We start from the raw sequence: 72089 nt of genomic DNA, 5'->3' as shown, positions 1-72089 counted from the left end.
GCCCCCAGACCAGCCAGCATCTTAGAGCCGTCGAAGTGCATGATCCAATTGGAGTACGCGTCGTACTCTTTAGGGAGTTCGGGTTCTGTCCATTTGGCGACGAAATCAGCCAGTACTTGCGACTTAATGGCTTGCCGTGGTTTGTATGATATGTCAAATGGGAGGATCTCAATAGCCCATTTAGCAATCCGTTCCGTGGCATCGTGGTTATTTATTATGTCGTTGAGTGGTACTTCAGAGGCCACCGTAATTGAACACTCTTGAAAGTAGTGTCATAGTTTTCGGGATGCCATGAAGACCGCGCGCGTATGCTATCTTTTGATAATGTGGGTACCATGATTTGCCTGGAGTGAGGACAGTGGATACATAGTATACCGGCTTTTGAAGTGGGAACTTATGTCCGTCTGTTTCTCGTTCGACGACGAGCACTGCGCTTACAACCTGGTGTGTTGCCGCTATATATAACAACATTGGTTCGCCGATATTTGGCGCGGCCAAGATTGGGTTGCTGGCCAAGACAACTTTTATTTCTTCCAATCCGGCCGTGGCCGCGTCCGTCCACTCGAAGTGTTCGGTGTGCCGAAGAAGGCGATAAAGAGGTAATGCCTTTTCTCCCAATCGGGAGAGAAACCGGCTTAAGGCAGCCACGCATCCAGTTAATTTCTGGATTTGCTTGAGGTTTGTTGGGATAGCCAACTGTGACAGAGCTTGGATTTTAGCCGGATTTGCTTCAATTCCTCTGTTGGAAACGATGAAGCCCAAGAGCTTTCCGGCAGGCACGCTGAAAACGCATTTTTCCCGGATTGAGCTTGATGTCATATGTTCGGAGATTGTTGAATGTAAGCCTCAAGTCGTCTATTAAAGATTCGACGTGTCTGGTTTTAATGACCACATCATCTACGTATGCCTCCACTGTTTTGCCTATTTGTGCTTCCAGGCATGTCTGAATCATGCGTTGATTGGTCGCACCGGCGTTTTTGAGCCCGAAAGGCATGGTGTTAAAACAGAAGGGGCCGTATGGAGTGATGAAGGCCGTTGCGGCTTGATAGGGCTCCGCCATCTTGATTTGATGGTATCCGGAGTATGCGTCGAGGAAACACAATGAGTCATGTCCTGCGGTAGCATCAATAATTTGATCGATGCGGGGGAGGGGGAAGGGATCCTTGGGGCAAGCCTTGTTAAGGTCCTTGAAATAGACACATAGGCGCCATGATTTGTCCTTCTTTGGTACCATCACCAGGTTTGCTAGCCAGTCCGGATGTTTTATTTCTCTAATGAATCTGGCCTCGAGTAACTTGGCTAGTTCTTCTCCCATGGCTTGTCGCTTGGGTTCGGAGAAATGCCGAAGAGTCTGCTTGACCGGCTTATATCCCTTTAGAATGTTTAGGCTATGCTCGGCCAGCCTGCGTGGGATGCCTAGCATATCTGAAGGATGCCAGGCGAAGATGTCCCAATTCTCGTGTAAGAACTCCCGCAGTGCGGTGTCTGTTGTGGGGTTCAGCTATGCCCTGGTGGATGTTGTTTTTGTAGGGTCCGTTGGGTGGACCTGGAATTTGACTATTTCGTCCGCTGGTTTAAAAGAGGTGGACTTGGGTCTTTTGTCGAGTATCATGACGTCCCTGTCCACTGTAGAGCGCAACGCAGTTAGTTCTTCGGCCGCGAGGGCTTCGGATAGCGCTTCGAGGGCCAGGGCGACGGTTTTATTTTCGGCGCGAAGTGCTATGTCCGGATCACTAGCTAGAGTGATGATTCCATTGGGCCCGGGCATCTTGAGCTTCATGTACCCGTAATGGGGTATAGCTTGGAAGATCATGAATGCCTCCTGCCCTAGAAGGGCGTGGTATTCGCTACTAAACGGGGCCACTTGGAATGTGATTTCTTCGGAATTGTAATTCTCCGGCGCGCCAAATACCACATCTAGTGTGATTTTTCCCGCACATCGTGCCTCCCGACTAGGGATGATTCCTCTGAAGGTCGTGCTGCTTTGCTCAATGCGGCTCTTGTCTATTTCCATTTTTCTAAGAGTCTCCTCGTAGATGAGGTTTAATCCGCTGCCACCATCCATGACTACTTTGGTAAGTCGGAAGCCGTCCACAATTGAACTAAGGACCAAAGCGGCTTGAGCTTGGGCTGTTCGGAATTGAGGTTCGTCACTGGCATTGAAGGTTGTAGCCATGCCGTTCCATGGAATTATTGTTGCAATGTGGCAGACTTCGGCGAGGCTGCGAAGTGCTCTCTTGCGCCTATTATTTGAGGCTAAAGTCTCGAAGACTGTCAGTACTGTATTGTTATTTTCTGCGGGAGGGTGCTCTGTGGTATTGGTCACGAGGAGATCCTCGCCGCTCTTGGCCACCTACCGGAGTATCCAACATGCTCTAAGGCTGTTTGTTGGCATAATATCCGGTGTACTATGAATTTTGCATGGCCCATTGAGCCATCCCTCCAATACGGTTCCACGCCCTGTAGTGGGCTTTGGTTTCTTTGTAATTGGATCGGGTGACTTACGAGAGTACACCCTTTTAGTTCAGACGGAGGGTTTAGTTAGAGACGGAGGATCTCAGAATTGTGTTTGGGTTTTCCAGGTGCTTTCCATCACACAGTACTTCCATACTATGGCCGCAAAGTCAGCGAAGTGTGCTATGTCACGGCGACTTATGGCGTTGAGGATTCCCTTGTCCGTGCAATTTTTGCAAAAGAATGAAATTGCATCTTCCTTGCGACAGTCCTTGACCTTGCTTATTACAAGGAGGAATCTGGCCCAATAGTGATGTACTGTCTCTTGGGGCTCTTGTCTAATGTGGGAAAGATCACTTATGTGAGGGTGGGTGGGTAGATTTAAGTCCAAACCCTAACCCGGTCTGAGACCCAGAGGAGTTTCCGAGCTTGGCAGTTCGGGCTCCGGGACGTTGCCCAATAGTACTAGCCCGCTGTCCGATTCCAGGCTCGACGCTTGGGCCATGTCCTCCCGTAGACGGGTATCCAGCTTGGAGAGCTCGGGAATTTGGACATAGTTTGTCCTCAAAATAGAGGAAGAATCGCTGCATTGCTCCTCCACCACCGCTATCTGATGGGTAACCGGTGAAGATTTAATCTTCCTTTGGCCGGGTTTAAGCCCGATCCGATCATAGTCCGTAGCGACTCCCAAGGCGGCGATGTGATTCAAGAGCTCGTTCAAAGAAGAGAGCTCCATTGGATCCATCTACTCGGTGAATCCCGAGCCGACATGGAGGCTGTTTTTGATGACCCGAGAAGTCATCGTCGGCGCGACGACCGAAGGGGCGGTCATGACGAAGCTGCCTAATCAGAGAGTTTGGCCTACAGCCAGGGCTCCCCCAAAGGTAACATTGTCCCTGACAACAAGACGAGCCATCAAGCCTTATCGTGACGGCACAGTGGAACTCTCAATGAAATCATCAATGTCGGTGTCAAAACCAGCGGATCTCGGGTAGGGGATCCCGAACTGTGCATCTAAGGCGGATGGTAACAGGAGGCAGGGGACACAATGTTTTACCCAGGTTCGGGCCCTCTGGATGGAGGTAATACCCTACTTCTGGCTTGATTGATCTTGATGATATGAGTATTAAAAGAGTTGATCTACCACGAGATCGAAGAGGCTAAACCCTAGAAGCTAGCCTATGGTATGATTGTTGTTGTTCTACGGACTAAAACCCTCCGGTTTATATAGACACCGGAGGGGGCTAGGGTTACACAGAGTCGGTTACAAGGTAGGAGATCTACATATCCGAATTTCCAAGCTTGCCTTCCACGCAAAGGAGAGTCCCACCCGGACACGGGACGAAGTCTTCAATCTTGTACCTTCATAGTCCAACAGTCCAGCCAAAGTATATAGTCCGGCTATCCGTGGACCCCTTAATCCATGACTCCCTCACTAGGGTTCTGCCGGTTCTAGGGCAGAGATTGTAGGGGAACGATGGAGGAGGATGAGGACAAGGGCGCGGCGGCCAGCGGCTGGGCGCCGTCCTTGCGTGGTGGAGAAGAGGCGGCGGCGGCGCAAGAGGCGGCTAGGGTTAGGTCTCCCGGCTCCCTAAGGAAGCCGAGCAATTATGATTGCTTCTTGCTTGATTAGATTGATGCATCTCCTCTCCTTATATAGAGAGGTTTAATTGACTCCTAAGCAAACGATAAGATAATTGGGCTAAGCCCCTAATAACGATAAGATAACTTGGGCCACAACCCACTGGGCTAAGCCCCTAATATGACGGTCATAACAGACACCCCTTTCCTTAGTTGAGTGCAAGCATTTTCTTTGTGTGTACAGGTACCGTTCATGTTCTTCGTGTGCCATCTCCTTCTGGTTTGACAAACTTGATTCTTTATTGCGGAAAATGATATCTACTACGATATTGCTTTATCCTTCCTCTAAGGGGAAATCCAACAACTAAATCACAGTTGTTGGTCACCTAGACTTTCCCAACGACCTCCTGCTCCGGTCATTTGCTTACCCTGTGGTGCGCATCAGCCATCACAACCTCAATCCCATGTAGCTGAGGGAGCAGCACGAAATTGACACATCCTGTTGGAATTGAGCGCCCGTGTGGGGATCTGACAGCGGCACCTGACGTCTGCTAGAACTACGTCGGTATTTCCCCAAAGAGGAAGGGGATGATGCAACACAACAACGGTAGGTATTTCCCTGAGTGATCAGACCAAGGTTATCGAACCAGTAGGCGAACCACACAATACTACGTGAATGACACCTGCACACAAATAATAAATACTCGCAACCTGACATATTAAAGGGGTTGTCAATCCCTTTCAGGCAACAGCGCCAGAAATTGGCAAGTAGACGGGATAAAAATATGATAGATTGGATAAATAGATCTCGCAGGAACGCGAGATAAAATAAATAAGAATAAATTGCAGCAATGCATTTTTGTATTTTTGGTTTCATAGATCTGAAAATAAAAGCAAATGAAAATAGATCACAAAGGCAAATATAATAAGGAAGAGACCCGGGGGGGCCATAGATTTCACTAGTGGCTTCTCTCGAGAAAAATAGCAACCGGTGGGTAAACGAATTACTGTTGGGCAATTGCTAAAACTTGCAATGATCATTATATAGGCATCACATCCAAGATTAGTAGACCGACTCCTTCCTGCATCTACTACTATTACTCCACACATCGACCGCTATCTAGCATGCGTCAAGATTAGTAGATCGACTACTATTAGCAGTAGATACGTTGGAGACGTTTCAGCGCTGCTCGAGTTCCACTGCACTGGCAGCGGCATCGCTCGAGTTGCACTGCTCTGGCGTGTGATATGTCTGTTGGAAATATGCCCTAGAGGCAATAATAAAATGGTTATTATTATATTTCCTTGTTCATGATAATTGTCTATTGTTCATGCTATAATTGTGTTATCCGAAAATCGTAATACATGTGTGAATACATAGACCACAACACGTCCCTAGTGAGCCTCTAGTTGACTAGCTTGTTGATCAAAAGATGGTTATGGTTTCCTGACTATGGACATTAGATGTCATTGATAACGGGATCACATCATTAGGAGAATGATGTGATGGACAAGACCCAATCCTAAGCATAGCTCAAAGATCGTGTAGTTCGTTTGCTAGAGCTTTTCCGAATGTCAAGTATCATTTCCTTAGACCATGAGATTGTGAAACTCCCGAATACTGTAGGAGTGCTTTGGGTGTGCCAAATGTCACAACATAACTGGGTGACTATAAAGGTGCACTACGGGTATCTCCAAAAGTGTCTGTTGGATTGGCACGAATCGAGACTAGGATTTGTCACTCCGTATGACGGAGAGGTATCTCTGGGCCCACTCGGTTATGCATCATCATAATGAGCTCAATGTGACCAAGTGGTTGATCACGGGATCATGCATTACGGTACGAGTAAAGTGACTTGCCGGTAACGAGATTGAACGAGGTATTGGGATACCGACGATCGAGTCTTGGGCGAGTAATGTACCGATTGACAAAGGGAATTGTATACAGGATTGATTGAATCCTCGACATCATGGTTCATCCGATGAGATCATCGAGGAGCATGTGGGAGCCAACATGGGTATCCAGATCCCGCTCTTGGTTATTGGCCGGAGAGTCGTCTCGGTCATGTCTGTGTGTCTCCCAAACCCGTAGGGTCTACACACTTCAGGTTCGGTGATGCTAGGGTTGTAGAGATATTAGTATGCGGTAACCCTAAAGTTGTTCAGAGTCCTGGATGAGATCCCGGACGTCACGAGGAGTTCCGGAATGGTCCGGAGGTGAAGAATTATATATAGGAAGTCTAGTTTCGGCCATCGGGAAAGTTTCGGGGGTCACCGGTATTGTACCGGGACCACCGGAAAGGTCCCGGGGGTCCACCGTGTGGGGCCACCTATCCCGGAGGGCCCCAAGGGCTGAAGTGGGGAAGGGAACCAGCCCCTGGTGGGCTGGTGCGCCCCCCTTGGGCCTCTCCCTGCGCCTAGGGTTGGAAACCCTAGGGGTGGGGGGCGCCCCACTTGGCTTGGGGGGCAAGCCACCCCCCTTGGCCGCCGCCCCCTTGAGATCCAATCTCTAGGGCTGGCTCCCCCCGTAGGGGCCCTATATATAGTGGGGGGAGGGAGGGCAGCCGCACCATAGCCCCTGGCGCTTCCCTCTCCCTCCCGTGGCACCTCTCCCTCTCACTGAGCTTAGCGAAGCCCTGCCGAGATCGCCGTTGCTTCCACCACCATGCCGTCGTGCTGCTGGATATCCATCAACCTCTCCTTCCCCCTTGCTCAATCAATAAGGAGGAGACATATTCCCAACCGTACGTGTGTTGAACACGGAGGTGCCATCCGTTCGGCGCTCGGTCATCGGTGATTTGGATCACGATGAGTACGACTCCATCAATCCCGTTCTCTTGAACGCTTCCGCTCGCGATCTACAAGGGTATGTAGATGCACTCCCCTTTCCCTCGTTGCTAGATAACTCCATATATTGATCTTCGTGATGCGTAGAAAATTTTAAATTCTGCTACGTTCCCCAACAGTGGCATCATGAGCTAGGTCTATGCGTAGTTTCTATGCACGAGTAGAACACAAAGCAGGTGTGGGCGTCGATATTGTCAATTTACTTGCCGCTACTAGTCTTATCTTGATTCGGCTGCATCGTGGGATGAAGCGGCCCGGACCGACCTTACACGTACGCTTACGTGAGACTAGTTCCACCGACTAACATGCACTAGTTGCATAAGGTGGCTAGCGGGTGTCTGTCTCTCCCACTTTAGTCGGATCGGATTCGATGAAAAGGGTCCTTATGAAGGGTAAATATAAATTGGCATATCACGTTGTGGTTTTGGCGTAGGTAAGAAACGTTCTTGCTAAGAAACCTATAGCAGCCACATAAAAAAACTTGCAACAACAATTAGAGAACGTCTAACTTGTTTTTGCAGCATGTGCCGTGTGATGTGATATGGCCAAAAGGATGTGATGAATGATATATGTGATGTATGATATTGATCATGTTCTTGTAATAGGAATCACGACTTGCATGTCGATGAGTATGACAACTGGCAGGAGCCATAGGAGTTGTCTTAATTTATTTATGACCTCCGTGTCAACATATAACGTCATGTAATTACTTTACTTTATTGCTAAACTGTTAGCCATAGTAGTAGAAGTAATAGATGACGAGACAACTTCATGAAGACACGATGATGGAGATCATGATGATGGAGATCATGGTGTCATGCCGGTGACGACGATGATCATGGCGCCCCAAAGATGGAGATCATAAGGAGCAAAATGATATTGGCCATATCATGTCACTATTTGATTGCATGTGATGTTTATCATGTTTTTACATCTTATTTGCTTAGAACGACGGTAGCTTAAATAAGATGATCCCTCACATAATTTCAAGAAAGTGTTCCCCCTAACTGTGCACCATTGTGAAGGTTCGTTGTTTCGAAGCACCACGTGATGATCGAGTGTGATATATTCTAACGTTCGAATACAACGGGTGTAAGCCAGATTTACACACGCAATACACTTAGGTTGACTTGACGAGCCTAGCATGTACAGACATGGCCTCGGAACACGGAAAACCGAAAGGTCGAGCATGAGTCGTATAGAAGATGCGATCAACATGAAGATGTTGCACAGGTAAGCTTCCGGGGATGAAGTATCCTTCCGTCTCTTTGAGTCTGGGTGAAGCTTTCCGCAAGATGTCATGGCGCTTCTCCATGCATCCCGGCCAACCACTGGTTTCTCCAGGGTGCCCGTCAACCGTCCTTCACCCAGTAGTGTGTATTAAATTCTTGTCTCGAGTCTTGAAATCTTGAGGAGTCCTGAAGATGCAGTCCTTGCAGATGCCATCATGAAGTTGTCGTCTTTGACGTAAAGTCCTTCATTCTCACACCACTCCCGAGCACTCATACCAAACCCCGTCTACTACAGCATAGCATTAAAACTATATATGTCCCGGGCTTGGTAACAGGGAGGTGGGTTCCTACCTCATGCATTCTACTCAACTACAAGAACTAATATCACTACTGGAGAAGTTGTTGCAAGGATGACACTAAATGCAATAAAAATATAGGTATGAAAAACATGGTCAAAGTGAACTTGCCTGGTATTACTTGATGAAGATAATAACACTCTCAGAATAAAGACTTGGTAAAACTATTCGTCACTCCGTTGAAAATCTATATTAAACAGACATAGCATTCATAAGCAAACATCATAGCAAACAATTCTAGCACTCAAAATAACAATCCAAACACAAAGAAACTCAATAATAAAACTCAAACAAATTCCAAAGAACGCTCGAATAGAACTACAAAGAAAACTACTAGGAAAAGTCTAAGACTTTACTACAAACAACTAATATAGTTTTGTCCTAGGTAAAACTTAATACCAATTAAAACACTAATCTAATTAACAGAAAAGAAATATAGTTTTATTAAAATAACAGAAGATATTTTTCATCAACTTTTACTAGCAAAAAGAAACACATAAAAAGACTATTTTAAAACTCTAGTTATGCTTAAAACAAAACTAGAACTAAAACAATATTGTTTTGCCTAAAACCCTAATTTACAATAAACTAAAATAAATAAATATATGCTACTGGATAAACAAAACAATAACAAAACAGTAGCAAAAAGAATGAATCAAAAAAATATTTCATAAAACTCAAGATACGGCCAAAATAGTGATTTGAACAAATTTCATCAAACTCAAATTTAATCTGGTCAAATTTGAAAACTAAGTACGCAAACAGAAACTTCAACAAATTTGTGACACAATGCAAAAAGAATCACTCAATTTGGATCTAAAACATAAAAGTTATAGAATATCTAAGATTGAAACTTTTCTGTTTTTTTATAGTAACGAAAATTTAAAAGAAAAAACAGAACGGGCAAGTCTACTAGGCAAGGAGCTGAGCGATCTGTAACTAACCGTTGCTCGGGTGGAACTTTACATAAACGTGCACGTACGTTTAAAACAAAAAACTGGCAAACTGGTTCGATCTAAACCAAAATAAACCGTGTACTAAACCAAACCAACTGATCTAAAGAACCGATCTACTAAAACTGATCTAGCACTTAGCGCTTTGATTAAAAAAAGGAAGGAGCTAACACCTACGTGACTTACAGTGAAGAAACGGCGGTGGCAGAGAAGCAGGGCGCCGGCGGGGTGGTGGCTCCGGTGACCGGTGGCGGAGACGGCGATGTCCAGTGGATGGAGAACTCCGGGGGGGTCCGATTTTCTGTGGATAGTGAGGCGAGAAGACGTCGGAGTCGAGCGGGCGTCGGTGTAAACTCCCGTGCTCTGGATGAACTCCGGTGGCGTTGCGAGCTTGAGGCGGTAGCTCCGGTCAAACCTGGGTGACAAAAATATGTCAATGAGGGGCGCAAAGGCGAGGGAAATCAAAGTCCAGAGGGAGGGATCTCAAGGAGGCTCACCGATGATGCACTCATCCGACGAAAAAGCTTCGGTGGCCGAGATAGGAATGAAGACGGCATGTGGTACGGTGGGTTTGGGGCATGGGTTTTCAAAGGAAATCGGGAGAGGGACTAGCTAGGTATTGATAGGACATATTCTTGGGGTAGGGGGCAGCTTCGAGGATCGGTTTCCGGAGATCGCGGACACGGGCGACATGGCAATCTTCTATTCTGTTTCTTTCTATGAGGAGCAAGAAGAAAGGAAAAAAAACGAGGGAGAGAGAGATCGTGAAAGGGAGGGGTGGCGGCGGCTCATGGGAGTCCCTTCCGTACGTGCGCTAGCCCTAGCGCCAGCACTGGGCTGGGCCGGCCGGTGCGCCTCGCCTGGCCTGGCCTGCGGGTGTTTTTTTTTTATAAAATAGCGATGAAAGAAAACAAATAAACCAGAAATAAAAAAACATTTTATATAGGCATACTATGTACCAAAATTCTTAGAATAAAATTTCCTAAATCATGAACATATTTTTATGACTAAATAAAATAATTTTTTTAAAAAAATTTTGCAGCAACTCCAAAATGAAAGGGAATTTGAGTTTCAAATAAATTTTCAAACATTGTCTCTGTTTTTTTTGGAGTGTCATATTCCTCCTCTCATATTTTTTTATCAGAGTATTTTTGACAAGATGCAAACTAAAAAAATAGGGATTCAAAATGAAAAAAAATTGGGAAAGTCCTTTTATTCCCTCTCATTTAACTTTCAAAAAGTTTCAAATTTCACTCACTTTCAGTCAATCCGTCACACAACAATAAAACAAACAATCATAAATATTTATTTAATATAACATTCCAAAATTTAGAATTTTGGGATGTTACAAACCTGCCACACTTAAAATGAATCTCGTCCCCGAGATTCGTAGAGGCTAGCAAGAAAAGGTTAGGGTTTGGAGGTCTTCTAGCAAATATTTTGGCCGGAAGGGTCAGGGGTGCTACCACACTTAAAAGCAAGGTTACAGTTCCAATAAACTCACATACTTCCTCTGGAGTGCCGGCAATATCTATCTCTTCACATATCTTATAATAGCTCGTTCATTAATGCTCTTCTGTCAGAAGCATGGAGTTTTCCTCAAAATCTTTGGTCGCTTCGTCAAAGATGAAGTTCGTCCGAGACTAGATCTTAGCTGATAGGTCTGCGTCCATTCTAGACAACTATCGAAATACTCATGGTGGCCTACCATTAATGGTTTCTGCAGAAAAAGGGCATTGGCTTCATTCTCACCGTATAATCTACGATTGGCAACAGCTGCCATGTACATGGGTTTATCATCATACCATTCTAAGGCTTAGGAAAGGCTTCAACGAGCGTCGTCACTTTACTATGGATAAGTCTCTCAGATTTACGATTCCAAATATCAAGAGTGAATGATAAGAGTAAGTCGGTATGTTGATCAATTCATTCCGCACCCAGATCATTACCCTGTATAAGCTTTAGTGAATCTTGTATTTCTAAAAGTCGGGCATCCTCACAAGCTTTGCAGAAATTTCTCTTGTCCTCGAACTGGGTTCGGGGAAATCCATTGATTCTGCAAGCTGAACAAAACATCTATCGTTCTTCCCAATCCCGGGGTTTACGTAACATCCTATGTAACGTCTGCTGATCAATTCACAGCTTCTTCCAGAATTCTTCCTTCAACAAGATTGTGCTTGTGCCTTTGTCAAATCCTGGGCCTGTGGGTTATCGGTCCACTTCAACGCTTGCATAGTGTTAACTCATCCGTGGAGTTACAGTTGTTCCATATTCCAACATTAAACCTCCTTTAAATCCAATAGTACTTCATTTTGTCATACTCTTGGGGTAACGATCATACAAAACTCCAACTTATTTGGTCCCGCTCCCTTCTATGGACCGTCATGAATAACACATTTCTTTCTTCAATTATCTTGTGGCTTTACGGAGTATGACCACACCAGAAAGCACTAGTTTATCCATAAACCATATTATTTTCATATCAAATCTTTTATCCCATCCTTAACCATTTTTCATAAATCCAAATTCAAAAAAGTACTTTGTTACAAATGCTGCCACCCACATGATTTGGTATGGTCACGCATTACTTCCTACTTTATTCATTTTTCCTCCTTGAGGATTCTTCAGTCCCACTGGAATTGTGCGACATGCGCCTTGAAATCTTCAATCTTCTGTTTCATCATGGTGGCCTTGAGCTTCATTTCCATCATCTCTGCATGCACTTCTCTTACGTATTCCTGAGTATAACGGAGTCTTGCTTCAAGTATTTCTCCGGTCTGGCGTATGGCTTCCATGGCTGCTTCACGAACAGCGTCGAAGAAAGTTGCTTGTGGTACATGTGAGATGAAAAAGTACCGCCCCATCGTCTTTGGGCAAACTCCTTTCATTCGGTGGAGGTGTACCTCCACATAACAAAGTTCCACTCCCTTTTGCATGAAGGGGTAGCCTTTGTAGACTGCATCTCCTTCAAGGTGAATATGCTTCATCATGTCCTTCAGGATCTTCAGGTAATCATGATCACTTGTCAGGGTCATGATCGTTTCCGGACCTTTAAGGAAAGACTCATAAAGGGTCGTCATCTGCAGTTGTAAAACAAAAATGGTGCTCAGAATAAGGTACATATCTCCTTGGGTACACATTCATATCATCCAAACAGAACTTCAAACTCAATTTCCAACATCCAGTTTATGCATCACAACTCATTTTCTTCCATGTTCACCCAGAATATTAATTTCCAAGATAAAACATAACAACTCCTTAAAGCCTTTCAGCATATGACATATCAACTTTATTGAGTCATGAATTATTACAATCTCTGAGTAATCTATTACATAACTCAACCCCGCATTCTCATGAAAAAGTGTTTTCCTTACTACCCTTATTACTGATATCAACATCTCTACTACTCAGCTCCAGCTTTCTCATGATTTGAACAATCCCTAGCAAAATGTCCTGCTTCCTTGCAACGAAAACAAATAACTTCCGGCATGTATCGAGGCTTCTTGGTGATGGTGCCTGCTCCTTGAGTTCCTTGCTTCCTTTCGAGACAATCATTGGCATAATGCCCGACGTCCTTACATTCAAAACAGGTAATATGACTCTTGTCCCTCTTTGCAGAAATTGGGTTGTTCTGAGGGTGTCTTTGTTTTCTCTTCCTGGTTTTCTTCATTCTGATCAAACGTTGTATTCCCCGTGGATCAAACTCCACTGCTTCTGTCGGGAAGTATCCCAAATACTCTTTTCTTTCCTTGGTGCTATACTGTGAAAAATGTCCTTCTTCTCCACATGAATAACAGGCATAGGAGTAAAATATGTTGAGGCTTTCTCCATCAGGGTCTTCAACACTTTCCTTAATCACAGGTTCTTTCACAACTTCTCGGAGGGCTTCTGTCATTCCTTCTTCCTGCTTCTGAATAATTTGTTGCACTGTGGTGTAAATGTGACACTGAGCTGGGTAGTGGGTGGTTCCTTCACATGAGAAAGAAGTCACCTGACTAGTTGGGCATTCCTCATATGGGTGTTTCTCCTCACAATGAGGGCATCCATCCTTGTGTTCCTCCTGGGTGTGTCCTATTTCTCCGCAAATCTAGCAGGCACAAGGTTTATTTCTTGGGATATCATGGTGCCTCCGGATAAGACGGGATCTTGTCAAAGTCTTCTTGAATTCTTCCCAAGTCCTTGCTCCATTCCATCCCTGTATATCTTGATGCATCTGCCACCATGTTGCAGCACTTCCTTCAAAGTACTGAAGAGCGTACGATACTTCATTCTTCCTTGAAACCAAATTGCTCCCGAAGTGATTCTCCATGTTCTGAATCCATAGCTCTGCTTCCGGCTAGGTTTTCGGTCCAGAGAATACCAGTCCAACTTCATTCATCATCTACTGGGTCCAAGGGTTTTAGGGTGAGATAAGAGAGAGGTGGGGAGGAATATACACAATACAAACAATAGTTTTTGAAGAAATGAGTTTTATTTTATGGCTGTCGGAAAAACATCAAACAAATGACAGCTCACAATCGTCGCATCTAACGTAAGTTTATAATAGGGGTTTGGTCCTCTAACGGTTGAATAATTCTTCTGATTCTTCAAGTCGTCGGAGTCTTCAACTGGTGTAGCTTCAACTCTTCTAATGCATGGTCAAATCCTGTTTACTCTGAAATGGTCATCGGTTGTCCGATATCTTGTCCTTCTTGGAGCGGCTTCGGTTGATCCTCTGTGTGGTCAAAAGGGAAAGGGTATATTCTAACTATTTGAGGTAAGAGAGGATATTTGATAAAATCAGAAAAGATGAGAAGTAATGGATTCTTTTGAAAATAGAGTTTTAGAGATTTCCTATCCTAGGGGCTTTCCGATTTCTAGGTTCACGTCCTATAGTCAACATGTGCTCTGATACCATATCTATAGCGACCCGACCTCAGACGGTCAAGCCTCTGTGTATCTGTGCCATCCCTGGATCGGTATGCTAGCACACACAGTACATCAATGTATATATCAAAGTGCAATCACATGTATAAATAACGTAAAACGGATATATACCTCATAAGTCTCAGCGGAAACAAACAATCAGGTGTGGAGTCCCATCAACGCCATCGGCAGGTTGAGTATAGACCGTAACCCTGTACCATACTCTTACTCGTCGGAAGGAACATATCTGCAACATGAGACGTTGCAGCCGTGTAGGTCAGTACATTGAATGTACCGGCAAGATCACAATATGAGGAAAACAGATGATAAAACTATTCTATATGCAATATGGATTCGTGGCTCTGTGTCTGATGTTTTTGCGTAAAAGCTGGTTTTATTTTCCCTAAAACAAAGGAATATCAGGAGTCCGTACTACGGAGTTTTCTATCATGACATGGTTCCGCCAACCGATGTCTCATAGCCCTAATCATCATAAGTTGCCCACAATTAAGTTATCAATCCGGTGTTGAGAGTTCCGAGATAGATCCACGTCCAGAGGCTCAAATTGTCCGTAACCGGGGACACGACTAATCGATTAGGTTTTAACCCTCTGTAGAGGTTTGTACACTTTACCCGCAAGATTCGATCCCTCTCTTTTCATTCTCGCACTTCAGGGTGTTTGAGAACAAGATGACCGAAACATGGTCTTCCGAAGAGTTCCTCTGACCACTGTCCGGTGCTCATCCAATCCTACCGTAGTTCTACATCTGCTAGCACCATCCCAGCCAGAGTCACCACTAAGGTCAACCAAGCCAGAGCCCATAGTGACTTGCGGTTGCACAGGTAAGCTTCCAGGGATGAAGTATCCTTCCGTCTCTTTGAGTCTAGGTGAAGCTTTCCGCAAGATGTCATGGCACTTCTCCATGCATCCCGGCCAACCACTGGTTTCTCCAGGGTGCCCGTCAACCGTCCTTCACCCAGTAGTGTGTATTAAATTCTTGTCTCGAGTCTCGAAATCTTGAGGAGTCCTGAAGATGCGGTCCTTGCAGATGCCATCATGAAGTTGTCGTCTTTGACGTAAAGTCCTTCATTCTCACACCACTCCCGAGCACTCATGCCAAACCCCGTCTACTACAGCATAGCATTAAAACTATATACGTCACGGGCTTGGTAACAGGGAGGTGGGTTCCTACCTCATGCATTCTACTCAACTACAAGAATCAATATCACTACTGGAGAAGTTGTTGCAAGGATGACAGTAAATGCAATAAAAATATAGGTATGAAAAACATGGTCAAAGTGAACTTGCCTGGTATTACTTGATGAAGATAATAACGCTCTCAGAATAAAGACTTGGTAAAACTATTCGTCACTCCGTTGAAAATCTATATTAAACAGACATAGCATTCATAAGCAAACATCATAGCAAACAATTCTAGCACTCAAAATAACAATCCAAACACAAAGAAACTCAATAATAAAACTCAAACAAATTCCAAAGAACGCTCGAATAAACTACAAAGAAAACTACTAGGAAAAGTCTAAGACTTTACTACAAACAACTAATATAGTTTTGTCCTAGGTAAAACTTAATACCAATTAAAACACTAATCTAATTAATAGAAAATAAATATAGTTTTTATTAAAATAACAGAAGATATTTTTCATAAACTTTTACTAGCAAAAAGAAACACATAAAAAGACTATTTTAAAACTCTAGTTATGCTTAAAACAAAACTAGAACTAAAACAATACTGTTTTTCCTAAAACCCTAATTTACAATAAACTAAAATAAATAACTATATGCTACTGGATAAACAAAACAATAACAAAATAGTAGCAAAAAGAATGAATCAAAAAAAATATTTCATAAAACTCAAGATACGGCCAAAATAGTGATTTGAACAAATTTCATCAAACTCAAATTTAATCTGGTCAAATTTGAAAACTAAGTACGCAAACAGAAACTTCAACAAATTTGTGACACAATGCAAAAAGAATCACTCAATTTGGATCTGAAACATAAAAGTTATTGAATATCTAAGATTGAAACTTTTCTGTTTTTTTATAGTAACGAAAATTTAAAAAAAATAGAACGGGCAAGTCTACTGGGCTAGGAGCTGAGCGATCTGTAACTAACCGTTGCTCGGGCGGAACTTTACATAAACGTGCACGTATGTTTAAAACAAAAAACTAGCAAACTGGTTCGATCTAAACCATAATAAACCGTGTACTAAACCAAACCAACTGATCTAAAGAACCGATCTACTAAAACCGATCTACCACTTAGCGCTTTGATTAAAAAAAAGGAAGGAGCTAACACCTACGTGACTTACAGTGAAGAAACGGCGGTGGCAGAGAAGCAGGGCGCCGACGGGGTGGTGGCTCCGGTGACCGGTGGCGGAGACGGCGATGTCCAGTGGATGGAGAACTCCGGGGGGGGGGGGTTCGATTTTCTATGGATAGTGAGGCGAGAAGACGTCGGAGTCGAGCGGGCGTCAGCGTAAACTCCCGTGCTCTGGATGAACTCCGGCGGCATTGTGAGCTTGAGGCGGTGGCTCCGGTCAAACCTAGGTGACAAAAATATGTCAATGAGGGGCGCAAAGGCGAGGAAAATCAAAGTCCAGAGGGAGGGATCTCAAGGAGGCTCACCGATGATGCACTCATCTGACGAAAAAGCTTCGGTGGCCGAGATCGGAATGAAGACGGCGTGTGGTACGGTGGGTTTGGGGCATGGGTTTTCAAAGGAAATCGGGAGAGGGACTAGCCAGGTATTTACAGGACATATTCTTGGGGTAGGCGGCAGCTTCGGGGATCGGATTCCGGAGATCGCAGACACAGGCAACATGGCAATCTTCTATTCTGTTTCTTTCCGTGAGGAGCAAGAAGAAAGGAAAAAAATGAGGGAGAGAGAGATCGTGAAAGGGAGGGGTGGCGGCGGCTCGTGGGAGTCCCTATCGTACGTGCGCTAGCCCTAGCGCCAGCACTGGGCTGGGCCGGCCGGTGCGCCTCGCCTGGCCTGGCCTGCGGGTGTTTTTTTATAAAACAGCGATGAAAGAAAACAAATAAACCAGAAATAAAAAAACATTTTATATAGGCATACTATGTATCAAAATTCTTAGAATAAAATTTCCTAAATCATGAACATATTTTCATGACTAAATAAAATAATGTTTTAAAAAATATTTTTGTAGCAACTCCAAAATGAAAGGGAATTTGAGTTTCAAATAAATTGTCAAACATTGTCTCTGATTTTTTTGGAGTGTCATATTCCTCCTCTCATATTTTTTATCAGAGTATTTTTAACAAGATGCAAACTAAAAAAATAGGGATTCAAAATGAAAAAAAATTGGAAAGTCCTTTTATTCCCTCTCATTTAACTTTCAAAAAGTTTCAAATTTCACTCACTTTCAGTCAATCCGTCACACAACAATAAAACAAACAATCATAAATATTTATTAAATATAACATTCCAAAATTTAGAATTTTGGGATGTTACCGATACCTTTCTACCTTTGCTTCTCCGTCTTTTCTTTTTCTTCTTCACATCATGTGTGGGTTCAATCCTCTTTTTAGAGCTCCTTATTAATGATATTGGTTGAATAGAAGGCTCCTCCTCGTTAGCTGATTCATCATAAGAAATAATAGGAGAATATTAGGAAGTCTATTCCCTTTCGTTAGTATTCTCTTCATCTTCTATTTGTTTTCTTTTCTTTATGTAATTGGCAATACAAGGGTTTTCAATGCAATTCACCGCACAATACATATAAATTTCTTCTAGATCAATATCGAGGAATTTCTCAAGGTTATATTCTGGAATAAGCTTAGTTTGACGTTTCATTTCTTCATAACCCAAAAGCAAACTAAGTTCATTATGATGTGCAAGGGAAATCAAGTCATCACAATTTTTGGACACGATTCGATCATGAAACAATTTGCATTTGATATTTAAATGACCATGTTCATTGCAAAGTTCACAAGTATGGCTAAGATATTTTAAATTTTCAGCACTAACATCTATCCTTTCTTGTAACCATTTAGTTTCCAATTACTTATGCCTCTTGCAAAATCTATTTTCCCTAATTGATGTGTACTTGCAAGCTCTATGCACTCCACAAAAGTCGACACACTTATAAGAGACATTTTCATCATGACTAGTGCAATCATCATTAGTACTATGGGTATTCAAGGAGTTCATACTAACAACATTGCAATCATGCTCATCATTCAAATATTTAGTGCCAAACATTATAATGCATTCTTCTTCTAGCACTTGAGCACAATTTTCGGAATCCTTATTTTCATGATATATATTAAAAAGATGAAGCATATGAGGTACCCTTAATTCCATTTTTTAGTTTTCTTTTATAAACTAAACTAGTGATAAAACAAGAAACAAAATGATTCGATTGCAAGATCTAAAGATATACCTTCAAGCACTAACCTCCCCGGCAACGGCGCCAGAAAAGAGCTTGATGTCTACTACACAACTTTCCTCTTGTAGACATTGTTGGGCCTCCAAGTGTAGAGGTTTGTAGGACAGTAGCAAATTTCCCTCAAGTGGATGACCTAAGGTTTATCAATCCGTGGGAGGCATAGGATGAAGATGGTCTCTCTCAAACAACCCTGCAACCAAATAACAAAGAGTCTCTTGTGTCCCCAACAGACCCAATACAATGGTAAATTCTATAGGTGCACTAGTTCGGCGAAGAGATGGTGATACAAGTGGTATATGGATAGTAGATATAGGTTTTTGTAATCTGAAATTATAAAAACAGTAAGGTAACTAATGATAAAATTGAGCACAAACGGTATAGCAATGCTAGGAAACAAGGCCTAGGGTTCATACTTTCACTGGTGCAAGTTCTCTCAACAATAATAACATAATTGGATCATATAACTATCCCTCAACATGCAACAAAGAGTCACTCCAAAGTCACTAATAGCGGAGAACAAATGAAGAGATTATTGTAGGGTATGAAACCACCTCAAAGTTATCCTTTCTGATCGATCTATTCAAGAGTCCGTAGTAAAATAACACTAAGCTATTCTTTCCGTTCGATCTATCATAGAGTTCGTACTAGAATAACACCTTAAGACACAAATCAACCAAAACCCTAATGTCACCTAGATACTCCAATGTCACCTCAAGTATCCGTGGGTATGATTATACGATATGCATCACACAATCTCAGATTCATCTATTCAACCAACACAAAGAACTTCAAAGAGTGCCCCAAAGTTTCTACCAGAGAGTCAAGACGAAAACGTGTGCCAAACCCTATGCACAAGTTCATGAGGTCACGTAACTCGCAAGTTGATCACCAAAACATAAATCAAGTGGATCACGTGACATCCCATTGTCACCACAGATAAGCAGATGCAAGACATACATCAAGTGTTCTCAAATCTTTAAAGACTCAATCCGATAAGATAACTTCAAATGGAAAACTCAATTCATCACAAGAGAGTAGAGGGGGAGAAACATCATAAGATCCAACTATAATAGCAAAGCTCGCGATACATCAAGATCGTACCACCTCAAGAACACGAGAGATAGAGAGACAGAGAGAGAGAGATCAAACACATAACTACTGGTACATACCCTCATCCCCGAGGGTGAATGTAACATCCCAAATTTCCAATTTGGAATGTTGTGCATTAGATCATCACTGCATACCATATTTCATTGCATTTTGGTTTGATCCTAGAAATTCTACGCAACTCAAGGACCCACAAAGAGAGTTGGAGATTTCGTTATTTTCATATTTGAGTTTTCTCAAATTTTGAAAAGAGGATCGTTTGATTTTAATTATTTTCTCTTCGAATATTTCTTTTATTAAAAAATAAAATAGAGGGGATAAAATGACTTTCCCAAAATAAAGAAATATTGGAGATTTAATATTAAAATCAAATAAGATTTTATTAGGAGTTTTTATTGCTATTTTATTTGAATTAGGAAAAATATGCGTTTTTCAAAATTGCATTTTAGGCCCAAATAAATGTTCACCGTGTTCGGCATAATTTTAGAGGACGAGGAAAATTTATTTCGGCATTTTTGGAGTCCGTTTAGAATTACTTTTGTTTCTTTTTTTGCACGTTGAAATATATTAAAAAAAGGAAACCGACCCTGGGCCGTGACCGACCGGGACTCCGCCCGGCCGGCCTTTCAAGCCCGAGGAACCGAGCCCCGCAGCCCACCGCACCGCCCCGCCGAACCCTAGCCGCCGCGCCGCCCCGCTACCCGTTAGCCGCGCCGCCGCCGCCTCGCCTCGCCGTCGCCGCCTAGCCCACCGGAGCCCCGCCGCCGCCCGCCGGACCCTGCCGGACCCAAGGTAGCCTCCGCCGGTTTTTCCTTAGAAACCGATCGTTCTTTTTAAACCCTAGTTTCGGTTTTTTTATTTAATCGGTTTAGATCGTTTTTTTCAGTTTGATTAAATAGCGAACGTTCGTCCGTACGTTCGTTTTAACGAACGGTTTTCGCCCATTAGTCACAGACAGCGAACGTTCGTTTGTTAGCATGTTCGTCAGTTTTTCTTTCTCTTGGATTTTTCGCAATTATTTTCGATCGTGATTTCTGATCGCATTTTCGTTTTAGTTTATCTTTTCGCTCGTTAGTCGGAATCAGGCGATTCAAGCGCCTAGATCTTCGTCTCGAAGCCCTCTTTCTGTTTAACCAACTTGAACAAGATTTTGAAACAGTAAAATTTGAATTTAGTCCAGATTAGTAATCGGATCCTGTTTCTTTTGCCGTTTGTGTTTCATTGCTTCGTTCGATTTGATTCTTTTTGCAAACCGGAGTTCTTAAGTTGAACTTTCTGGTTAGATCTTCTTATTTGAGTTTTACCCATGCTTCCAGTTGAGTGCTTATTGTATGCTTGCTTGTTTGCGATAGAGTACCCGGAGTGCGAAGCGTGCTACTACGAGTCTCTAGGTTTTGCGGATCATCAAGAAGGCAAGTAACACTTTGATCATACCTTTTTACTACCTAGTTTTATCGCATTAGATCAATCCTCAAACACTTGCATGATTAGGATCTGATTTAAATTGTGGGTTTTGGGAAGTAGATGAGGTAGTACGTATTCACCTTTTTATTTTCAAACCTTGGGAGTTACTTCTACGTTGCTTATATTTGCCATGCTATGCTCGTAGACGTGGATTGGGTTTGAGAGTATTCATGACAGATGTGAGTTTGTTAATTAATGGTTCAACTTAAGGTTGCAACTTGAGTACACATTTGGGTGGATTGCTTGTGGACACCTGGAGTACCCATTGTTGTTCTAGGATATCCCGGAGGACCAGTGTGATCATCCTACGGCCCGCCACCCAGGCTCAAAGGGATCATAAGATTATTCATGCTAGAAACTTCCGTGTGCAACCACAAGCTATTACGGGCTCTAGCATAGTTGAGTAAGTTGGTGAAGCTCTTGAAGAGGCACACTAGCAGATGTAGTGGGTTGTAGGTGGTATAGTCTACCCAGAGTAGAGAGTTAATGCCTCAGAAAGGCTGTGTCTCGAATCTCCGACCATGGTTGTATTCAAGTCTTGTGGAGAAAAGTGCGCAAACCTCTGCACAGTGTATAAACTAATCATGGTTAGCCGTGTCACCGGTTATGGACATCTTGAGTATCTGGTTCTTGGATTATCATGATTGATCCCATCACTTTTAATATAATTTGATTGGGTTTAATGATGAAGTTTAATCGGGATTGAGTTGGAGGAACCTTCTCAATGTTTAACAACTACCATGATAGTTAAATAAAATTTATTCCTTTGTTGTAGGAAAAAATTGTCTTTTCACAAAACGTATTAACCATACAGCCTCCACCAGCCATATATGCATGTAGGGATAGCAATTATTCTGTTCATTATTCTCTTGTGTTACCTTGCCAGCATATTCCATGTGCTGACCCATTTCGGGCTACAACGTTCATGTTGCAGACTTTTCAGGCGACGAGTAAGGAGCCATAGGTCGTTGTATTTCACTCAGTGATTCAGTTGGAGTTGATGGACTCACTTTAGCTTCCAAGCCTTCCGCTGTTATCGTTTTAGATGGCCTTAAGCCATATTTATTGTTTATGTTCTCTTTTGAGACATTCGATGTAATAAGTGTATGATTGCTACTCTGTTATAAATTCCTCAAGTACTGTGCGTGTCAGCATTACTAATCCAGGGATGACACTTGTCGGTGTCAAAACCGGCGGATCTCGGATAGGGGGTCCCGAACTGTGCGCCTAGGCGGATGGTAACATGAGGCAGGGGACATGATGTTTTACCCAGGTTTGGGCCCTCTTGATGGAGGTAAAACCCTACGTCCTGCTTGATTGTGCTTGATAATATGATTAGTACAAGAGTAGATCTACCACGAGATCAGAGAGGGTAAACCCTAGAAGATAGCCTATGGTATGATTGTATGTTGTCCTATGGACTAAAACCCTCCGATTTATATAGACACCGGAGGGGGCAACGGTTACACAGAGTCGGTTATAAGGAAGGAGATCTACATATCCGTATTGCCAAGCTTGCCTTCCATGCCAAGGAGAGTCCCATCCGGACACCGGATGAAGTCTTCAATCTTGTATCTTCATGGTCCAACAGTCCGGCCAAAGGATATACTCCGGCTGTCCGGATACCCCCTAATCCAGGACTCCCTCAGTAGCCCCTGAACCAGGCTTCAGTGACGATGAGTCCGACGCGTAGATTGTCTTTGGCATTTCAAGGCGGGTCCCTCCTCTGAATACTTCATAGAAGATTTTAAACACGAGGATCGTGTCCGGCTCTGCAAAACAAGTTCCACATACCACCGTAGAGAGAATAATTTTTCCACAAATCTGATCTGCTGACGTACCCCGTAGCGTGGCTTCACACCACAGCCAGGTCTTCACACCACATACCACAATGGGGTACTCAAGTCGAAGACGATCTTCACGCTCCCAAGTAGCTTCTCTCTCGGAATGATGCGACCACTGAACCTTGAGAAACTTGAGCAACGCCTGAGTTGAGAGACGTGGAAAACATCATGAACTCGAGAAAGATGTGGTGGTAGTTCCGACTGCTAGGCAACCTCTCCTCGCTTAGCGAGAATGAGAAAGGGACCAATGTAACGAGGAGCCAACTTGCCCTTGATACCGAATCGGTGGGTACCCTTCAAAGGGGTAACCCGAAGGTAAGCTTTGTCGCCAATTTCATCAGCCACTTCCTTATGACTACGGTCATACTGGCTCTTTTGACGAGATTGGGCTGTTTTCAAATTCTCACGAATGATGCGAACTTGTTCTTCTGCCTCCTGGATCATATCCGGTCCAAAGAATTGTCTTTCACTAGTTTCGAACCAGTTCAAAGGTGTTTGACATATTCGTCCATACAGAACCTCAAAAGGAGCTTTCTTGAGGCTGGATTGGTAGCTGTTGTTATAAGCAAACTCGGCGAAGGGAAGACACTTCTCCCAATCCATACCGAGTGAGATAACACAAGCTCTAAGCATGTCTTCAAGAATCTGGTTGACCCTTTCCACCTGACCACTTGATTGAGGGTGGAAAGCGGTACTGAAGGAAAGATGGGTGCCCATGGCAGTTTGGAAGCTCTCCCAGAAATGAGAAGTGAAAAGACTACCACGGTCTGAATTGATCTCTAGTGGAACACCATGAAGTGACACTATTCGAGAAATATATAAGTCAGCGAGCTGACTAGCAGTGATACTCTCTCGAACAGGTAGGAAGTGAGCCACTTTGGAAAGACGATCAATGACTACGAAGATAGCATTATTCCCTCTCGTGGTCCTGGGAAAGCCGGTGATGAAGTCCATACCGACTTTATCCCATTTCCACTTAGGAATAGCTAAAGGTTGAAGGGTGCCAGCAGGTCTCTAATGCTCTGCCTTCACGCGACGACAAACGTCACAGTTAGCAATAAATTGAGCAATTTCTCTCTTCATCCTATTCCACCAGAACCTCTGGGGTAGGTCCTGATACATCTTAGTACTACCGGGATGAATCGTGAGAGGAGATTCATGCGCCTCCTTAAGGATTAATTGTCGAAGATGTTGATTCTTGGGAACCACCAAGCGACTCTCAAAGAAAACAACACCACGATCATCTATAGAGAAACTACCACCAACTCCTTTGTTAATGTTTCTCTTGATCCGGGAAATTCCCGTATCCTGCTTCTGAGCAGAGATGATTTGATCCACAAGAGTAGATTTCGCCACCAAGGTAGAAAGGAATCCATGAGGAGCAATGTGAAGGTTAAGCTTACAGAATTCCTCATGAAGAACTGGTTGGCCCTGCTGCAACATGAGATTGTTGCAATAGGACTTACGACTTAGTGCATCAGCCATGCCATTCCCTTACCTGGGGTGTAGGTAATCCCTAAGTAATAATCTGAGATCAACTCCAACGAACGTATTTGCCTAAGGTTCGAATCTGGTTGGGTGAAGATATACTTGAGACTCTGGTGATCGGTGTAAATCTCGCAACGTTTACCAAGAAGGTAATGTCGCCAGGTCTTAAGTGCATAGACTACGGCTGCAAGCTCTAGATCATGTGTAGGATAATTCTCCTCATGTGGATGCAACTGTCGAGATGCATAGGCAATCACATGGCGATCTTGCATAAGAATGCAACCTAGTCCCTGTCGTGAGGCATCACAATAGATAACAAAGTCCTTAGTGAAATCCGGTGGCACAAGTATGGGAGCAGAAGTCAAGCGTCTTTTCAATTCCTGAAAATTGTGCTCACACTATGGGGACCACTCAAACTTTTTATCTTTCTTGAGAAGTTCCGTGAGAGGTTTGGCCACTTTGGAGAAGTTCTCAACGAATCGGCGACAATAACTGGCTAGACCAAGGAAACTTCTAACTTGCTTAACTGTTTCAGGCGGAGTCCAATCAAGAACGGCCTGAACTCTTTCGAGATTGACAGCAATGCCCTTACCAGAGATTACGTGGCCGAGATAGGTCACTTTTGGCAACCAAAATTCACACTTGGAGAACTTGGCATAAAGGCGGTGCTCTCTGAGTTTTCCTAGCACAAGTCTAAGATGTTCGGCATGCTCTTCCTCGTTCTTCGAGTAAATAAGGATATCATCGAGGTAAACCACGATGAACTTATCTAGGTACTCCATGAAGATCGAGTTCATCAAGCGAGAGAAAGTAGCTGGAGCATTGGTTAGACCAAAGGACATGACGGTGTACTCGTACTGACCATAACGAGTGACAAAAGCCGTCTTAGGAATGTCCCCATTTCTGATCTTGATTTGGTGGTAGCCTAACCTCAAATCCATCTTGGAAAAGACTGAGGATCCAGCGAGCTGATCATATAGGTCGTTGATCCTGGGGAGCGGATACTTGTTCTTTATCGTGACCAAATTAATGGGACAATAATCTACAACCATCCGGTCTGTACCATCCTTCTTCTTGACGAAGAGAACGGGGCAAGCCCAGGGAGAAGAACTAGGACGGATGAAACCCTTTTGCAAGGATTCATCGAGTTGTTTCTTAAGCTCAGCTAGTTCTAAGGGTGCCATCTTGTAAGGTCTCCTAGAGATTGGAGCGGTTGCTGGGTTAAGATCTATGACAAATTCTACATCTCTGTCAGGTGGAATGCCTAGCAGTTCCTCTAGAAAGACATCCGGAAAGTCACGGACTACCGGGATATCTTCAAGGTCTGGAAGAGGGTTGGCATTAAGAGAATAGAGCTGACGCTTTGCAACTCTGGTGGAGACAGTGACTATCTTGCCAGATGGGTGTGTAAGCTGAACAGACCTAGTGTAACAATCAATCTTGGCATAATGAGCTTTCATCCAGTCCATACCCAAGATGATGTTAATATCTGTAGACTTGAGGGCTATAAGTGATGCAAGGAATACAAGTCTGTCAACAAGGATTTCATTACCATGGCTTATTCTGGTAGTTTGCCATCTAGACCCTGGAGTTTGGATTTCAAGTGGAGTTGGCATATCGCAAAATGACATGTCGTGAAAACGAGCATAGCCTTCAGAAATGAAGGAGTGAGATGCTCCGGTATCGAACAGAACCGAAGCTGGATGGCAATTGACAAGGAGGGTACCAAGAACGACATCCGGATCATCATGAGTGTCTTTAGCTGAGACATGATGCACACATCCACGTTCAGTGGGAGCTGACTTGACACTAATCATCTCACGTGATGGCTTACCACGACCAACAGACTTCTCAGGCCGGGGTGGAGCATAGTTGGTTTGAGAGCAGTCACGTGCATAGTGTCCTGGCTCTCCGCATGTGAAACAAGTCCCTGAAGTAGGACGTGGACCCGCTTTGACAAGCGGTCTACCAATAGGCCTGGGTGGAGCATACTGCTGAACTGGGTGAGGTGCCACACAAGATGGACTTGGTGTATAACCGGGTGGAAGAGCGGAGTTCGGAACCCAAATCTGGCGCTACTACGAACTAGAACCGGAGAAAGAAACCAAAGCACGGGTGTGCTTACGAGACTCCTCGTAAGTGAGCTGAGCTGTCTCCGCATTAATGGCCTTGTTCACAAGAGCCTGGAATGTATTGCAATGATGCAAGTGGAGATCACGACGCAACTTGGGGTTGAGACCCTTCCGGAACCTAGCCTGCTTCTTGGCGTTCGTGGACACCTCTTCTGTAGCATAGCGAGCAAGGTTCTCAAACTCTCTGCAGTAAACATCAACAACCATCTTACTCTGGGTGAAACTACAAAACTCTTCTCTCTTGCGGTCAATGAGAGCCTGAGGAATGTGATGCTCGCGAAAAGCCTCAGTTAAATCTCTCCAGGTGGTTTTTTGGCCAGCTGGAAGCATAGCCTCATAGTTCTGCCACCAAATACTAGCAGGACCTTCCAGGGGATATGCAGCGTAGGTGACCTTGTTACTTTCAGCTACGTTCACCGAACGCAGCTTGTGTGTGATACTACGGAGCCAGTCATCTGCATCGAGTGGTTCAATGGAATGATGGAAGGTAGGTGGTTTCAGACCAATGAAATCATAGATGGTCGCTGACAAGCGGTTAGACTCATGCTTGTTCCTCTCCATATCTAACATGAACTCTGTCAACGAAGACTGGTCGGGAGGATCCTCATCCCTACCATCTCCGTGGTTCCGGCTACGAGCAACAGAACTTCGGTTAACTGACGACATCCTAAAGAACCAACCAAGGAAACAAGGATGGATTCAGCATCATGATAAGGATGTAGAATATAGTACGAGGAAAAATACTATCTCTTGAACTCCTAGGACAATTCCGGCAGCATAACGGTAGTAAAATGCTCGAAATGAGACATTCTGCCAAAGACGGGGTAGCACCATACTCAACATCATCACTCAAGGTTCTGGGATATTGCTAATCAGGCTACACCGGAGGTACTCAAACTGGGATAAGACTCTGATCAAACAATCCTAAGGGACTACAGAGTAGTAACACGTGATCCTGATAGACAGAAGAGGAAGCCTAGTTCCTTAACCCCGTAGGAAAGATAGGATGACTCAGATCAGAAGGCATGAGGCATAAGGAGTAAAAAGAGCCTTACATTCCCTTCCACAATCAATTCCCTATATAGCTAAAGAATTTCTAGACTCAACTTCAACCAGGTTGGCTTGGAAATCCTACAGGCATTCAGGCTCTGATACCAAAGCTGTCAGGACCCCGATTCTAAGTCACACCAGTCTAGCATGTAACACCTCATATCACTTTGCGGCCTCACGCACGGTATCCCCATGGGTGTCGCCTTACCATGGCCCGGAACCGTTTGCGCCTTTTGGCTCACGTATATGATAGTGTCGCTAGCATCCATATGACAGAGAACCCAGGCCGACATGGCTAGTCGTGAACCCAAAGCGGCACAGACCTATGGAGACAGGCATATATGAAACACATCGAGCATGTCGGTCAACAGCGTATGAATCCAGGCTGTAGCACTGGGCTAACAGGAGTCTGGAAGTCACCGCGTGACATTTCCCTGAAGGGACAGACATAGGAACAAAGTGGAACACATACCGGCCAGTCAAGTGTTCTGAGCAGTAGTGCTGGGCTAGCAGGACTACGGTGAACCGGGCTGTAGCGGACTACTATGGCTCAAGGAAGCACTAGACTACATTTCCCCATAAGAGAGGCTGCCAAGGACAAACAACTAGATTGTCGGATCCCACACATAGCAATACACGTCACACGTACGCATAACATGCAAGTATGTGATGTACAACATGGCATCACAACATAACGCAACTCATATAGATAAAGGCTCAGAAGAGCCACATAGCATAAATACAAACAGGGGTCACATGACCCATCATTTAGAGCATACAAGCAACGGAAGCATTACATGTCTGAGTACAGACAACTACAAAAGAAAAAGGCCGAGAAGCCTGACTATCTACAAGTCCCTCCAAGGTACAAGATCGTAGCTGAGGTAACAAGCTACTCGTCGAAGTCCAAGCGGTACTACTAGTGAGACAGATGTCTCACCTGCAAAACATAAATAAAGCAAACGTGAGTACAAAGGTACTCAACAAGACTTACATCAGATCCTATCATACATGCATTTGTATCAAGAAGGTAATGTGGGGTTTAGTTGGAGCAAGCCAGCTTTGACTCAGTGGCTATCCTGTTCTACGACAATGAGAAACTTCTTTGAGGTGAGGCAGCGCACACGAGTCCACTAATCACCACGTCAATACACTACTATGGATTCATCCCCGTCTCTCCTACGACAAGGCCATCCATAGCACTCACACTTATCTTGAGCATTTTAGAGTATCCACTTCAGGTTGTCTATGTACCACGTAAGCATCCAAGAAGTCCATAACCGAGGACACGGCTATTCGAATAGATCATGATAACCCTGCAGGGGTGTACTTCATCACACACGCTCTCACCACTTATCACCATATACCCGTCATGTATCTCGGCAACCTTCAAGTGGAAGCCTGGCGAGGGTGTCGGCCACGACCTGACTAACCACACAAGACTCTAGTCCAGGTTTATCGCCTATTCGGGTTCCATCCGCAAGGAGATCCGGCCGAGGTTTCGCTCACGGCCCCAAACGATGTGTACAGGGTTCCCGAGCCCACCATCCGGGTGCCACTCGGTACACCGGGCCACGTGTGCCTAGTCTGTCCCAAGTCCACCCTGCCGGGTGCCACTCGGTAGAAAAATAGCACTACCTACAAACACCAGAAACTATTTGCAACTCCTGGACAGAGTTCAAGGCGGTTAATAAGTCGAGAGAGCTTGGAGCGCCCGAAGCCCAATGTGTGGTAGTAGCTAGTCATTGGACAACTTACACAGAACTCAGTTCTTAAGGACGGTCCCAATGAGACAACCCACCATGTACTCCTACATGGCCTCTCACCGCTACCTTTACCAAATCGTGTTCACACGCTTAACTCTCAGCACCAAAACATATCATAACACTCCAATTCATTCCCGATGAATCAGACCTGACACAACTCTAAGCAATAGCAGGCATGGCATGGTAGGAACACAACATGGCTCAAACAACTCCTACACGTGCTAGTGGGTTTTAACTATTTACTGTGGCAATGACAGGTCATGCAGAGGAATGGGTTCAACTACCGCAGCATAAAGTAGCAGTTGAATCGTTGTTGTCCTAATGCAATAAATGAGAGCAGGAGCGAGAGAGTAGGATTTTATCGGAATGAACAAGGGGGGGTAGCTTGCCTGGTAGATCAATAGGGGGGCACTGCTCCACTGATAGGTGCTCCCGAACACTTTCCGGAGCAGGACCTATCGAGAAGGAACGGTGTCGAAAATCAAACACAAGTATATGCAACAATATGATGCATGATCATGGCATGAATATGTGATGTTGTTCGAGTTAATGCATCTAGCATTTATTTAGTTGAGGTCCATTTGAACCAAGGGTTTAAATGCAACTCCAAAATAAGCTCTTAAATATGCCATAAGTGTGTTTTCATATATACAACATGTATAGGTTGGTTTGTCATGCATGAAAATGGTACAGATGGATAGATTGAATTTTTCTGATCATTTTTCATATGTAAATTATTTCAATCTGAGCTACGATTGAATTTCTATGAATTTTTGAAGTTTTGAATATATTCTGGAATTTCCTGATTAATTTTAAACCAGAAAATGAGATATTGCGTCAGCATGACGTCATGCCTGCATCAGCAGGTCAACGGAGCCGACCAGGTCAAACCTGACGTGTGGGGTCCACACGTCAGTGACCGGTTAGTTAATAGAGTTAATTAGATATTAAACTAATCCTAACAAAAACATTAGCAGGGCCGGGCCCCACCTGTCATTGTCCCTGGGTAGTCAAATCTGGTCAACTGGGGGGTTAGTTAGTGCGGGTTGACCCGGTCAATCCCGCCGGCGTTTAGCCACCGGCGAGGCCGGACGCGGCGGAGGGCTCGGGATCGTGTCTCCGGCGACCAAATGGGCCGCGGAGACCATCCCCGAGGAGCTGGTGCTCGCGCGCATCCAGGGGAGCAGTCGGGAGGCTGCGGGGGCGGCGGAGCTCGCTGGAGCGAAGCTCGCGGCGGCGGCCGGTGTTCGGGTGCGAGCGCGGATACGGCTGCGGTGTGCCAGGGCAAGAACGGAGAGGGGGAGGAGGAGGAGCAGCTCACGGCGATCTTGATGGGCTTGATGGCGAGCTCGGGGACGCGTTGTGGTCGACGGGGCGGCGATGGGGATCCACGGCGGCCGGCGGTGAAGGAGACGACGGTGGCGACGATGGAGGCCGTCCGGAGGTGCGTTGCCGTAGCCACCGCTTCGGGCGCGGGGAGAGGGAGAGATCCAGGGGAGGAGGGAGAGCGAGAGAGAGTGCGAGAGGTCCGGGGCGGCGCATGGCGACGTTCGGGACGGCCAGGGCGTCGAGGGAGAGGCCAGGCAGGCAGGTGGCGTGGCCGGACGCGTGGCCGCGCGCGCCGGGCGTGTGCCTCTGTCCTCCTGGCGCGAGGAAGGGGACGACTGGCAGTGCCAGTCGGCTGGGCCGGCCTGTTGGCCACTGGGCCAGGCCAGGCTGCACAGGGAGGTAGGTGCAGGTGGGTTTTCTTCCCTTTTGCTTTTATTTTGTTTTTGTTTTCTATTTTCTGACATTTTTTTTGATTTAATAAAAATACTAAATCATTTTATTTTATTCTGTAAATTTTAGTAGGGAGTAGTTGGACCACTCCAAAGCCCCTCACCAATATTCAGAATTATTGGACAATATTTTATATATAATAAAATATTTATCCAACGCAAATAATTACTGTATTAATTCCAAATGCCCAAAATAAATACTTATGAGCTCCTAAAGATATTGGTTTGATTTTATCTCTGTCCAATATTTTCAAAGAGCAACATGAACATTTTCTTGGACCTTTTTGTGGAAATTTTTATCTAGGTCATTTCTAGAAATGATTTCTGAGGGTTTCACAATCCCCATTTCAAAGTTAAATGAAATTTAAACATGATGCACACATGACTAGCTAGCCTAGGTCATACCAGAACTAGGGATGTGACAAGCGTGCCAAGGCTGAGGCCCAAAAGGCCCTACAGGAAATTGAGGCGATGAAGAAGATCGCAGCGGGTAAGGCATTCATTATGCAAAGCAAGCATGTGAAAGTAAATTACTTGTTACTTACCCGAGTCCGGAGCTCTCCAGGAGCATTCGCAGATTTGCCTCGCAGCGTGTCAGATGCCGCACAGTACTACCAGGCCGAGGAGGGAAGCTCGACGGAGAAGTTGTTCTGGTCTCAGTATACTGAGACCGAACACCCAATGCCTGTGAGCGACCAACTAAAGCAACTGGTCGAGCTGCACAAGGCGGCCGAACAGGCCATGAGGGGCCTTATAGTCCGCATGTGGCATGGCGACTCCCTTCCCAACAACTACTTTGGCCTGGTGAGGCGGCTTTTGGATGCCTACCCATGGTTAGAAGTTATCAAGCGGCCTGTCTGCATCAAAGGAGCCCGCCGGGCTTTTGCCCGTGCGAAGGTGCACTGGGCCAAGATGGACGCCGTGAAGCTGGTGAAGGAGGGGCCGCCGCAGGGCAAGGAGCATCGCCACCCTGAGATGTATTATGAGGGTGTCCTGAAGGGTACCCCTCTTGTGGCGGACGAATGTGCGAAGGATGTAATTTTTGAATAAACTTGCTCGTGTGATCCTGTATTATGAAAACTTGTTCATGTGCGCTATGCAACGCTTGTTTGAATTTAAAATATTACCTTCTGTGCGGCCGTTTATCAAATCTGAGAGATGGACAGTCGTCGGCTTCTGCCCCCATGCCATGAGTGCTGGGGTGTTCGGGATAAACCTGAGCACTCTTTTTCCCATTGTTGGGTCCTTCGAGGGAGGTGCTCAACACAACGAACAAGGCAATCGGACTATAATGCGTTATAACTCTCACTTAGCCATAGAATTCTACAATTTCAAATTTTGGCGAAGCCCCTAGTATTCGGAAGGCCGAATTCGGGGCGCTATACATGCCTAAGCCGGACAAAGCCGACTCCTCGCCCTAAGCGGCATAAGTTTTTAGGGACTCGAGACCTCTCGAATAGCGACCAGCTCTCGCCTTATCATGACAGTCAGTTTTAGCTTTTCTGTACTAAGGTGCTTAGCCTAGCTGAACCAGGGCACAATCGCAGTAGTTCTCCTAGTGCTACCTTAGCCGATATAGCGGAACGTAAGGTACCAAAACATGGGAGCCAGGCAAACCCAACTATTGACCCAAGACATGATTCGGAGCCAATGCATATAATGCTATAAATTCGGGGTGCCGCACTGTCAAAAGTGTTCGGACTTCTCATGCCCTATTATGGGGTACGCTTAAGCCCCTGGCGTATTGGCCGTACCAGAGTGTACGGGTGCTGAATGTCATGAGTGAACATATATATATATATGACTCCTCTTCTGTACTCCTGGGAGTATGTACTCCCATTCTCAATATACCTCATATACGCAATTATACCTCTTTATTATTCTCAATATACTTCATTAAATATTCTAAGATACCCCAATACGAGTTTTGTTGAACAAATATCATCTGCGATGTACTTTTTGTAATATACCTTTTCACGTACAAACACATCAGTATATACGTAAACATTTAAAAATATGTAGATTCACATGAATTTTTTCATGGAACTCATTTTGGGGTATCTAATAATTACTAATGAAGTATATTAAAAATAATAAAGTGGTATAAAAGATTCATCTATGTGGTATATGAGAAGTGGGAGTACGTACTCCCAGGAGTACACAACCATTTTCCTATATATATTTACCTGAAGAATGGTATTTAAAGCATGCATTTCACTCATTATCATAGACCACCTGGGAGTTCCATGGTGCGACGTAGGTTTCTGCCTCCTTGGTTGTTGCATCGTGTGTCCAGCAATCGTACTACCGGATGGGGTTTCCAGAGATTAAAGTCCTGAAAGAGAAAAAAATAACAAATCGGGAAGCCCCTAGTGCGGTTGAGCCGCGTCCTGGGGCATGCCGTAGTCGTGCCCCCCTCCCCACCTGTGCCCATGGCATTTTCAATGCGTAATTATGTACGCGTGGCATGGATTTTGCCGTTTGGCTGGTACTAGGGTGGGGGCCGCATTGCTATGCGAGCTTGGAATGTGCCAGGCGGTCTTGTTGCTGATTACTCCGGGCACGTTTGAAGGTGTCCGGGTCCTTAATCGCCGAACTGGTGGATTGCCTTAAGAGGCTGCTTTGCGCTTTTGCCGCGAGGGCTGTAGTGTGCTCCTCCGTGCGGAGAGAGCGTTCTGTGTTTCCATTGACTGTGATGACCCCCCGAGGTCCTGGCATCTTGAGCTTGAGATATGCATAGTGCGGCACCGCGTTGAATCTCGCAAATGCGGTTCACCCGAGCAGTGTGTGATAGCCACTGCGGAAGGGGACTATGTCGAAGATTAACTCCTCGCTTCGGAAGTTATCCGGGGATCCGAAGACCACTTCTAGTGTGACTGAGCCTGTACAAAGGACCTCTACACCTGGTATGACGCCTTTAAAGGTCGTTTTTGTGGGTTTGATCCTTGAGGGGTCTATACCCATTTTGCGCACTGTGTCCTGATAAAGCAGGTTTAGGCTGTTGCCGCCGTCCATAAGGACTCGAGTGAAGTGAAATCCGTTGATGATTGGGTCTAGGACCAATGCGGCGAATCCGCCATGACAGATACTAGTGGGGTGGTCCCTGCAATCGAAGGTGATCGAACGGGAGGACCATGGGTTGAACTTTGGGGCGACTGGCTCCAACGCATATACGTCCCTTAGCGCATGCTTCCGCTCCCTCTTAGGGATGTGAGTTGCGTATATCATGTTCACCGTCCGCACTTGTGGGGGGAACCTCTTCTGTCATCCGGTGTTCGGCTGCCGGGGCTCTTCCTCGTCATCGCTATGTAGCCCCTTATCTTTGTTTTCGGCGTTTAACTTGCCGGCCTGCTTGAACAACTGACATTCCCTGTTGGTGTGGTTGGCTAGTTGTTCAGGGGTGCCATGTATTTGGCATGAGCGATCGAGTATACAGTCCAAACTAGACGGGCCCGGAGTGCTTCTTTTTAATGTCTTTTTCCACTGACCGGGTTTGGAGCCTCTGAATCCGGCATTGACTGCTGTATCCTCGGTATTGTCGCTATTGACACGGCGCTTATGTTTGTAGCGACGTGACCTGCCATTGCTATCCTTGGTATCTAAAGTACCGTGGTTCTTTGATATGTTATTGCTGCGAGCCAGCCAGCTATCTTCTCCCGCGCAAAAGTTGGTCATGAGTGTCGTGAGGGCTACCATAGATTTCGGCTTTTCCTGGCCAAGGTGCCGGGGAAGCCACTCGTCGCGGATGTTGTGCTTAAAAGCTGCTAGGGCCTTTGCATCCGGATAGTCGATGATTTGATTTTTCTTTGTTAGGAACCGTGTCCAGAATTGCCTGGACGATTCCTCTGGCTGCTGAATTATGTGGCTCAAGTCATCAGCATCTGGTGGTCGCACATAGGTGCCCTGGAAGTTGTCGAGGAATGCGGCTTCCAAATCTTCCCAACAGCCAATGGATTCTGTTGGCAGGCTGTTGAGCCAATGCCGAGCTGGTCCTTTGAGCTTGAGTGGGAGGTATTTGATGGCATGTAGATCATCACCGCGGGCCATGTGGATGTGCAGGAGGAAGTCCTCGATCCATACCGCAGGATCTGTTGTGCCGTCGTATGATTCGATATTTACGGGTTTGAAACCCTCTGGGATTTGGTGATCCATTACTTCGTATGTGAAGCATATGGGGTGTGCGGCGCCTCTGTAGTGGGCTATGTCACGACGCAGCTCAAATGAGTCTTGTCCGCTGTGTTCGGCCCGGCCAGATTTACTTTTACTGTATCCAGCGTGATGGCTATCGTCTCACGTAGTGGCGCACCCACATGATCCGTAGATTGATCTTGCATGTTTTGCTTTGTCCTCCAATACGTCTCGCAGGTGTGGCGTATTTCCCCATCCCTTGACATTTTTATTTGAATGGCATCAGGGTGCAGGCTGAATTTTTGGCTGAAATGCCTCTCTGTCGCGGCCGTGAGGTGGCCGATCAGCCGCGTCATATGCTGGAGATGTTGGTTTTAATGCTTCCTCCTCCAGTCGGGGTAGCAACCTGCGCTTTGGGTAACTCTTGGAGGGGCGTTCGAGTTCATATTCCTCGGCCGCAAGGAGTTCGGTCCATCTGTCAGCTAGTCAATCTTGATCAGCTTGAAGCTGCTGCTGCTTTTTCTTAAGGCTATTTGCCGTGGCTATAAGCCGGCGCTTGAAGCGCTCTTGCTCGGCGGGATCCTCCGGCATGAAAAATTCGTCGTCGTCGAGGCTTGCCTCGTCTTCGGAGGGAGGCATGTAATTATCATCCTCCGCCTCTCCATCTGCCGCTCTCTCGGGAGGGCTGGCTTCTCCATCCTCCTGCTCTAAATCTTGCTCGAGGGGATTGTTGTCCTCTTCGGCACTATCTGGAGTATTATTATCTCATGTGCCAATGTCACTGCTTTTGCTTTGGCGAGACTTAGAGCGGCGCCGCTGACGTCGGCGCTTGGGTTGCTTCTTGGAGGGGTCATCCTCCACTGTCTTGTCGCCATTGCCTTCTTTGGGTGTGTCCACCATGTATATATCATATGATTAGGTGGCTGTCCAGTGCCCTGTGGGCAGTGGTTCCTCTTCGTCTCCCGCATCGTCGTCCATGCCATCGATGTCTTCAGAGTCGAATTCGAGCATGTCGGCCAAATTGTCGACAGTGGCTACTAAGTGGGTGGTGGGTGGGCGGCGAATTTCTTCGTCATCCACATCCCAATCCTGCCGAACATAGTTCGGCCAAGACTCTCCTGACAGGGAGAGAGACCTTAATGAGTTCAGTATGTTGCTGAAGGGCGAGTTCTGAAAGATATCCGCGGAGGTAAACTCCATGATCGGCGCCCAGTCGGATTCGATAGGCACGGGCGCAGGCGGTTCGGAGTCCGTGGCCGGGGAAGAATCCGGTAATTTGGCGTCACGACTCTCGTGAAGGGTAAGGTCGATATTCGGCTCGATCGCCACTGAGAATGCGGCCTCCATGGCAGGGTCTATCCACCCATCCATGGATGACGCAATTGGCTCCAAATTGAGGGTCGGAGCGGTTGCCGGTGGGGTCCCATGAACACTGTCCAATGGTAGAGCTAAATCATGCTCATCGTGACCGTGTGGCGCACTCGGACGGGGCTCGAATCCGTCGAAGATCAAGTCTCCACGGATGTCGGCCGTGTAGTTTAAGCTTCCAAACCTGACCTGGTGGCCAGGGGCGTAACTCTTGATCTGCTCCAGGTGGCCAAGCGAATTGGCCTGCAGTGCGAAGCCGCCGAATACAAAGATCTGTCCGGGGACTGCATCGCAATTGATGATCGAAGGAGCCATCAAGCCTAACAGTGACAACACAGAGGAACTCTCAATGAAAGCACCAATGTCGGTGTCAAAACCGGCGGACCTCGGGTTGGGGGTCCCAAACTGTGCGTCTAGGCGGATGGTAACATGAGGTAGGGGACACGATGTTTTACCCAGGTTCGGGCCCTCTTGATGGAGGTAAAACCCTACGTCCTACTTGGTTGTTCTTGAAAATATGAGTAGTACAAGAGTAGATCTACCACGAGATCAGAGAGGCTAAACCCTAGAAGCTAGCCTATGGTATGATTGTATGTTGGCCTACGGACTAAAACCCTCCGGTTTATGTAGACACCGGAGGGGGCTAGGGTTACACAGAGTTGGTTACAAGGAAGGAGATCTACATATCCGTGTTGCCAAGCTTGCCTTCCACGCCAAGGAGAGTCCCATCCGGACACGGGAGGAAGTCTTCAATCTTGTATCTTCATAGTCCAACAGTCCGGCCAAAGGATATAGTCCGGCTGTCCGGATACCCTCTAATCCAGGACTCCCTCAACACTGATGCACAGAGATCGGACTGTTTGAGGTCCGGTTGATACAAGATGGTATCAGAGTACACGCTGACTGTAGGACACGACCACTAAGCCAAAACCCTAGATCACTACTCTCTTCTCATTTCTGACTCTTCTCCCTTTTCTACTCTTTAGGTTGGCGGACATGAGGAACAAGTTTGCACAACCGAATGAAGACACACCCTTTGGATAAAACTTGAAGGAAGTCACTAAGTACCTGAACATTGGAATACCAAGCTTCACCGGGACCTACAATGCCAATTTACTAGAAGAGGAGCGCTGGATGATCCAAGTTCAAATTCCAGGAAGGACGTTCATGCCGGTCACTAAGCCCATAGAGTTTTCATTTGATGCACCCACCTGGAGTCTAGGCAAGAGCATGGCATCCCGCATCACCATGGGACGCATTGGAGAAGTTTACCACAAGGATCTTAATGATACTATCTATCAGATTTGTGGGCGCCGAGATGAGCAATGGGAGATGATCAGCACCATGAAGGATAGATCTACTACAGCTTTCATCCAGGAGTTAAACCAGCACATTCGTCGCCAGGAGAACCAGATGTGCGCAGGCATGATAGATCTAAAGAAGGCAATGACAAGGATCACAGAGCTTGAAGAGGAACTCAAGGCTACCCGCGAAGATTATGAGGAGGAAATCGTCGTACTAGTGGAGAAGAATGGATGACCTGACAAGGAAGCTAGGAGTATTCATGGGAGACCCCGCGCCAGGAGAAGAAGATGACGATTCCACTTGCCCGGAGAACTACATCATCATCAACGACACCGACTCGGACCCCGATGATAGCGATGATGACTTTGTTGATGAAGCTGGAGTGGATATTATGGAGTCTTCTACCGATCAATTTTACTAGTCGACCACCATAACAGTAGTAGTATTCCCCCATGTATATAGTATAGTCCGAGCACTTTGTAACGATAATTCACTACCAGAAAAAGGGCTATAGATGGGATTGACACTAATGGCGCACCAGACAAGCGGTGCGCCATTAGTATATACTAATGGCGCACCACCTTCTAATACGCCATTAGAGTTGAAACTACTAATGGCGCACCTGGCCCAGGGTGCGCCATTAGTATCAAAAAAAAAATTTAACTAGTGCGCCTGTCCAAACATACTAATGGCGCATCCAGACACAGTGCGCCATTACTAGTTGTAACTAGTAATGGCGCACCTGCCGGAAAGTGCACCACTAATGTTGTTTTTTTATTATATTTTTTATTCCCTTTTTTGCAAAACTATTAATGGCGCACTACTCCACCGTGCGCCATTACTAGTTTAAACTAGTAATGGCGCACTGTGGGACAGTGCGCCATTAGTATGTTTTTTTTGCAAAACTACTAATGGCGCACCACCAGAAGGTGCGTCATTAGTAACCTGGATTACTAATGGCGCATTTAGAGTTGGTGCGCCATTAGTAAGTGGGCAGCAACAAGATATTTTGGACAGCCTCTCCTACCCACACTCACTTTCTCCCCACTTCATTCTCTCCACCTCCTCCTTGTCTCGGGTGCTCCTCTTTTTCACCTCATTTCCACCATAGATTCATTCAATTTAAGTGGTTAAATTACCTTGTTTTGATAGGTAAGTAAGGGGGGAAGCTATATTTATGTTGTTCTCCCTACAACAATGTGCACATGCACTTTTTATGGCCTAGCTAGATCTATGTATGTTCATGGTGTTGCATATGTTTGTGGTGTTGCATATGTGTTTGTGTTTGGAGGTGTACCAGTATTTGAAATGCGATAGTTGCCAATATTTTGCCGGAATGTTGATTCATTTCCGTTTCGGCGAGAATTTTGGCATTAAGCATTCTTTTTGGTCCTATTTTTAGGGAAAGTCATGCCAAATTTTTTCTTGGTTCTAAAATATCGTTTTGCTCTACCCCGCAGGTGACCATGGTCCGCATGATGACCGAAGGCATCGTGAATAGGTTTTTGAGGTCCGCGAAGGCCGAGATGCTTCAAAAGAACGAGATGGAGATAAGATGTCCGTGTCGAAGATGCAAGCTGAAGAGCCTTATTGCGGACCCGGAATCCGGGCAGGTGCGGGACCACCTGCTCTTGCGTGGTTTCATGGATGGCTATCGGTGGCAAGGTGATGAAGATGACTACGAAGTCGTCCATGGGGGTCGGGCAAGAAATGAGGAAGGGCAGCAAGACAACCACCGCGGCTCGGGCGGGCGAGAAGACGAAGAATCCCCAGGAGATGATCACGACAGTGATGCTGTACACAGTCATCATGTAGAAGATGCAGGACATGATGATGAGGAAGATGCCGGAGCAGACGATGGGCATGATCATGAAGATGATGATGCCAGCGGAGCAGACGACGCTGGACCATCGATGGGCTGGGTGCAGGACCCTCATATTCAAGAGCTGCTTCTCAAGCAGACGGATAACGCAAGAGTTGCCGCCCGAGAGAAAGCCAAGATGGATCAACTTGAGTTAGACACGGTTACTCCATTGTATGAAGGATGCAGGCCCGAGGATACCCGCCTGAAAGTAACGCTCATGGCTCTGGAGATGAAGGTAAAACACAAAATGACCGACGCATGCTTCGACGAGAACATGTCATTCTGGCACCAACGTCTTCCCGAGGGGAACAAGTGCCCGACCAGTTTGGAGGAGGCGAAGAAAATCGTGTGTCCTCTGGATTTACCGCACGTGAAATACCATGTTTGCATGAACAATTGCATCATTTATCGGGACGAGCACGCGGAGTCTACCATATGTCCAGTGTGCGGCGTCACTCGATACAAGAAGAGGAAGAAAGCTCCTCGAAAAGTGGTGTGGTACTTTCCGATCACTCCTCGTCTGCAGCGGTATTTCGCGGACCCTAAGGTAGCAAAGCTCCTGCGTAGGCACGCGGATAGGGAGGAGAAGAAGCGAGAAGATGAAGCAAATGATCCGGAGATAGATAAAAAAGACAAGATGCTGAGTCACCCTAAGGATGCGAGCCAGTGGCAAGCGTTGAACTTCGAAGACCCAGAATTTGGGAACGATCCAAGGAACATCGTGCTGGGCGCGAGCACCGATGGAGTCAATCCGTTTGGCAGCCAAAGAAGCACACATAGCACCTGGCTTGTGTTTGTGTGGATGTACAACCTTCCCCCCTGGTTGTGCATGAAGAGGAAGTACATTCACATGAGTATGCTAATTGAAGGACCGAAACAACCAGGGAACGACATCAATCTGTATCTGGGGCTGCTGAAAGAGGAGCTTGACACGCTGTGGAAAACGCCAGCCAATACGTGGGACGCCGCAGAGAAAGAATATTTCCCTATGAGAGCCGCGCTGCTCACGACGGTGCACGTCTATCTCGGTTACGGATATGTCGCGGGGCAGGTGGTCCATGGATTTTCTGGATGCGTCAGGTGCATGGATGACACAACGTATCGCCAGCTAGATAGAGATCCCGGGTCTTCGAAAACCGTGTTCATGGGACATCGGAGGTGGCTTCGCGACGATGACCCGTGGAGAAAACGCAAGGATCTGTTCGATGGTGAAACCGAACCCCGAGGACGCCCGCGTATGAGGAGCGGCGAGGAAATAGACGAGCTGTTGAAAAATTGGAAAGACTGCCCATTGCCGGGAAAGAAGCAAAAGGCGCCAGAGCCGGGAAAGAAGCGAAAGGCGCCAGAGCCGCTGCTGAAGGTATGGAAAACGAGGTCTGTTTTCTGGGACTTGCCGTACTGGAAGATCCACCATGTGCCTCACAGCCTTGATGTCATGCATATCACGAAGAACGTGTGCGAGAGTCTGCTTGGTACCCTGCTCAACATGCCAGAGAGGACCAAAGATGGGCCGAAAGCAAGGGCAGACTTGAAATCAATGGGCATCAGGCAGGAGCTTCACGCTATATATGATGATCATGATGATGATGATGATGATGATGATGATGATGATGATGAGGCAAAGCAGGACACGGAAAGTCATCGCAAAGGCAAGAAGGCCAAGAAGACCGGAAATGACTACCCTCCCGCCTGCTTCACTCTAAGTCAGGAGGAGATCGAGCAGTTTTTCACCTGCCTCGTAGGAGTAAAACTTCCTTACGGTTACGCGGGGAAGATAAGCAGGTACCTAGACCCAGCGAAGCTGAAGTTCAGCGGGATGAAGTCTCACGACTGTCACGTGCTGATGACGCACATACTTCCAGTTGTAATCCGTGGGATCATGGACGCGCACGTCCGTGAAACCCTATTTGGCCTATGCAACTTTTTCGACGTCATCTCTCGGAAGTCTGTTGGCGTGAGGCAACTCAGAAGGCTACAGGAAGAGATCGTGGTGATACTATGCGAGCTTGAGATGTACTTCCCGCCCGCATTCTTCGACGTTATGGTGCATCTGCTGGTCCATATCGTGGACGATATCATCCAACTCGGGCCGACGTTCCTGCACAGCATGATGCCGTTCGAAAGGATGAATGGTGTCATCAAAGGATACGTTCGCAACATGTCACGTCCAGAGGGAAGCACAGCCAGAGGCTTTCTGACCGAAGAGTGCATCTCCTACTGCACGAATTATCTAGGCATCGAGAACCCCATTGGTCTGCCCGTCAACAGGCACCTCGGCAGGCTCGCTGGATGGGGTCACCGTGAGGGTCGTCGCGAAATGCATGTTGACTTCGAGGGTCGACTCGCCGACTTTGAAAGAGCAAACCTAGTCGCGCTACAACACATAGACGTGGTCGATCCTTGGGTGGTACAGCACAAAACCTTTATTAAGAAGATGTACAATGACTGAGGCCAACAGAGGACGGACGGAGATATACTCAAAGAGCACAACTCAAGTTTCACGCATTGGTTCAAGCAGAAGCTTCTGCCGTACCCTTTACATGAGGATTCTTCCGCGAAAGAACAACTCATATTCGCCTTGTCACAGGGCGCCGAGCACAACCTGATGACCTATGAGGCATACGATATCAACGGCTACACATTCTACACCGAGGCCAAGGACATGAAGAGTGATGGTTATCAGAACTCCGGGGTAACGATGGAATCCTACACCGGTAACGACAAGGACAGATACTACGGAAGGATCGAGGAGATCTGGGAGCTGAGCTACGCTGGAGAGAAGGTCCCGATGTTCCGTGTCAGATGGGCCAAGAGCGTCCTAAAAGAAGACCGGTATTTCACCACCATGGTTATACCCGAAGCCAAATCCAAGACCGCGGGCGCAAACGTCACCGCGAAAAATGAGCCATGGGTACTGGCTTCCCAAGTGGACCAATGCTTCTTCATTACCGACCCGTCAAAGCCCAGTCGTGTTGTCGTGAGGAGAGGCAAAAGGAAGATCATCGGAATGGATGGAGTAGCCAATGAGCAAGACTTCGACAAGTACGGCGACCCGAGGATCGAACATGACGACGATGATGAAGTAGCAGCATACACCACAAGAAGAAGCAAGACCACCCTACCTAAAGGACGTCCGTTCCATAGAAGAACTCCATTTGCGAAAAAGAAGGGCAAGAAGATTGTGAACAGATAGCTTTTAAATCGTAGCCTTCATTTCTCGATTGTATTTAAATCGTAGCCTTCATTTCTTGATTGTATTTCATGGGCACTTTTTGAACTATCATGAATATTTTTAAATTTCATGGACACTCGATCGTGATCCCCCTCCATCTCGATCGCTATCCCACATCGCCAGATCCGGTCCCCCTCGCCGTCGAGCACCCCCCGTTCCACCGGCCGCAGCCGACCCCCCGCACCCTCGATTCCCCTACTCAACCGCCGCCGCCGACCCCCCGCACCCCTCCCCTACTCAACCGCCGCCGCCGACCCCCCGCACCCCGCGCACCCTCCCCCGCTCCGCCGGCATTACTGTTTGATGATATTATTTAAAAAATTATTACTGTCTTATAAAAAAATATTACTGTTATGATTTAAACAAGTTTGAACATATTTAAACACATATTTAAACAAGTTTGAAAATTTTGTGGAGCCTGGGAATCGAACCCAGGACCTCCTGGTGTGAGAACTGGCTGCTGACCAGTCGAGCTAGTAGAGGGAACTTGGTGTGTATCAGGTCAGGTGGAAGATAACCTGTTGGCTCGAGCAGAAATCAAAAAAAATACTAATGGCGCACCACGGTGAGGTGCGCCATTAGTATGGATGTACTTATGGCGCACCGAGGGGTGGTGCGCCATTAGTATTGTGCTATTGCTATAAGAAAAAAAACTACTAATGGCGCACCACGGTGTGGTGCACCATTAGTATGGATGTACTTATGGCACACCGAGGGGTGGTGCGCCGTTAGTATTGTGCCGCCCCCATCCATATTTCCAACTGGCCCCTCTCCCTATCCCCTCTCTCTCCCTCGCCCTCGCCCTCGATCCCCTTCCCCTCTCCTCTCCCGACACCGCCCTCTCCTCTCCCGACGCCGCCGCCCCGCCGCCCCGTCGTCCTCGTCTCCCGCCGCCCCGTCGTCCTCGTCTCCTCGGTGCCGCTCTCCCCGTCGCCCCACCTCATTGGACGCCATCGCCCCGCCGCCCTCGTCACCGGTGGCCCAGACGCCGCCCCGTCCACACCACCGTCGCCGGAGCACCACCACCACCCGGACCTCGTCGCCTCCCGGACCTCGTCGCACCACCACCACCCGGACCTCGTCGCCCCACCTCGTCGCCCCGTCCACACCACCGCCCCCGTGAGCTCCCCCTCCTCCTCTCCCCTCTCCCCCTCTGTTGCTTGCTGCTTGCTGCTTTCTGCTTGCTGCTTGAAATGCTGCTTGCTGAAGAAATTTTGTTACAATGCTGCTTGCTGCTTGCTGAAGAAATTTTTAATTTTTTTAAAAATCTATGTGAGATATTCATAGCCATGAAGCCCGGTAGCCTGTAGTTCACTAAACTTATAGCCCAAGACCCAATTTAGATGCTATACCCTTCAGCAACATTGCTTGCTAGAACTACTGTCACATGTGCACTTGGCAGGTAACACTAACTAAACCTAGAATGCAAAAAGGATCACATGTTTTAGAGCAGTATCTTCTACTACAACCTGAGGGTTTTCTTAGCTAAATTAGGCTATGTTCGTTTTGTGTCAGCTACTTGCTGTCCATGTTAACTTCTTTTCATGGTACCCATAGATTTGACTTTCAGTGTTGGTGATTCTGCAGTTGCTGTAGACTACTATAGTGATGAGTGTCTAGCTTTTGTAATCTACACTTTTTGCATAAGGATTTGCATGTGCCTTTGTACCATGAGTGATTCCTCTAATTAGCAGAAACTACTCATTCTTACTCCCCGCAGGTGGCTGGTAGTATCATCCTTGATCTATATTTTTTGGATGGTTAGTCAAAGAGCATGTGATTAATAAATTAGAGGAAGTGCATGTGATTAATAAATTGTGGATACCACTTGCATCTTTTCTATGTACACATGAAAAAGCATGGCAGTTTGCTTCAGTTTGTATGTGTCCAATTGTTTTTTTTAATTTGACTGAAACTATCTATCTTGGTGGCACTTGCATCTCCTGTACATATATACATATGAATCAGCACCACACTTCTCTTCAGTTTGTATGTGTCATTTTTTTTGGTTGAACTTTGACTGAAACCAACTGGATGTACTTGGCATTAATTCAGATTCAGTCATGTACTTGGCATTCAAATAGTATAAATCTGTTCAAATGGTTGTCTAGCCATTATTCTAGCTGATTAGGTTGGTTCTTTAGCTGTCCCCATGTAATTACTCAGCCCGATCAAATTGCCTGGAACTCGTTGGCGAAAACCATTAGTAATTAGATAAGTGAACTTTTGCATCTTATTTTTCACACAAAAACCCTCTTTTGGCACTTGAAAAATGAAAATTTATTTTTTTTATTACAAAAAGTTAGAACCTCCCATGTGCAATCTTGTTTGGCATGCTAAGCACCATGTTTGTGCCAACTATCGTCACATTATATAAAATTGACATGGATATAGCCATGAACTTGGTCATTTGGCTTGAAAGCCATGTACCCTAGGATTTCTTTTCTTTTAGTTCTTTTCTTACAGAAAATTTACTGAAAATTCAGAAACTTGGAGTAACCTGTGGACTGTACTTTTGTGATCTCCTACTCCTGAATTTTCATGTCACTTGTGCTATTGCCAAGCATGACATGGCCATTTTTTATTCTGTTTTTGATGGAGCTTGGTGTGTGTTTTTTTGTACTACTAAGCAACCTATTTTGAAGTGAGTAATCAGCATGAGCAAAAATAGACGTTAGATCTTAGCGCTAATGAGAGATGAAAATGTCACATATATATGGTCTACTACTTGCATACAGAGAACAACCTATGAAGCTGTATTTCTGAAATGTGGTGATGATCTTATCTGCAAGAATGAAAATGATGAGCTATGTTTCTAAAATGTGGTGATGATCTTATCTTAGCTGTATTTCTGAACTGGTAGCTAAGTGTATTACTTGTGATGATGACGCTGCTGCTGCTGTACTACTTGTGATGATGTTGCTGCTGTACTACTTGTGATGCTGCTGCTAGTTGTGATTTTGTCAAGTGATGCTGCTGCTACTTGTGATCTTCTAAAATGACCCCTTTCTCCTGAAACGTTGATTAATTTCCGTTTCGGTTGAGAAATGGGGCACTCCTAGGTCAAGAAAATTAGCAAAGGTCATGCCCAATTTTCTTGACCTAGAAAGTGCCCGATTCTCAACCGAAATAAAAATTAATTTGCTTTAGTGGTTGGATTAGTTTAGTATTTTTTTCACACACTCAGACACCCTTGCTTGCCATGTGTGTGAGAGAGATAGTGAGAGGAGACAAGAAGAAGGGGGTTAGGAAGATGTTGCCTGCTCATCAAAGCTAACCATCTCCCCCTTTTGACCCCTTTTCCTTTGTCTTTTGTGGGTTGCAAGGAAGCTACTGTCTTAGCTAGCTTAGCTTGTGCACAAATCCCAGTGTTACAATCTAGAAAATTAGCCTGCAAAGATGAGGTCCCATGCTGGCTGTACCACTGCATCATGCAACAGTGCCTTCAAGATCCAAGGCAATATCACAAACATCATAGGAAATTTGACCAAACTCACAACCTTGTATCTTTGCAGCAACCAACTTTCTAGACACACCCCTCAAGAACTAGGTTACCCTGAGAACGTGGACTTGGACCTTAGCAACAACACACTAACAGGTTCTATCCCAAAACACCTAGGCAATATCACAAACATCTCTCAATTGTTCCTTGACAATAACCAACTTTTTGGTGACATTCCTCGAGAATTAGGTTATTTGGTCAACTTAGAGATCTTGTTCCTTGACAATAACCAACTTTTTGACCAAACTTTGTTCCTATTTAGAGAGAAACATGGCCAACAACGATGAGGCCGGGGGTTCGCGCGTCAAGCCATTCTGGGAGCTGTCCCAGGAGATGGAGGAACAACCTCACTTGTATGAGGACGCCGCCTTCCCCACCGATCCTGAGACCACTGATGGTACCGCCGAGGATGACCCCACTGATGCCACCACTGATGGTGCCGCCGAGGATGCCACCACTGATGATGGCGGCGCACGCACAGATGGCAGCCAACCGAAGAGGCAACGGAAGGACCGGCGCCCGACCGTGCTCCGCACCCTCAAGGAGGAAGTTACTGAAGTGGACTCCGACGGGAATCCAACGGCGCCCGAACGAATAGTCAAGGGGTACTCGCTTCAGCTCGGGTGCATTCTCCAGAGCACCGTCTCGATCAACACCGAGAACCTGAGGCATCCTGACCGAGGGAATTTGCGCAACCTCCTCTTCACGAAGCTGCACGAACGATACAAGTTCCCCGCTGAATTTGAAAACACAAGCCTCAAAGGGAATAAAGTGAACAATGCTGCCCTCACGAAGATGAGCAAGGCCCTGTCTACTTGGAAAAGCAATGTGAAGAGAATGATCGAGAAAGGTGAGAGTTATGAGAAGATCAAGGAGAAAAATCCTTCGATCACCGAAGATGACTACAACGACTTCAAGATCAATTGCTCGAGCACCGCAAACTCCGAATCAAGTAAGTGGGGGAAAGAAATGCGAGAGCTGAACTTAGGGGAACACACACTCGGTCCCGGCGGTTACAGAGTGGCGGAGCCTATATGGGACAAGGAGGAGGCGGACCATGCCGAGCAAGGCCTACCGCCCCTCTTCGATAAATACGGTGACAAGCAGACCAGGAACTTTGTCAGGGCCCGGTACAAGAAGGACCCGAAAACAAAGGAGCTTACCACGGATCCGAAGACCAGGGCGCTTGAGCTTGTTCTGGTAAGGAATACACCCCCGCGTAATTAGCTCCATATGGTTGCATTCTAATTAATGAAGCCAAATTTCTAAATGGTTCACATTCCTTCCGCAGGCGACTGAAAGCAGTAGCGCGGGGTCAACTAAGAGCAACCCTTGGGACACCACTCTAAATAGGGCGTTGAATGTAATGAAGAACAAGGATAAGCTCAGTAAGCCGACGTCAGCTGGTCGTGTGGCCGGCAAAGGCTTGTCGACAAAATGGTCGTCATACTATAACACTGTTGGGCGAAAGGAGAAAAAGACCAGCTCGGAAAGCCAGGCGCACGAGGTTCAAGAACTCAGGGCACAGGTGGCGCGGATTCCGGAGATTGTCCAAGAGCAAGTGCAACAACAACTCGGAGCGACAATCACCGCCATTGTGCCTACCTTGATCCAGGGGATTAGTGCGTGGATTGCGGGAGGCCAACAGGGGCCGCCCCCGATTCCTAGCTTCACAGCCAGCAACTCGCAGAATGCGATGGCGGGGCCATTGGTGTCTCCAGCGGAGGTGGCATTGGTGTCTCCGACGCCGGCACGGGAGCTTAATGCACCCGGGTGTACGTCGGCCGGCACCTCTGCAGCAAGCGGCCCCTCCGTCAACTGCACGCCCACCGTTGGCGGTGCCTCGACATTAGCCGAGCTCGACGCCATCATCATGGTATCTAATTAAGCCTCTCTTGGCCGAGGACTTCATCTCCTTGCCTTTGACTGGGCAAGCCTGACGCCCTACATGTTTTCGCAGGGCGCCGCCGACGTTCCGTGCACTCTCCTACACTTCGTGAACAACGAGTTGGTCGATGTCGCCAAGGGCAAAATCGTTCAACCGGGCAACCCCTTGTTCCACGGTACCCAGATGCCACCCAACTTGTTTAGGGTTCAACTGGTTCGGGTGCTGCCAGGCTGCGATGAGTTGTTACCTCCGATTCGACCCGTCGGGGCCAACGATGATGACGTGATGACCCTCAGCGCCTGCTTGAGCTGGCCCCTGCTTTGGCCGAAGAGCCAGATTCGTTTGGGGGCGGGGGACACCACCCCAAAGACAACACCGCCAGTCGTGCCGGTGCCAAGTCGGCCCCATGGCAGGACTGTCGCAACGGTGCCGGACATCCCTATGCCAGTGGATCCAAACATGCATATGGCACAGGATCAGAACGACGACGACGACGATACATTTGCCAACGTCGACCAGTACTTTGCCGATCATGGGTACGGTGGCGACTTCATGGGGCCTCCTTCTCAAGAACCCAACCCAACAAAAGACGTGCGCGATCTAGCTGGTACCACAGAGAAGCGAAGTTGCAACAGGCGTCGTCTGCAGTTCAGCTCTCAAGAGACGCCTCCAGCTGCCGACTTCATCGAGCCTCAGATAGGCGAGGTGCGAAATATGATCAGCCCCAACACACTCAAGAAGGCGGTCTGTGAGCAGAACTCGGTCCCATTACAGGAGAAGAAGAAGGCACGCAAAAGAAAGACTAACAAGGGTGCGGGCCAGCCGGCACCGAGTACGATCCGTGCTCAGGACGGGCCACCTTCACCTGAGGATATCTCGAGGAGGGTGCATGTGGTGGGTAGGCCGATGCTACCGAGAAATATGCTCGATGCTGCAACCGGTGCTATGCGGAGTCTGCATGACAGTCTTCTTTCTTTGGAGAAGCGGTGTCTCGGAGAGAAGGATGTGGCATACCCGGTTTTCGCGGCCAATGTGCCAGAGGGCAAGGGCTTTGTGGATAACTCCATCGGGGGTACGATCGTCCTGCGGTTTGGTGACATCCACGCTATGTTGAACCTTCATCCGCTGCACTACACCTTCGTTTGGCTATTTTCGCTGAGTATGGAGATGCGGATCATTCGCGACAAGACCCCAGACATCGTGATAGTCGACCCCTTCTACATGCGTGCCAAGATCTTGGGCAGCGCTGGGGACCGGCAAGTCGCGAGTTCTTACCTCGAAGGCGTCATTCTGGCAAACCAAGATAAGGATAACTTCCTCATGCCTTACTTTCCCGAGTAAGTCCTCCCCTCAACCGCCCCATAACATATGAATTCTTAGATTTCGATCGTTTTTCTTTTAACATTCCGTGTTTTCTGTAGTGACACACGTTGCACGCTCATCCTCCTAAGCCCCAAATATTCCATGGCCACGTATATCGACCCGGACCGTCAGTCGAACGTAGCCTACACAAATGTCAAGAAGGTTCTTGATGATGTTCTCCCCGGCTACGTCAAATCTGGAGGCACCTTCACCAGGCCTATTCGTAAGTACGACAAGCACGTGTTCTCCCACAATACGATGTTCTACTGCGTCAAGCAGCCGCCTGGCAGTCAGAAGGGTGCCTACTACGCCATCCATCACATGCGGGCGATCGTACGGGACCATCATCAATTTCTGCTACCGAGTAGACTCAAAGATTGGGCCACGAGCGTGTCGGCAATCCAGGACGCAGACATCAGACAAGAATTCTTTCGCATCCAGTCGGAGTTTGCGGAAATCATCCATCAAGATGTCCTTCGTACCGCGGGGCAGTTCTACCTCAGAAATCAACTGTCCAACAGTGACATCGACACAATCCTACAAATGCAGGCTGACAACGCCCGTTGTTTCATGACTCCCACGATAGACGGCGGCTTCATCCACGCTCCGGTCCCTTGAGTCGAGTCAAAAGCAGTGATGTTGTGTCTAGTTTTGAAACATCGATTGGCTCATGTTGTAATTAAACTTTAATGAACTTGTAGTATGTCTCTTTGGTTTCGAGAGTCGTTCAACTTAGATGTAATCGATGCTATTAATGTCTTGCTTTTCTCTTCCGATTGTTCTGTTGCATACTTATATATGGCTTATGTATTGTCTATGAATTGGTACTAACGTTTCGTTTGGCTACTGCATAGCGACGCCGTGGTATGTCGTGTACAAGGGTAAGGTTCCCGGAGTCTACGACGACTGGGAGGAGTGTCGGAGACAGGTTCACCGATTCAGCGGTAACAGTTACAAAGGGTACGCCACTAGGGCCGAGGCCGAATCTAGATACGCCTGCTATCTAGCGGGAGAGGGGAGGGAGCGTTGGAGGAACCGGATGAAGACGAGTTTCATCGTGATGATGCTCATCGTGATGACCGCAGCTCTCTTCTATGTGATGGTAGTTTAGATGATCGATATCGACTTGTAATGTGAAGACAAACTCGCGGTCTCGAGACTTGTAATATAATGTTCTATCTTTGTTCGGTCTTTTCAATTCGGAGACTAATATGATGAATTGTATTCGGAGACTAAAATGATGAATTATATTCAGAGACTAATCTTCTATTGTATTCGATGAATCTGTTGTTGATGTGTGTTGTCTATATTTTGTCCAATTATACATTTTGTAACCTGTGCAAAAAACAGAAAATAAAAAAATAAAAAAAACCTAATATTCATACTAATGGCGCATCACATCATAGTGCGCCATTAGTATGCCAAAGGATACTAATGGCGCATCATTAAACAGTGCGCCATTAGTATGCCGAAGTTACTAATGGTGCATCCTGTTGTCGTGCGCCATTAGTATGCCAAAGCACCTGGGTATACATGGCCCCCTGGGAGGCATACTAATGGCGCACTATTGTATATACTAATGGCGCATCTGAGGTGCGCCATTAGTATACCAGATACTAATGGCGCACCAGTGGTGCGCCATTAGTAAAATATACTAATGGCGTGCTACTAATGGTGCACCACTAATGCACCATTAATGGCCAAATTAGGTGCGCCATTAGTAGGCCTTTTCCTAGTAGTGATTAGACCGATTATATGCCCTTGTTTGAATTGATTGAAGTGATATGATTGTGTTTGTCTCATGTGCATATGGGTAGTGTTTTCCCCCTAGAACCCCATTCTACTCTGTTTTCTCATCTTTTCTAAACCCATCAGATGCCTCTGAGACACGAAAATGGATTTGCATTCCCATCGGAGCTCACCAAGTTGATCCAGCAGTAGAATGCATTGATGCAAATACTAGTCCAGAATCAGAATCAGGGGAACAACAACAATAACAACAACAACCCACCACCACCACCACCTGTTGATCACTTAGACCGATTTCTAAGGCTGAATCCGCCGGTGTTCTCCAGTAGCACCGAGCCGATAGTTGCAGATGATTGGCTCCGCAAGATTGGAAGGCACTTGACCACTACAGGATGCACAGATGCGTAAAGATTGTGTTTTGCCTCACATCATCTTGATGGACCCGCAGCAGCATGGTGGGAGAATTACACCGTCACCTATCCCATCGACAATGTTACATGGGACCAGTTTCAGTAGGCTTTTCGCACAGCCCATGTATCAGCAGGAGCTATGGCCATGAAGAAGCATGAGTTTCGCAACTTACGCCAAGGAGGACGCACCTTGCCCAGTATGAGGATGACTTTAGCAAGCTAACACGTTATGCCCAGATGACATTGCTACGGATGCAGCAAAACAGGAGAAGTTTCTGGAAGGACTGGATGATGAGCTGAGCATGTAGTTGATGGTAGCAACCTTTAATAACTACCAAAAGTTGGTGGATAGAGCTCTCATGATTGAAGGGAAGCAGCAACAGATTGACAACCGTAAGAGGAAGTATGGACACGGGAAATATAATTCTAGAGCTCAGCAGAGACCCCGTTTTACCCCAAACTCGGGAGGACCCCTTCAACATAACCATGGAGGTCACAACCACAATGGAGGGATTGCGCACAATCATAGTGGCCCCAGGAATGCAAATGGTAATGGAGGAAGCAACGGCCAGAACCGTACCAACCCTCCAACGCCCGCCAAGAAGGATCTATGTCACATAACTTGTTTCAAGTGCGGGAAGAATGGACATTATGCCACAGAATGTTCTGAAGCAAACAATGGAAATGGCAATGGAAGCTCTGGGAAGAAGCCCAACCCTTTCAACAGGGGAAAAGTGAACCACGTTAGCGTGGAGGAGATTGAAGCGCAACCCGATGCAGTAATAGGTAAGTTTGTGATTAAGTCATTTACTGCAATCGTTCTTTTTGATACTGGTGCATCGCATTCATAAATATCAAGGGGATTTGTGGATAGTTTAAACTGCCAACCCAAACCCTTAGGACACCCATGCTAGTAACCTCGCCAGGAGCAGAGTATATGGCTAGTCTTTGGTGTGATCGGTTACCATTCAGGATTGGTAACTACCTGTTTCCCTCAGACCTAATAGTATTGGAGTCACAAGGACTAGATGTGATATTAGGCATGGATTGGCTATCTAAGTATGAAGGGAACATTGACTGCGCTAGTAAGTCGATTTTGCTTACCACCCTAGAAGGAAGAAGGATCAAGTATGTATCCCGGCATGTGCCGAATCGGACTCAACTGAATTCCTTATCAGGAGTTGTACATGAGGAAGTACCAGTGGTGAAGGATTTCCCGGATGTATTTCCAAAAGAGTTGCCAGGCATGCCACCAGATAGAGACATCGAGTTTCTGATTGAGCTTTTGCCAGGCACAGGGCTAATATCTAAGAGACCGTACAGGATGCCCGCACAGGATTTAGAGGAAATTAAGAAGCAGATTAAGGAGTTACTGGATAAAGGATACATCCGCCCAAGCTTGTCACCGTGGGGATCACCAGTACTTCTAGTGGAGAAGAAGGATGGATCGTTGAGGATGGTTGTTGATTATCGAGGATTGAATGAGGTGACGATCAAGAACAAGTACCCACTGTCGATGATCAATGATTTGTTTGACCAACTACAAGGAGCTAAGGTTATTTCCAAGATCGATCTGCGATCAGGGTACCACCAATTGAAGATTCGAGAGCAGGATATACCTAAGACAGCTTTTACCACAAGGTACAAGCTATATGAGTATACCGTTATGTCATTTGGACTGACTAACGCACCTGCCTATTTCATGAACATGATGAACAAGGTGTTTACGGAGTTTTTGGATAAGTTCGTCGTGGTGTTCATCGATGATATTCTGGTGTACTCGAAGAATGAAGAGGAACATAAGGAGCATTTGTGTTTGGTACTTGGGAAGCTCAGAGAACACCAGTTATATGCCAAGTTCAGCAAGTGTTAATTTTTGTTGAAGGAAGTTGGATTCCTCGGACATGCTATATCCAGAGAAGGAATAGCAGTAGACCCTACCAAGGTTGTCACTGTGACAAATTGGGAAGCACCCACGTCAGTTGGAGAGATCCGGAGTTTTCTTGGACTCGCAGGATACTACCGGAGGTTCATAGAGAATTTCTCAAAGATTGCAAAGCCCATTACGGAGTTGTTGAAGAAGGACACCAAGTTTATTTGGACTGAGGAATGTGAGGCCAGCTTCCAGGAGTTGAAGAAACGCTTGGTTACAGCTCCAGTGTTGATTCTTCCAGATCAACACAAGGATTACCAGGTGTATTGCGACGCTTCTCGTCGAGGACTTGGAGGAGTGCTTATGCAGGAAGGAAGAGTTGTATCTTATGCCTCACGATAGCTCAAACCTCATGAGTTGAATTATGCTACCCATGATTTGGAGTTAGCAGCCGTAGTGCATGCGTTTAAGAGATGGAGACATTTTCTCATCGGAAACCATTGTGAGGTGTACACAGATCGCAAGAGTTTGAAGTATATCTTCACGTAGAAGGAGTTGAATCTCAGACAGGGGAGATGGTTGGAGCTCATCAAGGATTATGATATGAAGTTGCTTTATCATCCCGAAAAGGCTAACGTAGTAGCCGATGCGTTGAGCCGCAAAAGCCATGTCAATACACTCATGACCGGAGAGTTACCCAAGGAGTTAGCGGAGGATCTTCGTGAGCTATGTTTGGAAATAGTTCCGAGAGGTTATGTAGCAGCATTGGAGATTCATTCCACCTTGATGGATAAGATCAAGGAAGCTCAGAAGACGGACAAGGAGATTACTGAGATAAAGGAAAGAATGAGAAAGGGAAAAGCTAAGTGATTTCATGAGGATGAGCACAATACCCTATGGTTTGAGGATCGCGTTTATGTGACTAATGATCCAGAGATCAGGAAGTTGATTCTACAAGAGGCCCATGATTCGCTGTATTCGATTCACCCAGGAAATACCAAGATGTATCTGGATTTGAAGGATAGTTTCTGGTGGACCGGAATGAAGAAGGATATTGCGGAGTATGTAGCAGTTTGTGATGTATGTCAGAGAGTGAAGGCAGAACATCAGAAGCCATCTAGATTGTTATAGCCATTGCTGATACCCGAATGGAAGTGGGATAAACTAGGCATGGACTTTATCACGGGATTACCCAGGACTCATTCAGGATATGACTTGATATGGGTTGTAGTCGATAGTTTGACGAAGGTAGCTCATTTCATCCCAGTGAAGACCACTTACACCAGTGCTAAGTTGGCCAAGATATACATGACTAGGATCGTATGTCTACATGGAGTTCCGGGGACCATTGTATCAGATAGAGGAACCCAATTTACCTCAAAGTTTTGGAATCAGTTGCATGAAACTTTGGGAACCGGGCTAGAGTTCACTACAGCCTTTCACCGACAGACAGATGGACAGACTCAGAGAGTCAATCAGATTTTGGAGGACATGTTGAGAGCCTGTGCGCTAGATTATGGATCTAGTTGGGATGACAATTTGTCTTATGCAAAGTTCTCTTACAACAACAGCTATCAAGCCAGTTTGAAGATCGCCCCTTTCGAAGCATTGTACGGAAGGAGGTGCAGGACACCATTGTTGTGGGACGAAGTTGGAGACCGTCAGTTATTTGGACCAGATTTGATTAAAGAGTCTAAAGAGAAGGTTAAGCTGATTCGCGATAGACTCAAGGTAGCCCAGTCTAGGCAGAAGAGTTATGCGGATTCTAAACGCAAGGAGACAGTTTACGAAGTTGGAGACAGAGTGTATCTTCGTGTATCACCACTCCGAGGAGTGAAGTGCTTTGGAGTTAAGGGAAAGTTAGCACCATGTTTTGTGGGACCATACCGTGTTTTGGAATGTATGGGAGAAGTTGCTTACAAGTTGGAATTACCCGAAGGATTGTCAGGAGTTCATGATGTGTTCCACGTCTCTCAGTTGAAGAAGTGCCACGCAGAGATGGCTAATATTCCTCTGAGAGATACAGTGCCACTAGAAGCAATTCAGTTGGATAGCGACTTGACCTACGATGAGAGACCAGTCAAGATCCTTGATTTTGCAAGTAGAGTCACACGCAACAAGGATATCAAGTTCTGTAAAGTCCAGTGGAGCCACCATACTAAGGATGAAGCCACTTGGGAACGAGAGGAAGACCTACAGAAGGATCACCCTCACCTATTTTCTAGCAACTAGAATCTCGAGGGCGAGATTCATCTTAAGGGGGGTAGGTTTGTAACATCCCAAATTTCCAATTTGGAATGTTATGCATTAGATCATCACTGCATATCATATTTCATTGCATTTTGGTTTGATTCTAGAAATTCTACGCAACTCAAGGACCCACGGAGAGAGTTGGGAATTTCGTAATTTTCATATTTGAGTTTTCTCAAATTTTGAAAAGAGGATCGTTTGATTTTAATTATTTTCTCTTCGAATATTTCTTTTATTAAAAAATAAAAGAGAGGGGATAAAATGACTTTCCCAAAATAAAGAAATATTGGAGATTTAATATTAAAATCAAATAAAATTTTATTCGGAGTTTTTATTGCTATTTTATTTGAATTAGGAAAAATATGCATTTTTCAAAATTGCCTTTTAGGCCCAAATAAATGTTCACCTTGTCCGGCATATTTTTAGAGGACGGGGAAAATTTATTTCGGGATTTTTGGAGTCCGTTTAGTATTTCTTTTCTTTCTTTTTTTGCACGTTGGAATATATTTAAAAAAGAAAAGAAAAAAGGAAACCGACCCTGGGCCGTGACCGACCGGGACTCCGCCCGGCCGGCCTTTCAAGCCCGAGGAACCGAGCCCCGCAGCCCACCGCACCGCCCCGCCGAACCCTAGCCGCCGCGCCGCCCCGCTACCCGTTAGCCGCGCCGCCGCCGCCTCGCCTCGCCGTCGCCGCCTAGCCCACCGGAGCCCCGCCGCCGCCCGCCGGACCCTGCCGGACCCAAGGTAGCCTCCGCCGGTTTTTCCTTAGAAACCGATCGTTCTTTTTAAACCCTAGTTTCGGTTTTTTTATTTACTCGGTTTAGATCATTTTTTCGGTTCGGTTAAATAGCGGGCGTTCGTCCGTACGTTCATTTTAACGAACGGTTTTCGCCTATTAGTCATAAACAGCGGACATTCGTTCATTAGCCTGTTCGTCTGTTTTTCTTTTTCTCAGATTTTTTGCGATTATTTCCGATCGTGATTTCTGATCCGATTTTCATTTTACTTTATCTTTTCGCTCGTTAGTCGGAATCAAGCGATTCAAGCGCCTAGATCTTTGTCTCGAAACCCTCTTTTTGTTTAACCAACTTGAACAAGATTTTGAAACAGTAAAATTTGACTTTAGTCCAGATTAGTAATCGTATCTTGTTTCTTTCGCAGTTTGTGTTTCGTTGCTTCGTTCAATTTGATTCTTTTTGCAAACCGGAGTTCTTAAGTTGAACTTTCTGGTTAGATCTTCTTATTTGAGTTTTACCTGTGCTTGTAGTTGAGTGCTTATTGTATGCTTGCTTGTTTGCGATAGAGTACCCGGACTGCGAAGCGTGCAACTACGAGTCTCTAGGTTTAGCGGGTCATCAGCAAGGCAAGTAACACTTTCATCATACCTTTTTACTACCCAGTTTTATTGCATTAGATCAATCCTCAAACACTTGCATGATTAGGATCTAATTTAAATTGTGGGTTTTGGGAAGTAGATGAGGTAGTACCTATTCACCTGTTTATTTTCAAACCTTAGGAGTTACTCCTACGTTGCTTATATTTGCTATGCTATGCTCGTAGACGTGGATTGGGTTTGAGAGTATTCATGACAGATGTGAGTTTGTTAATTAATGGTTCAACTTAAGGTGGCAACTTGAATACAAATCTGGGTGGATTGCTTGTGGACACCTGGAGTACCCAGTGTTGTTCTAGGATATCCTGGAGGACCAGTGTGATCATCCTACGGCCCGCCACCCAGGCTCAAAGGGATCATAAGATTATTCATGCTAGAAACTTCCGTGTGCAACCACAAGCTATTATGGGCTCTAGCATAGTTGAGTAAGTTGCGTGAAGCTCTTGAAGAGGCAGACTAGCAGATGTAGTGGGTTGTAGGTGGTATAGTCTACCCAGAGTAGAGAGTTAATGCTTCAGAAAGACTGTGTCTCGAATCTCCGACCATGGATGTATTTGAGTCTTGTGGAGAAAAGTGCGCAAACCTCTGCAGAGTGTATAAATTAATCATGGTTAGCCGTGTCCCCGGTTATGGACATCTTGAGTATCTGGTTCTTGGATTATCATGATTGACCTCATCACTTTTAATATAATTTGATTGGGTTTAATGATGAAGTTTAATCGGGATTGAGTTGGAGGAACCTTCTCAATCTTTAACAACTACCATGATAGTTAAATAAAATTTATTCCTTTGTTGTAGGGGAAATTTGGCTTTTCGCAAAACGTATTAACCATATAGCCTCCACCCACCATATATGCATGTAGGGATAGCAATTATTATGTTCATTATTCTCTTGTGTTACCTTGCCAGCATATGCCATGTGCTGACCCGTTTCGGGCTACAACGTTCATGCTGCAGACTTTTCACACCACGAGTAAGGAGCCATAGGTCGTTGTCTTTCACTCAATGATGTCGTTGGGTTAATGGACTCACTTTATCTTCCAAGCCTTCCGCTGTTATCATTTTAGATGGCCTTAATCCATATTTATTGTTTTGGTTTTCTTTTGAGACATTCGATGTAATAAGTGTGTGATTGCTACTATGTTATAAATTCCTCAAGTACTGTGCATGTCAGCATTACCGATCCAGGGATGACACTGATGCACAGAGATCAGACTGTTTGAGGTCTGGTCTCTACAAGATGGTATCAGAGCACACGCTTACTATAGGACACGACCACTAAGCTAAAACCCTAGATCAGTACTCTCTTCTCATTTCCGACTCTTCTCCCTTTTCTACTCTTTAGGATGGCGGACATGAGGAACAAGTTTGCACAACCGGATGAAGACACACCCTTTGGACGACACTTGAAGGAAGTCACTAAGTACCTGAACATTGGAATACCAAGCTTCACTAGGACCTACAACGCCAATTTACCAGAAAAGGGGCGCTGGATGATCCAAGTTCAAATTCCAGGAAGGACGTTCATGCCGGTCACTAAGCCCATAGAGTTTTCATTTGATGCACCCACCTAGAGTCTAGGCAAGAGCATGGCAGCCCACATCACCATGGGATGCATTGGATAAGTTTACCACAAGGATCTTAATGATACTATCTACCAGATTTTTGGGCGCCGAGATGAGCAATGGGAGATGATCAGCACCAGGAAGGATAGATCTACTGCAGCTTTCATCTAGGAGTTAAACCAGCACATTCGTCGCCAGGAAAACCAGATGTGCGTAGGCATGATAGATCTGAAGAAGGAAATGACAAGGATCACGGAGCTTGAAGAGGAACTCAAGGCTACCCATGAAGATTATGAGGAGGAAATCGTCATACTAGTGGAGAAGAATGATGACCTGACAAGGAAGCTAGGAGTATTCATGGGAGACCCGGCGCCAGGGGAAGAAGATGACGATTCCACTTGCCCGGAGAACTACATCGTCATCGACGACACCGACTCAGACCCCGACGATAGTGATGATGACTTTGTTGATGAAGCTGGAGCGGATATTATGGAGTCTTCTACCGATCAATTTTACTAGTCAACCACTATCAGTGTCAAAACCAGTGGATCTCGGGTAGGGGGTCCCGAACTGTGCGTCTAGGCCGGATGGTAACAGGAAGCAGGGGACATGATGTTTTACCCAGGTTCGGGCCCTCTTGATGGAGGTAAAACCCTACGTCCTGCTTGATTGATATTGATGATATGGGTAGTACAAGAGTAGATCTACCACGAGATCAGAGAGGCTAAACCCTAGAATCTAGCCTACGGTATGATTGTTGTTCGTCCTATGGACTAAAACCCTCCGGTTTATATAGACACCGGAGAGGGCTAGGGTTACACAGAGTCGGTTACAATGGTAGGAGATCTACATATCCGTATCGCCAAGCTTGCCTTCCACGCCAAGGAAAGTCCCTTCCGGACATGGGACGAAGTCTTCAATCTTGTATCTTCATAGTCCAGGAGTCCGGCCGAAGGTATAGTCCGGCTATCTGGACACCCCCTAATCCAGGACTCCCTCAGTAGCCCCTGAACCAGGCTTCAATGACGACGAGTCCGGCGCGCAGATTGTCTTCGGCATTGCAAGGCGGGTTCCTCCTCCAAGTACTTCATAGAAGATTTTGAACACAAAGGTAGTGTCCGGCTCTACAAAATAAGTTTCCACATATTGCCATAGAGAGAATAATATTTACACAAATCTAATCTGCTGACGTATTCCGTAGCGTGACATCACGCCACGGCCAAGTCTTTATTCGAATCGTTTTACTATCCCACCTCAGCACGTTTAGCGAGGCGGTTTCCTTGGCACGTCTTGTTAAAGCAGAGACCGTGTCCCCTTATTCCGGGATTCTCATCAATACGGGCGTGGGTAACCCAGTCGTACCCATTGGTATGTTTTCTCGATCAAAGGCGAGTCCCAAACGGTCACGGGGAGGGCCCTTGGTATTCAACCTCTTATAAAGAGACCAAGGCCTTACTCCTTTCTTTCAATCTCAAACGAGTTCGCCCTTCGCCTCGTGTTCCAACACCCAAGGCTCTAGATTTCAGGCGCTTCGGACCTTCGACAATGTCCGGTTCCGACCTTCGAGGCCGATGGATGCCCTCCTCCGTAACGGAGGAGGATGTGCTGAAGTTGAGAGAGGCCAGGTTCTTGACCAGCGAAATCTGGCATAGGCTGCCTGCTCAAGGGCAGGTCATTCCCACTCCCAAGCCTAGTGAGAGTGTGGTGTTCATGTCTCACTTCCTTCGGGGGCTAGGCTTCCCGACGGATCCCTTCATGAGGGGGCTCATGTATTATTATGGGCTGGAATTTCACGACTTAGCCCCAGAGTCCATCCTCCATATTTCCTCATTCATCGTCGTGTGTGAAGCCTTCCTCCGTATTACTCCTCACTTCGGACTATGGCTCAAGACCTTCAAAGTAGAGCCGAAGATGATCGAGGGACGGCACGCGGAGTGCGGAGGTGCTTTTATAAGCAAGAATGCTGGTGCTCCATGGCCCGAGGGCTCTTTTCAAGAGGAGTCCAGCTTATGGCAACGAGAGTGGTTTTATATTACCGCTCCCAGGGGCCCCAAGTGGGTGGCGCCACCTACCTTTCGCCCGGGTCCCCCGCCACAGCTAGCGTCATGGGTTAATAAAGGACTGGACTGGGGGTCGTCCAAGGACGTGCCCTTGTTGTTGGGCCGCATTCGAGATCTCCTAGAAAGAGATATCAGTCTGGTCATGGCGACAAAGGTTATGCTGTTTCGCCGAGCTCTGCCCTGCAAACGTCGCCCCCTCTGCCTGTGGGAGTTCAATCCGGAGGGACCACGAGCTCTCCAACATTTTATGGGCGCGACGCTCGTGGAGATGTACAAATTGTTCTTCAGATCACAAGCGATGTGTCTGGACTTGACCGAGGACGCAGGTCTGAGCTGCAACCGCCCGGATACTCAAGTAAGTAGCCCTGTGCCCGGACTCGCAATCCGCATATTTATCATAAAATTGCCCTTAAAAGAGCTGTCCTTTAAACATGAGTGGATAGCGAAAGCAAAGCTAATCAGGTGTCCAGCCCCCCTCCCCGAGACCACGCCGGGTCCCATGCTAGTCAGGATGTTGGAGGTTGTGCCTTCAAAGGAAAGCGAGGGAGGGGACAAGGAAGCTATAACCTCCTCGAAGGAGGTTGTTCGGAAGGGAGGAATCGAAAATTCCTCTCCTCAGGGGAAGAAGAGGACTGCCTCTGAAGACCCGGAGACCATGGCCTCAAAGCGGGGGAAGAAATCTTCGCCAGAGGGTCCTATGCTGGGGGATACTTCGGCCAAATTATGCCCTCAAGGGGATCAGCCCTCCACCGAGCCATAAGTAGAGAAGAGTTCTCTTTTTATGAAACGAGAGAAATCCTTGCTTTATATCTGAGAAAAGTAATCGAAAATTTACCTTGTAGCTCGGACCTTAGCCCTTCTCAGCAGAGCTCGTCTTCGGGGGATCTTCTTCCGGAGATGATGGAGAGCGAAACGCCTCCCCCTGTCGTACCGCCTTGCGAGGCGGGCGACCCTGAGGTATCGTCGAGGAGGGTTTCTCCGAATCCGGCAGGGCCGGAAGGTAGTCATATGCCCCCCCAAAGCCCTCCGCGTCCCCCCTTCGAAAAGGGCCATCGGATGAGTCCGGCGCCATCTGGTGCGCGGTCGGAGGAGCTGAAGGATCTGCTAGGGCGAGCATCTATCTCAAAGGAGCACCGTGCATTGATGGGTACGGTTATTGAGAGGATTTCATCCGCGGAGAGCGGATTGCACGAGGCCGTCAAGAGTTTACTCACATGTTTTGAGGTACGCGAAACAATGTACCCTTTTTGGACAGTTGCGCATAAATAAGATGCGCCCTGTGAAGATAGTAGCCCCTGAGACTCTGTGCATTGTCAAAAGTGATGACACGCAGAGGATCATAATCCCAGGTCTAATATGCCGCCGTCATACGTAGGTGGCGAAGTGTCCGGTGTCAAGCCAGACTGATGAATTTGCCGAGCTAAAGCGACAACTTGACGTGGCAGGTGCCGACATCGCGCTTGTCAACAAGCGGCTTGACGAGGCCCAAGGTATGTAATTCCTCCGGCGGCACCTGGTAAGAGGAGCTTTATGCCAGTATCTTACAATGTGTGCGCTTGATGCAGATGGTGCTGCTGCCATGGAGAATCTTCGGGCGGAACTTTCCTGAGCCAAGGAGCAAGCCAGGAAAAGTGATGCGGTGGTTGGAAAGGCAATTGAAGAGCTGAAAGATGAACAGGCTGCTCACTGCTGAAGCAAAAAGGAAATGGCCGAGATGGCCGTGAAGCTGAAGAACGTTGCTGACCGTTGCAAGCTTCTTGAAAAAGAAGATCGGGCGGAACAGACGGGCCTGGAGAAGGCCGTTTCCGATGCCAAGGATGCTCGCTCTGCAATAAGAGCTATGAAGGAGGACCTCCGTCAGGCCGGAGAGATCGTGGCTGGAAAGCCCTTTATGCTGCGGAGGAAGTTGTGTGATCCTAAACATGCTCCGTTAGACCAGATGTGGATTACAGCGGACACCTATCTGGATTTGGCAGCGAGTGCCGCGGATGCGGCCGAACACTTCCGAGATCAAGAAGATCGCAAAGTGGAAAAGCTCTTTTGGTCGCAGTTCCATAATCCGGAGCATCCACTGTCATTAGCCGATTGTTTGGCCGAATGGGCCGAGCTAAATAGGTTGTCCAGACTCGCCATGAAGTATGACATGAGTCATCTGTGGCCAGAGAGGCCAGAGCTGAAAAGTTATTTCAACTTGGTACAGCAGTTCCTTGGTGCGGCGCCGCATATCAATGCGATGAAGAGGTCAGCGTGCATAGAGGGTGCGCGGATGGCTCTTGCCCATGTGAAAACATATTGGGCGGAAATGGAGGCCACCGCTGTTGCATCCCCAGACTTGGATGGAAGCCGAGTACCTGCCGAGCACTATTTTCAGGAAGTTCTGCAAGGCGCTCGTTTAATAGAGACGCAGTGCTCGAAGGATACTATATTCGAATAGCATATATTATTGTAAAACAATATTTTGGTAAATTGTAGAAGCTTTTTATACTTGTGCCTGCAAGTATTTATAATACCTCCTGTGCGGCCATTTAACATATATGTATATATAATCTGAAATATGGCAATCGTGGCTTCAGCCCCCACGCACATAATGCGGGGGTGTTCGCAGAAGGCGCATTTTCACACTTGATCCAACGTCTTGGTCCTACAAGGGAGGTGATAGTGCAGCGAACTAGGCAATCGGACTATGATGCTTTATCACTTTCACTTAGCCATAGGAGTTTGACAGTGAGGCTACTTATATAGCCCCTGGTGGCGCCTGCGCTCACCCGAACTCAGGGCGCGTATGTGCCTGGCCGGGAAATGGCCCTTCATTAATGCGGAGGAATCCTAAAGATTCCGGTAAGTCATCGAGTGGTTGACCAGTCTCACGCTATATCATGACAGTCACTTTTTGGCTTTCTCTACTGAGGTGCTCGCCTGGCCGAACCGGGGCACAATCGCAGTAGTTCTCCTGGTGCCGCCTTAGCCGATAGAGCGAAACGTAAGGCAGCAAAACACATGAGCCGGGCAAACCCAACATTTGACCAAAGACATGATTCGGAGCTGATGCATATAAGGCCAAACTCGCGACGCCGAACACTCCCTAAGGTATTCGGTCTTTATGAGGACGGGCGGGATAATGCCCTTAGTAATAAGCCCCTAGTGTCCAGGTACGCGCAAAACTCTGACGTGGCCACATGCCAAAACGCCAGCCTCCTCCTTGGTTATACCAAGAAACTAGGGGATGTGTATCAACAAGAGACAGTAAAAAAAGGTTTACACAGGGTCTTAATCTGAAAATAATCCTTTGAACGGGTCCCTGCTGCACATCTGTACCGTATCCTGGACGGGCATAGCACGGTGTTCAGCTGTAAAAGAGAGGAACTTAGTTGAAGAAAGATCATGCCAAACATAAGTTATACTAAATAAACAAAGTATAAATCAAAATGGGTAAAATTGAGCTTTATTGTCTCTTGTTTTATATGCGCGGAGCCCCTAGTACAGGGGTATATGGCTATTAAGCCTTTATCAATTGTATGCTTATGCCGGACTCGTCTAGCCGTGTCCGTGGTCTTGACGACCTGTTTAGGTGCTTTGGCTGGTGAAGCCGCTTTATTGTGGGGCTGTCAAGGCAGCCGCTCTGTCTTCCGCGCGAGAGGAACACTCAATGTTTTCCCTTTAATGAGATGATGCCTCGTGGACCGGGCATCTTAAGCGTAAGAGATGCATAATGCGGTATTGCGTTAAAGCGAGCGAAAGCTTCGCGTCCCAGCAGTGCTTGATAGCTACTTGAGAATGGGACGATGTGGAAAGTTAGCTGTTCGCGACGGAAGTTATCGGGGGAGCCGAACATAACTTCTAGTCGGAGAGAACCCATGCAGCGGGCATCCGAGCCTGACGTCACCCCTTGAAAGGAGGTTTTGCTATGGTGAATTTTTGTTGGGTCTATCCCCATGTTGCGGATTGTGTCCTGGTATAACAGGTTTAGACCACTGCCGCCGTCCATCAGGACATTTGTAAAGTGGAGTCCGCCGATTATTGGATCTAATACCAAGGCAGTCCATCCTGCATTCCGGATACTTCTAGAGTAAACCTGATGGTCGAAGGTGATCGGTTTTAACAACCATTGGCGAGACTCCTTTGGGACAGGCCGTATTGCACGTATCTCTGGTGGCGTCGTTCTGTTCGTCACGTGAAGTAAGTTTACTGTTTTGACTTCTTGTGGGAAATCCTTTTGTTTCCTGGTGCTCTGCTTGTGGGGTTCGTCGTCGACCTCACTTGGTGTGTCGAGCCCCTTGTGTTCGGCGTTGAGGTTGCCAGCTTGCTTGAAAACCCAACAATCTCTGTGGGTATGGTTTGCAGGCTTCCTGGGAGTACTGTGTATTTGACATATCTTGTCCAAGGTTTTGTTTAAGTTGGATAGCTCGTCCCTGTTATCCTTTAGGGGCGGCTTTCTCTGGTTCTGCCGTGAGCTTTTGAATCCGGCGTTGACCGACATGCCCTTTGGGCTGTTTCCCTTATTCCGGCGATGGTCCTTGCTGCGTCGGGGTTTTCCGTTTCCATCCCTAACTTCGGATGTACTTGGGTTGCTGGTGCTACATCTTGCCAACCAACTGTCCTCTCCTGCGCAAAAGCGGGCCATGAGGCTTGTTAATGCGGCCATTGTTCTTGGCTTTTCTTGTCCGAGGTGTCTGGCGAGCCATTCGTCTCAAACGTTATACTTAAAAGATGCTAGGGCTTTGGCGTCCGGACATTCAACTATCTGATTCTTTTTAGTAAGAAATCTGTTCCAGAATTTCCGGGCTGACTCTCCGGGCTGTTGAGTTATGTGACTGAGATCGTCTGCATCCGGAGGGCGGACATAGGTCCCTTGAAAATTTGCCCGGAAAGCATCCTCAAGCTCTTCCCAACTTCCAATGGTGTTTTCGGGAAGGCTTTTGAGCCAATGCCGGGCTGGCCCTTTAAGCTTGAGGGGTAAGTATTTTATGGCATGGAGGTCATCTCCTCTGGCCATGTGTATGTGGAGGATATAATCCTCGATCCAGACCCCAGGGTCTGTTGTTCCGTCGTACGCCTCTATGTTTACGGGCTTGAATCCCGCTAGAAATTCATGGTCCAGCACCTCATTGGTGAAACATAGGGGGTGTGCGGCACCCCTGTATTTGGGTGTGCCGTGATGTTCGGATATTTGTTGTGTTGCATTGCTTACTAGAGCTTACTTTCTTGGCCCGTATATAGATCTGGCTGGGCCGTCTTTTTGATGCGAATCCTTTGGTGGATCGCATGCCGGATTGTGTGCGGGGCCGCTTGCCGCTCCATGCTGGCCATGCGGTCGTCCATCCGACCGGATGGCTTTCCTATTTTTTGACTGCGGGGGCTCTAAGGCCTCCTCGTCAAATTCAGGCAGTAGCTTTCGCTTTGGATAGCTTTTTGTGCGGCGACTGCCGCCATATTTGTCTGCGGTGTTGCGTACTTTGCTCCATCTGATTCTGAGTGCATCTTCCGCAGTTTTGAGCTTCCGCTTCTGCTTTTTCAGGCTATGTGCAGTGGTGACGAGCCTTTTGTGGAGGTTCTTCTGCTCCATGGGTTTATCCGGCGTAAGGTCGTCCGGACTGTTGTTTTCGCCGGGGACGGGGTGTTTGCTTTGTTTATCCAAGTTGCCCTGTTCGGATGCTTGCTCGAAGGCATGTTCATCGTCCGCCGGCTCGTCCTGCTCTATGGCTGGGTCTGTATGGCTGCTGTGTTTGTCGAGGCGGGGCTTGGAGCGGCCCTTATGTCGCCGCTTTGATTGATTTTCGAGTGAATGATCCCTTGTTGCATCCCTGTGTTCCTCGTTGTCGCTTCCTTTGGGTGTATCCACCATGTATGCATCATGAGATGAGGTGGCTGTCCAGTGCCTTATAGGCGTTGGTTCATGTTCATCTCCTACATCGTCGTCCATACAGTCGATGTCTTTGGAGTCGAAGTCGAGCACGTCGTTTAAATTATCGACAGTGGCTACGAAGTGGGTGGTGGGTGGGCATCGAATTTCTTCATCGTCCGCATCCCAATCCTACCGGTCATAGTCCGGCCAGGGCTCTCCTGACAAAGAGAGAGACCTGAGTGAATTCAGAATGTCGCCGAAGGGCGAGTGTTGAAAGATGTCTGCGGTGGTGAACTCCATCATCGGCGCCCAATCGGATTCGATCGGTAGGGGCGCGGAGGGCTCGGAGTCCGGAGAGGAGTCCGGCACCTTGGAGTCACGGGCTTCGCAGAGGACAAGGCTGGTGTTCGGCTTGATCGCCGTAGAGATTGCAGCCCCCGAGGCGGTGTCTAACCACCCATCCTTGATTGGTGTGATCGGCTCTGAGCTAGGGGTCGGAGCGGACACAGATGCGGCCTCCAGGGAAATGTTCGGCGGCAGAGCCAAATCATGCCCATCGTGACAGTGCAGCGCGCTCGGCTGTGGCTTGAATCCGTCGAAGATCAAGTCTCCGCAGATGTCGGCCGTGTAGTTCAAACTTCCAAATCTGACCTGATGGCCAGGGGTGTAGCTTTCGATCTGCTCCAAATGACCAAGCAAATTGGCCCGCAGTGCAAAGCCGCCGAATACGAAGATCTGTCCGGGGAGAAAAGTCTCACCCTGGATCGCATCGCTGTTGATGATCAGAGAAGCCATCGGGCCTAAAAGTGACGACACAGAGGAACTCTCAATGAAAGCACCAATGTCGGTGTCAAAACCGGCGGATCTCGGGTAGGGGGTCCCGAACTGTGCGTCTAGGCCGGATGGTAATAGGAGGCAGGGGACACGATGTTTACCCAGGTTCGGGCCCTCTTGATGGAGGTAAAACCCTACGTCCTGCTTGATTGATATTGATGATATGGGTAGTACAAGAGTAGATCTACCACGAGATCAGAGAGGCTAAACCCTAGAAGCTAGCCTATGGTATGATTGTTGTTCGTCCTATGGACTAAAACCCTCTGGTTTATATAGACACCGGAGAGGGCTAGGGTTACACAGAGTCGGTTACAATGGTAGGAGATCTACATATCCGTATCGCCAAGCTTGCCTTCCACGCCAAGGAAAGTCCCTTCCGGACATGGGACGAAGTATTCAATCTTGTATCTTCATAGTCCAGGAATCCGGCCGAAGGTATAGTCCGGCTATCTGGACACCCCCTAATCCAGGACTCCCTCAACCACCATAACAGTAGTAGTATTCCCCCATGTATATAGTATAGTCCGAGCACTTTGTAACGATAATTAGACCGATTGTATGCCCATGTTTGAATTGATTGAAGTGATATGATTGTGTTTGTCTCATGTGCATATGGGTAGTGTTTTGCCCCTAGAACCCCATTCTACTCTGTTTTCTCATCTTTCTAAACCCATCAGATGCCTCCGAGACGTGACAATGGATTTGCATTCCCACCGGAGCTCACCCAGTTGATCCAGCAGCAGAATGCATTGATGCAAATACTAGTCCAGAATCAGAATCAGGGAACAACAACAATAAAAACAAGCCACCACCACCACCACATGTTGATCACTTAGACCGATTTCTAAGGCTAAATCCGTCGGTGTTCTCCAGTAGCACCAAGCCGATAGTTGTAGATGATTGGCTCTGCAAGATTGGAAGGGAGTTGACCACTGCAGGATGCACAGATGGGGAAAGAGTGCATTTTGCCTCACATCATCTTGATGGACCCGCAGCAGCATGGTGGGAGAATTACACCGTCACCTATCCCATCGACACTATTACATGGGACCAGTTTCAGCAGGCTTTTCGCACAGCCCATGTATCAGCAGGAGCTATGGCCATGAAGAAGCGTGAGTTTCGCAACTTACGCCAAGGAGGACGCACCGTTGCCCAGTATGTGGATGACTTTAGCAAGCTAGCACGTTATGCCCAGATGACGTTGCTACGGATGCAGCAAAACAGGAGAATTTTTTGGAAGGACTGAATGATGAGCTGAGCATGTAGTTGATGGTAGCAACCTTTAATAACTACCAAAAGTTGGTAGATAGAGCTCTCATGATTGAAGGGAAACAGCAGCAGATTGACAACCGTAATAGGAACTATGGACACGGGAAGTATAATTTTGGAGCTCAGCAGAGACCCCATTTTACTCCAAACTCGGGAGGGCCCCTTCAACATAACCATGGAGGTCACAACCACAATGGAGGGATTGCGCACAATCATAGTGGCCCCAGGAATGCAAATGGTAATGGAGGAAGCAACGGCCAGAACCGTACCAACCCTGCAACGCCCGCCAAGAAAGATCTAAGTCACATAACTTGTTTCAAGTGCGGGAAGAATGGACATTATGACACAGAATGTTCTAAACCAAACAATGGAAATGGCAATGGAAGCTCTGGGAAGAAGCCCAACCCTTTCAACAGGGGACAAGTGAATCACGTTAGCGTGGAGGAGATTGAAGCGCAACCCGATGCAGTAATAGGTAAGTTTATGATTAAGTCATTTGCTGCAATCGTTCGTTTTGATACTGGTGCATCGCATTCATACATATCAAGGGGATTTGTCGATAAGTTTAAACTGCCAACCCAAACCCTTAGGACACCCATACTAGTAACCTCTCCAGGACCAGAGTATATGGCTAGTGTTTGGTGTGATCGGTTAGCATTAAGGATTGGTAACTTCCTGTTTCGCCCGTTAAATAGCGGACGTTCGTCCGTACGTTTTTTTAACGAACGGTTTTCGCCCGTTAGTCGGAGACAGCGAACTTTCGTTCGTTAGCCTGTTCGTCAGTTTTTCTTTTTCTCGGATTTTTCATGATTATTTTCGATCGTGATTTCTGATCCGATTTTCGTTTTACTTTATCTTTTCGCTCGTTAGTCGGAATCAGGAGATTCAAGCGCCTAGATCTTCGTCTCGAGAACCTCTTTCTGTTTAACCAACTTGAACAAGATTTTGAAATAGTAAAATTTGACTTTAGTCCAGATTAGTAATCGGATCTTGTTTCTTTCGCAGTTTGTGTTTCGTTGCTTCATTCAATTTGATTCTTTTTGCAAACCGGAGTTCTTAAGTTGAACTTTCTGGTTAGATCTTCCTATTTGAGTTTTACCCGTGCTTCTAGTTGAGTGCTTATTGTATGCTTGTTTGTTTGCGATAGAGTACCCGGAGTGCGAAGCGTGCTACTACGAGTCTCTAGGTTTTGCGGATCATCAGCAGCGCTAGTAACACTTTGATCATACCTTTTTACTACCCGGTTTTATTGCATTAGATAAATCCTCAAACACTTGCATGATTAGGATCTGATTTAAATTGTGGGTTTTGGGAAGTAGATGAGGTAGTACCTATTCACCTGTTTATTTTCAAACCTTGGGAGTTACTTCTATGTTGCTTATATTTGCTATGCTATGCTCGTAGACGTGGATTGGGTTTGAGAGTATTCATGACAAATGTGAGTTTGTTAATTAATGGTTCAACTTAAGGTGGCAACTTGAATACACATCTGGGTGGATTGCTTGTGGACACCTGGAGTACCCAGTGTTGTTCTAGGATATCCCGGAGGACCAGTGTGGTCATCCTACGGCCCGCCACCCAGGCTCAAAGGGATCATAAGATTATTCATGCTAGAAACTTCCATGTGCAACCACAAGCTATTATGGGCTCTAGCATAGTTGAGTAAGTTGTGTGAAGCTCTTGAAGAGGCAGACTAGCAGATGTAGTGGGTTGTAGGTGGTATAGTCTACCCAGTGTAGAGAGTCAATGCTTCAGAAAGACTGTGTCTCGAATCTCCGACCATGCATGTATTCGAGTCTTGTGGAGAGAAGTGTGCAAACCTCTGCAGAGTGTATAAACTAATCATGGTTAGCCGTGTCCCTGGTTATGGACATCTTGAGTATCTGGTTCTTGGATTATCATGATTGATCTCATCACTTTTAATATAATTTGATTGGGTTTAATGATGAAGTTTAATAGGGATTGAGTTGGAGGAACCTTCTCAATGTTTAACAACTACCATGATAGTTAAATAAAATTTATTCCTTTGTTGTAGGGAAAAATTGGCTTTTCGCAAAACGTATTAACCATACAGCCTCCACCAGCCATATATGCATGTAGGGATAGCAATCATTCTGTTCATTATTCTCTTGTGTTACCTTGCTAGCCTATTCCATGTGTTGGCCCGTTTCGGGCTACAACATTCATGTTGCAGACTTTTCAGACGACGAGTAAGGAGTCATAGGTCATTGTCTTTCACTCAGTGATGTCGTTGGAGTTGATGGACTCACTTTATCTTCCAAGCCTTCCGCTGTTATCGTTTTAGATGGCCTTAAGCCATATTTATTGTTTTTGTTTTCTTTTGAGACATTCGATGTAATAAGTGTGTGATTGCTACTATGTTATAAATTCCTCAAGTACTGTGCGTGTCAGCATTACCGATCCAGGGATGACACTGATGCACAGAGATCGGACTGTTTGAGGTCTGGTCGCTACAGTGAACTACTCCCTCCTCGTCATGGAGAGCGCCGAGATGATGAAGATGGCTAACGGAGAGGGATTCCCCCCCTCTGGCAGGGTGCCGGAACGGGTCTAGATTGGTTTTCGGTGGCAACAGAGACTTCTGGCGTCGGATCTCCCGATCTATTCTGTTCCCCGATGTTTTTAGGGTATATGGACATATATAGGCGAAAGAAGTCGGTCAGGGGAGCCACGAGGGGCCCACGCGGGTGGGGGCGCGGCGGGGGGGGGGGGGGGGGGGGGGGGGGGGGGGGGGGGGGGGGGGGGGGGGGGGGGGGGGGGGGGGGGGCAGGCGCGCCTCCCT

The sequence above is a fragment of the Triticum urartu genome, chromosome 4 (assembly GCF_003073215.2).
Source record: "Triticum urartu cultivar G1812 chromosome 4, Tu2.1, whole genome shotgun sequence".
Taxonomy (NCBI): Eukaryota; Viridiplantae; Streptophyta; class Magnoliopsida; order Poales; family Poaceae; genus Triticum; species Triticum urartu.
Note: the sequence above shows the minus strand (reverse complement) of the source record.